Source organism: Ostrinia furnacalis, unplaced genomic scaffold, assembly GCF_004193835.3.
Source record: "Ostrinia furnacalis isolate ACB-3 unplaced genomic scaffold, ASM419383v2 OfSCF1217, whole genome shotgun sequence".
NCBI classification, from domain to species: domain Eukaryota; kingdom Metazoa; phylum Arthropoda; class Insecta; order Lepidoptera; family Crambidae; genus Ostrinia; species Ostrinia furnacalis.
In genome coordinates, this window is record NW_021131456.1 from 222550 (window position 1) to 294638 (window position 72089).

The 72089-nt window shown below is 38.0% G+C and overlaps 4 protein-coding genes across 4 annotated transcripts; 2 read left to right on the forward strand and 2 right to left on the reverse strand.

Annotated features, from left to right (window-relative positions):
* Window positions 1–14670: 14670 nt before the first annotated feature.
* On the forward strand, window positions 14671–23267 carry LOC114351891 (putative nuclease HARBI1). The gene is made up of 4 exons (XM_028303237.1): window positions 14671–14947; window positions 21915–22204; window positions 22293–22896; window positions 23249–23267. Exons 1-4 carry the CDS (start codon window positions 14742–14744, stop codon window positions 23259–23261), a joined length of 1113 nt encoding a protein of 370 aa, XP_028159038.1. The 5' UTR covers window positions 14671–14741; the 3' UTR covers window positions 23262–23267.
* Window positions 23265–26070, reverse strand: LOC114351894 (myb/SANT-like DNA-binding domain-containing protein 3). The gene is made up of 7 exons (XM_028303242.1): window positions 25137–26070; window positions 24922–25041; window positions 24748–24840; window positions 24605–24654; window positions 24306–24523; window positions 23417–23713; window positions 23265–23304 (listed from the first exon to the last, which is right to left on the reverse strand). Exons 1-7 carry the CDS (start codon window positions 25411–25413, stop codon window positions 23265–23267), a joined length of 1095 nt encoding a protein of 364 aa, XP_028159043.1. The 5' UTR covers window positions 25414–26070.
* A 1205-nt stretch (window positions 26071–27275) lies between these two features.
* On the forward strand, window positions 27276–28673 carry LOC114351896 (uncharacterized). The gene has a single exon (XM_028303243.1). It carries the CDS (start codon window positions 27276–27278, stop codon window positions 28671–28673), a length of 1398 nt encoding a protein of 465 aa, XP_028159044.1.
* A 571-nt stretch (window positions 28674–29244) lies between these two features.
* Window positions 29245–33550, reverse strand: LOC114351897 (RING finger protein nhl-1-like). The gene is made up of 4 exons (XM_028303244.1): window positions 33517–33550; window positions 32793–33004; window positions 32010–32227; window positions 29245–29475 (listed from the first exon to the last, which is right to left on the reverse strand). Exons 1-4 carry the CDS (start codon window positions 33548–33550, stop codon window positions 29262–29264), a joined length of 678 nt encoding a protein of 225 aa, XP_028159045.1. The 3' UTR covers window positions 29245–29261.
* Between the last annotated feature and the right edge of the window lie 38539 nt (window positions 33551–72089).

Genomic DNA, 72089 nt, shown 5'->3' on the forward strand with positions numbered 1-72089 from the left:
AATAGTACAATAGCTTAGTAGGTGTAATGAAATATGCCGCCGTTACACTGTTTATTTATTTGGAAAGACAGCTTGGTCGACAATTTACATGTTACAGTACTCTGTAATGTGTGTGTATAACATAACTCTAGCCATTTACAGAGTCTCACAGCTTAAACGTAATTGTCTATAGGAACAACAGAATAAAATCTTCAATTTTGTAATTTTAGGTTCGAAGAAACCATAGTAAAAAGAAATAGATTTAAATACCTACACTTGAACTTGACTGAATCAGTGTAAAGTTTACATTGTACAATTTTATTGCGTTTGTTCAATTTCGCGCAGTGTTGTAGGTACGGTGGCATTAGAATAATGGTAAAAATCAAAGTGATGACTAGATATGTACCTACATACGTACTCTAATGATCTTGTATGGCAATTAGTAGTAAGTGTTGTATCCCGGAGCACAAGACCACGCGCAACTCGCGCCCTCGAGCCGCACTGCCACTGCCATACACGTACAACATTAATAGGCTTTAATTTAAGACTGATTTAATTTACTCTTTATTTCTTGTTATTACATTCATAACTAACACGTAATTAATTTACGGTTCAGTACAAATATTTAAAGCTTAGTTTCTAAGTTTGTCAAAATTTACATGTTGGTGTAGTGTGTTATTTTTATACTTGATTGATGAAACTAAAAGGGTTGTTTCTAATGCTCGAATGCAAAAACGAAAACGAAAGTGCTATTCAATACTATTATTAGTATACATAGATTTTTAAAAATACCTTTCCATAAAAAACATTAGTACAGCAATTAGTCATAATTATAATATGGGGTGTAAAATTTTTTGAGAATTTATTATTGATCATGTAGGGAAAGTTGTTGCATTTGAGCAGTAGAATCAACCCTTTTCATTTGATCAATTTATGTATGTATAAATATAACATCCTTTAATGTTGCATTGGTGTTTTCCTTAGGTTTCTTAGGTTTAGAAGTCTCGCGCCGGCCACACTGCAATTAGCTATGATGCATTTAATATGGTTAGGTATTTGCGGTAGAAACAAATAATATAAGAAAAATAATGTTGCAATTTTAGCACGAACAAAATATTTATGTTGTGAATTTAATAAAATGGACTGTTGAGAGCTACAGTGAAAGAAGCTACAACGCTAAAACTCAAGGTACATTTACCACGAAAGAAGAGAGAGAAATAGTGGTAGAGCTGTTTAATAATTTTAGTATTTTACTTACGACAACTCCGGAATAGATTTTGTAATGGTGGCCGGCCGTAATCGTGTTGATGTGCTTTTAGTTGTAAGCTCACTAACGTTTGCATGGCAGCACCGCGGTTATCTTATATTGTGCATGAATATTCCTTTGTACAAAATTATACGATGAGGTCAGTAAAGTAATAATTTCACTTTTATAAATCTTTACAGACTTCCAACGCGCTAACGTCAGCTATATCTACATACTTGGATTCTTTTCTGATCGTTGCTACAAGTGATTTGTATCTTTATTATTGCGGTCGTTTAGGTAATAATGCATTAAATTGATTATTCATTTCAGTTTTATAAGATTGTGTTAAATGATTGTAATGGTATCTGATTGTTGTAGGTTACTTACTTAAGAAACTTAAAATAACCGCGGTGCGTGTCCGAGAATGCCCGAGAGGTGCCAGTGCCAAAGTGTAGGCACAATTTGTGGCTTAGGCACATGACATGAGTAAAGAAAGTCCTTTACTCGTGTAGCGGGCTCGTTATTGTCTGTCACAAATAATTATTTATCGTTTTCACACTAATAAATGTATTGTAATATTTTTGTTTTTTATTTATTTAAGTACTTAGGTATTTAAACTTTAAATTCTTCAAATCCGGAAGAAAACTGCCTCTACTACCTACAAACAGTTTTAATTCCTATATTTCAATTATTAATATTGTTCTCTAAGGATCAAGCACGACATTAATTGGATTATTCCACTTTGTTCACTGTCCACATAAATCACCTCAGAGCTGTTTCACCCAGGTGATAATCACCAGGTGAATTGATTCGACTAATGCGTTGAAATGGTTCTGAGATGATATTATAAACTAAACCTTCACCCAGGTGAATAAAGTGGAATAAGTAATACATGAAATTGACTCGTAGATTAAGTTAACTCAATCTAATTTCCAGTATTTGCAAAAAAATATTTCTTAATTTTTACAATAATAACTACCTACTTAATATTAGGATTAGTTTCTAATGAGACATAGGAATGAAGTAAGAAGCCAGTCAGGAAGACTAGTTTTGGTAAATATGTATATTTTTTTTATTCGCATTGCGCGAATTCGACTCGCCACGTGGCCGGTTTCTATAAGATATTACCTATTATATTATCAAAGACTACATCGACTTGGCTTTATTCGTCGTTGACATGGACTGGCTGGAGGTACACGTTCAGGCACAGCTTTCACAGTTAGAAATACTAGTACCTAATACCTATTACCTACTGTTGAGGTTGCAGTCTGTTGTAGTGTAGACGAGTAATATTGTATTTTGACTAGGTTATAGGACTAGGATCTGCGCTCAAAAATGCCCAAATTGAGTCCATACTGTTAACGTCAATTGTTCGAATGAGAGGACGTGGGTATTTAAAATACCGATGTTCGTCTCGAGTGGGTCACGCCAGTCGCCAGTAATTTACGTTTATTGGAACCTCGGAGTTGGCAATTGACTGACGACACCGCCGCGCCCGGCGCATCATCGATCTACAATCAGCAATAGAACATCGGCCGCCGAATTGAGGCAAGGCCGGCATCATCTAATAAAGGAATCCATAAGTAGACTAATTTGATTAGTATACTCACCTATAGACATTTATTGTTCTTCAAGGCATTCAGCTCAGGAGTAGGTATGTAGGTAGGTACCTACCTACCAGCGTGTGTGGCCTTTGGAGTCTAAAGTTAAAGGTATTATATTATCTGTGGTTAAAGTATTGTTTATAAGAAATAAAAAGTAATAAAAAGCTTGTAATAATGTTAAAAAGATACATAGACGACGATAAACTAAGTAGGTCGCGAATAGTTTACCAAGTTTGTATTACAGCATAATCTACTAGTAGATATTTCACACATTTCCTAAGTAGGAGGTAGGCCTAGGTTGTATGTTCGGAATTTCCGGTAGCTTAACGTAAATGTCTACATTATTTGTACCTACTTACTCTTAAAAATCTTTGAAAAGAGGCTGACTAAGTACCTACCTAGTACCTACCTACCTACGCACAAAGGATAATTAAATTCAAATGTTTTTTTAAAAAAATGATGCAGATTCTATCAGGTAGGTAGTTATGTATGGATCAACAGTACGAATAGCCGGCAAATCAAAATCAAAAAATATTTATTCAGTTTAGACCACAAGTGGCACCTGTGAGTGGCACTTATGAACGTCAATAGAAAATAATAAAAAAAGAAAAAGGTAGCCCTTATGGGGCACTTGTCTCCTTATCTTTTGGGCCCTACCAGCGCTTCGAGACAAACATATTATGGCAAGTGCTGAGAAGAAACGCCGGAACAAACTCAGTCACCACTTATTGCCAGGAATTATCTAACGGTAAGAATAGTCAAATTTAAGTACATCAAATATGTGCAGACTGAACTGACCACGCATCCTTGTCATCAATATAGTCTCGAACCTTGTAGTACCCTTTGGACATAAGGGTATTTTTTATATGTATCTTAAATTTGTTTATTGGCAATTCGACAAGGTTGTGTGGTATTTTGTTAAATATGGTAATACATTTCCCCAAGAATGAATTACCTATCTTATGCAACCTAAATGATGGAACAGCAAGTTTATTCTTATGTCTCGTGTTAAATGAGTGGACGTCACTTTTCTTAGTAAATAAATGTATATGTTTACGGACATACATAATGTTATCAAATATGTATTGCGAAGCCACAGTCAATATATTGATTTCTTTAAAAACTTCTCTAAGCGAGTCACGTGGTTTAAGACCGTATATTGCCCGAACAGCTCTTTTCTGTAAAATGAAAATTGATTCTATGTCTGCTGCTGAGCCCCACAGTAAAAGACCATAAGACATAATACTATGAAAATAACTAAAATATACAAGCCTTGCTGTTTCAACATCAGTCAAGTTTCTGATCTTTCTCACCGCAAAGGCAGCTGAACTAAGTCTTCCCGCCAAGGCAGCAATATGGGGGCCCCATTGTAATTTACAGTCTAGGGTAATACCTAGAAAGACAGTAGAGTTTATCAGTTCAATGCGTTCATTATTTACTGTAATATTAGTATTAACTTGTTTGACATTAGGCATAGTGAATTTTAAACATTTGGTTTATTTGCGTTTAATAGCAAATTATTAGTTGTAAACCAGTCTAATACTTTGGAAAGAGCATTATTCACGTCGTCAAATATTTCCTGACGCCTGTCAGTTTTAAAAATTAAAGAAGTGTCATCCTAGATCAGCGTTGCCAGACGTCCCGATTTTGGCGGGACGTCCCGATTTTTAAATCAAATTTAAATGTCCCGCGCGGGACAGGCTCGGTCCCGCTTTTCGGAGAGAGATACTCACTTCACCAGACTATTGTTTGAAACGCCATATTATTCTAAAGACGAATTTAACGATAGAGTAAATCTGATTTAAAATATTTTTTTTGTTAAAATACATTTTCTATGGCTACTTTTGCTATCTGTTGTCACGTAAACGTAATTTTAAGTCAAATAAAAAGATAATAGGTACGTTTTTTTACTATGTCCCGCTTCAGACGGAAGAATCCCGCTATTTTCACTCAAAAAGAACCAAAGTCCCGACTTGGCGAAAAAAAAAACTGGCAACGCTGTCCTAGATATTAACCAATTTAACTTGCATGTTCGAGGTTCATTGTTAGTTCACACCCCCACCTTACTTAGGTGCCTAGATGTTCCTTTATTTAATATTCTTTTTCTTTCTATAACTAAGATAAACAAAAAATGTTGTTCATCGCAAAACTCGAGCTTAACCAATTATTCTGGTATTTTTTTTTCGTAAGTTCCATAGAAGGACCACGGAAATAAGCATGTTCACAATTTAGTAATAATAGGTCCTAGTTAGTGATGTGTTGGTAGTAATAATACTTACCTACCTACTTATTTATTTGTTTGTTATGTTGTGTTAACGCGTACATTTAAGTATGTTGCGTTGCGTTGCGTCCTGGCTGAAGCGTGGAGCTTTGTTTGTTTGGGCTTTGGGCCAGCCACGGGTCGGCGAGCTTAGGAGGGGGCGCGCAGGACGCGGGGCGCGTTACCGATCAGCCAGCCAGTGCCACTCGCTTGCTCTCGCTCACGCCAGTGCCTTACGAGGCGTGCCGCTCGACGCACGACATGCCGCCGCTCGCGCCCGTGCGTACCGTGACGACCGCGCGACTGTGATCAACTAGTGACTGACTGAAAAACACGATGGCCTGTTCCCGCGGGCTCTGTACGGCCGATAAGGTCTTCATCTTTATCAACATCGCCTTTGCCGTGAGTACCGACACAAATAATTTCAGATGCACGAGCAGACTTTTGACAACTTGATACAGTGAAGTTGTCAAAAGTCTGCAGAGCCACTGCAAGATACGTACATGGACTTTATCATTTCGTCTGTCGATCCTTTGTTATACCTAATTAATATTTGAATAATTAATCTGAATCGTTTATTTACATAAAGTTATGAAAGATAAGACTGAAGGAGTAATGATACAACAAGCATCATTAACTAAAGTTAATAGAGATATAGTAGGATCGTAGTTCGGTAAAAGCGTGCAAGTAAACAAACGAGTGCTGCTGTCTGCTATAGTCAAGCGCATTCCGACGGAACAACAATAGTAGCTCTGACTCTGAGTTTCTGTGGACGCATTGCGTTCCGAACGGGCGGCCGCGGCCGGGCTCCTGTCCGTCGAGCCTGGGACGCAAAAAACCGAGGGTGATGTCGATGGGCGCCACCTGCCTGCCGGGGCTACAGTGCTTGTGCTTATGGGGATGGTGATAATAATACATAAATAATCGTCTGAATAAATCTGTCTCCTTAGTCCTCCTTACGTTACTATAACAACAAAATTAAGAAATTGTTGCATATAGGTAGGTAGAATTTTAACACGTCATATTCAATAAAGCACTTAAACCTTATCACGGCGACTAAGCTGCGTTTCCAATAAATTGACAGGACCGGTTTCATTCTGAGCGTAAACAGAGGCTCAATGATGTCTGCTATCCGAACGGAATGTATTCCCCGAACCGAGTTCACAACTGAATATCTAACTCGTTTCTCCGCCCACTCCATACGATATTCTGGCGGTCTCCTACTGCAACCAACTATTAGGTAGGTAGGTATAATCATCAGTTAACAAACATTGTTTAGGATTACTTAATACCAACTCCTCTCAAGGTTAAAGTCTTTAGTTAGGTCGATTGAACCTTGTTCGTAATCAATCACGTGTGTGCCAGTTTGTGGTTTATCCTCAAAAAAAATCTAAGGGAGATTCATCTTAAAAATCTTATTAAAGATAATCATAATGTGAACAAACCAAAGGTAGGGCTTATTAATGTCATAATAAATTATAAGGTTGCAATATTATGATTTTATCGAAAAGAGCAAATCCTCCCAAGGATGCACAAACCGCGGCCTGCCTGCTACCTAATAAAAGTAGCGAAATTATAGTTAGCAACCTGAACATATTTTATTCAGTTGATATTATTTTCTGCGGCCCGCTTTTAGTCTTCCCCTGGTTACATTACAGTAAGGCATCCCTGCCCTAAAGCTTTCTCTATGGGTATAGGTCAGGTATGAATATTAACTTAGGCTGGGTTGCACCATCTTACATAACATACCTATAACCAATCAAAAGTCAGTCAAACTCCATACAAAAATACCGATTATATTTACGGTATTTTTAAAGTAATGTGCAACTCGGCTTGTAAAGCCTAAATTATTGATGAAGTGTCCGATTCGAATACCTAAATTAATTCAAAAAATCTCGTAGGTACCTACCTACTTACAACGTACAAATTCTGAATGTAGGTAGGTAGGTACCTACTAGATTTTTAACCCCCGACGGAAAAAGAGGAGTGTTATAAGTTTGGCGTGTCAGTTATCAGTTTGTCTAACAAAACAAATCAAATAGTTTATTCAGTAGGTACCTAGTACCTACATAGGCCCTTTGCAGCCTTTGCAGGGTACTAATACACGTTAACACGTCCCAACCAAATACATAAAGGCCCTAACACCACTTTGGTATAAAATGTGGGCTGGTGCTGAGAAAAAGTGAACTGTCTGTGGCATCATAGCTCCTGAACGACTGAAGTTATTTTGATTTGTTTTTGTATAAAAGGTTCTTACTCGTAGCTCGGCTATGCCACCATTGACCATAGCCGTCGCTAGAAAGAAAAACTCGTAAAACTCATTATTTTTTGTAAGTAGGCTTTTAAAAAGCACTTTTATTACACGTCCCAGTAATTATATTAATCCTATCACTGCTTCGGGACAATAAATGGGCCAGCAGTGCTGAGAAGGAGGCAAAGAGGTTTCATTGATAATCGTATAGTGGGTAAAAAATACCCAAGTACCTATAAAATCTGAGTTTCGAAAACTAATTGCACTTATTATGTTTAAAACATAAATTTTAACCTATTCAGTAAAATTTGACGTAGTGTTAGTAGTTTAGTGATAAAACTGCAGTTTAGACTTAAAAAAACCTTTACATTTATAAAATGTAAGTAACTACCTAAGTATTTATTATTATTAAGCAGAACGACTAAATACCTACTTTAGAGAAAAAAGCTATGCAAAAACCACGCTCATCTTATTTGATATTGGCCGAGCTTCGGCCGCGTCCGGCCTTCGATTTTGGTGTTCAGTCGAGAGCCGGCGCCGCGCCTTCGTCGGGGTTAAAAATTTTATTTTGAAAATCACGTTATTATAATCCGGTCGTGACTCTGTTCTATGTAATTAACCTAATTTATTATTATTACCACTACACATATATTATTACCACAGAATATGTATGATATTACCTACTCAATATTATTATTAGGGCTAAGTAGTAAAGATAATATTCGGCATCAATAAAACATCTAAGACAGGGATGGCGAACCTTTAAGTATCAACGTGCCACTATTCTAAAAAAATTTTTGAAGTAGTCATAGACGTGCCATTAAACACGGTAATAATATCATACAGTATTGTAACTTCATATAAACAGACGAAACGAGAACTTTCTTTCGAAATTCAAATCTCGGTATGCGCTCGGTATGCAAAAGTCGGGGGTGTCGCGAATGTGNCATTTGTGATTTTATAGGAATTTTATTGTAAAACACGGTCATATTAAACTTTTATAAAAAAATCCAGAGGTAAATGTTTTTTTTTCGAGAAAAATTTTTTCTAATCGTGTTTTCGAAAATATCATCCCATCACACATACGTTCTGTAATACATAATATTGAAAACAGTGCGAAATATCGTCAATTGCAGTTTTCACATACTAAGGGCCCATAATGAAATTAGTATAATGTTTGTTTATGTAATTAAATTTGGTTTGAAATACCTCCTGAATTGAATTTTTATTTCTCACTAGCTTTTTGGCTTCGCCCACATGAAATAAATTGTCACAGTTATGTGTGTTATAAAATATTTAGGTGCTAGCTCTTACACTATATAACTGGCGGCCGCATGTAGCTGCGCGTTGCCGCGAAGAGCAGTGAATGCAAGTGTGGTGCGCTAGATGGCGACACAGTAGCTTCTTGTAGCAGTCAGCCCTATGGCATCAAGACAGTACCGATCACTGACGTATGTCAACAAAACGGTGCTCGACTCTTAAGACAAGCTAAATTACACCATATTGTTGATGACATTGAGCATACATTTTTTTGAATACCTTCGCGAAGAAAAACTTCTGTACGTAGTACTTATTATTATTCTGTGGTAGTACTTAATTGTTCTACATAAGATGCATACTTGTCTACATACAACTATGCAAGTTATTCACCGTATACATTAAACGCTGGAAAACCGGAGTGGAGAACTCTTTGTGAAAATGTCTTTATAAACTTTCAATTTTCGTCTCCGCTCCGTTTAGTTATCTTAACATTACCTACTTGCTTATGTTCCATTTAAAAGGGAAAATTATAGTACGTAATATGAATTAAAACACCGTATGAATAACCATACTTACCTTAAAGTTTAACAACGGTTTGTATCCCTCAGGATTTGTACATATTCCCGGCATAAAAAAAATATAATGGTTTACAATTTCAAAGGACGAATCTGACCTTAATTAAATTGGAATGGGCTATGATGTATGACAGATGCAAACAATGTATCGGACATAATGGCGCCCAACGCGTTGTTGTGTTATGTGCTTGTATGTTCGCAAATCAAATGTTTAATTTCATCGTAAAAGAAAACAAGTGTTACAGAATATTTCAATATTCGTGTTAATAAACAAAGTGATTCACAAACATTGAATCAGTATTTCAACGCACGTTTCTGGAATTGCATCATAATAGAACACGTAAATTGGGGCAAATGGCTTAACAAGTACCGATGAGAACAGTTTTGAAACGATCATAATAAAACATTTATAGTGAGTCTAGCAGATAAAATGTAATTGTTTCTCTATTCCTATCCAAATTACTCTTCTTGATCTTAGAAAGGCGTATTTTAAAATGTTATTCGGAATCTTATTCTCTAAATGAGTATACATTGAGGATAACAATTAAATCTTAGTCATTAGTAAGATTAGACAAATGACTTTGCCTTCAATAACGTACGCATCAAACTCAGCATTAGTCTCGATTTTCAAAGATATTTAAAATAATATTTATTTAAATGTAACCGTAAAATTATCTACTGCACTACAGAACTGTTCACTTTAATTTGAAGCAGCAGACCTGGTATTAATTGAACCGGACGGGCGTGACAAATGACGCGGCGGATATGCGAATGTACCGAATAATGGCGCCCAACGCGTTGCCAGCCGCGATCCGATGCCACAGGGAAACTGAATTAATTTGTCAAGCGTAATGTATTCAGAGGTTGTGTCACTGTATAATTTAATTATATGCGACATTTTCTATTAATAATAATAATTTCAGCCATAGGACGTATATTGCTGAACGGCCTATGTTTGAATTCTCCAATGATATCCAGATTTAGCAGTTGGTAGCGCCTTCTGGCCATCTTTATGTGGTCGTATGACCACCTTGTGAAACATCCTTGTATATAAATTACGTGCGTCAAACGAATCAACTTCAGTTAACCATAATAATGTCGAGAAAGAACGCGAATTCATTCATTATGCAGGAAAAAATCAGATTTTTCGCCACCATTATAACTTTGACCCAATAGTAGACACTCGGATATCGACTTACCATCAACTTGGGTTCGTGCTTCGCGACAGTAATTTGTTTTGAAAACATTTCAAGGTCGGAAAAGTCGTAAAACAATCTGCTGGAAGCGCCGATGACGTCCTTACCTGTAAACAAAGAAATACAAGAATTAGGCATTTTGATTCTTGAACTTTCTGTTGACTGAACTGAATACTCTGATCTGATCACATAGATAAAATGATCGTCTCATACACCTACAGATGAAAGAAAAGACGACATGGCTAAGACAAACAAAGTTACAAACAAAATTGAATCACAACTGTGTCAACTTTTTTTTCAACTGCAGTAAAATAGATATAATGTAGGTATGTATAAATACAGTAAAAAACTATAAAGATGTACCACACTTTATTGTAAACCACACAAGACAAAAAAAGAAAGAAATACAAAAGAAAAACGGCACAATTTAACTTAGATTTGGCAGCCTTTTTAGTTCATATTAAACTATGGGTCTTAAATTCTTAATCTTAAGGTTCACTGTGTTATCGCCAAGAATCAAAGCTCATTTGTCAATTCACAAACGACGCTTGCTTAAGTGAAGCAGCAAATCGAACGCACAGCGTTGAATAGAGCTCTGTGATTAGTTCGTGTGTCACCGTGTGAGTCCACGCGCACTGTGAGACCTCATAGTAAAGTTTGTGAATACGGGCGTATATGAAATATCTATTACTTTGTGCTGACTTTGATAAATAGTAGAACATTGTACGTAATATAGTCGTCACGAAAACAACGGTAGAGCACGGTGGTAATAGGTGGACTTAGAGTGACTGACAGCACAACCATTAATGCTGTCGCCGCTTCATCATGTCACCTGTCGGCTGTCTCTTATGTTACTGCTACAATAAATACGATATAAATTATGTAGAGAAAGGCTTTTACGTCACAAAAGGCTTCAATGAACACAGGCGAAATTATGCTGAATAATTTGCAAAATTTGCTTCTATCAGAAATATAGTCCAAGGTTAACAAATTGTCAGCATAAAACTTGGAAAGTTATCATGTCCAAAGGATTGCAGTTCATAGAACGTCCACTACTGAACTTAGGCCTTCCCCAATGATTTCCATGTTGATCGATTGGTAGCGGACAGCCTTCCTGCTACCTTTATGATGGGAGTATGATCCGAGCAATCCGAGCGACATTATTGTAATGTGCGTATGCACTCATAAATATTTAGCATGTACCGATAACACTCAAACATTAGCGTAAGAATGGAGAGGCGCGTCTTCGCGGATGAAACGATCTATAAATATTGTACCATCTTATACAGGGTGTTAGATAAATGGGTATATGAGCCGACACTAGCCCATGTTAACATGGTCATATAAATGGTATGGTGAAGTCAGATATTTGATATCATCATTTTATTTTTTTTAATTTTCATACAAAATAAATTTTATAAAATCCGATTTGTATGAAAATTAAAATAATTAAAATGAAGATATCGATTTTCTGACTTCACCATACCATTTACTAACACAATGTATGGATCATAATGGTCTGATAATAAACGTATTATTATTATATTATTATTATTTACCTAACACCCTGTATAGTTGTAAATAGGTGCTATTTTGCTACAAAAATATAACCTGAAGTGCCGATACAAAGGCTTGTTACAGTTCTGAAGACGTCAAAATTATATAGCCGTGTTTATTCGCTACTTGCAGTTTCGAAGCGGTAAGTTCCGAACTTGAAGCAAACTTGGTATTTTAAGTTACAAACATCTGGACTCGAGTGAGAAGTTTGTTAGAAATGTTGAGCAAAAGGAGAAATAAAGCTGTCAAACACTGCCAGAATGCAAAATTGATCATATAATTCATACTTAGACTAGGTTTTCATTATGTTCGAAAGATAATTGGATAAGTCTAAACAAGAAGTTTAGGACGTAATGACCATTGCAGATAAAGGTGAACTTTATTGTTACTACAATAAAAACCTTTTTCATCAGTTCCATGCGCCAATTTTGCCTACTAAAACCTCAAGCCTCTAACAACTGTGACACCCCCAAATGAGTAGTCTCTTGTTACGTATTTCTTCAACTGGAGTTCTTACTTATGTTTATGTACTGCCAAGTCTATCTCGAGTTTCCGGATTCAATTAGCTTGAGTCAATTAAGAGTAACGTTACTGTTAAGTACTAGGAAGATAGAGATAGTTAAGCAAACGTTTGCTTGAGCTAGCTCTATCTGTGAAGGGGTTATAACTTTTATGTATATCTTTAAAAGCGAAAGGTTCTCTCATCATGGAAATCTCAGAAACTACAAGTGCTAGGAGTCTCAAATTATGCATGGGGGTTCCTTTTAGAACGTAGATGCTCACTAAGAATGGATTTTACGAAACTCCACCCCTAAGGGAGTAAAACGCGTACGAAGTCGCGGGCGGCCGCTTAGTCTTGAATATGGAGAACACGTCATATAATGAACATACTTTTAAAGATATCCGTAGCCGAATAAACGATGGATAAGAGCGAAAAGTTTTCCCGTCAAACTATCCGTATAATCAAGTACCTATCTCTTTCAATCCATTCATTCTCATCATGTAAACAAAATAATAGAAGATCGAAGTTGCCGGCAGCGAAGTCAATTCTTATTGTATCTACAAACATGAAAGGAGACGTATTGAAGTCGTTTGCTGCAAGTACTTGCATATTCCATGTGCATTACACATTTACATCAAGCAGAATAGAGCTTAGACAAAACTCGTTCGTTGTTTATTGAGTTACGACTCTCGTAACGGCAAATCGATACATGCAAGACGAAAAGTCAGAGGTCAAGACAAGGAGAACCATTCGACTGAGTGCATCAACAAGAAGTTTGAAATTCAGGGGTGTCGTGTTGCGTAACATTTTATTCCGCAGGGAATTGTAAAAGGAAAGAAGTCTTCATGTAGTTTGCTGCCATTACTTGCAAGTTCTATGTGCTTTGCACATAACATCAAAGTAGAGCTTAGACCAAAACCGGTGTTTATTGAGTAACAGAAAATCTATGGGTGCAAGACGAAAAGTTAGAAGTCAAGACAAGGAGAATTCGACTGAGTGCACCAACAATAAAGTTAGGGATTGAGGCGTTGAGTTGCGTAACATTTTATTCCGCAGGGCACAATCAAGTAAGCGTAATAGAGACAACTCTGTAACCACGGCTCAATATTGCCTGAATTCTGATAATAATAAATTGGTATTTTCGCAATAACAACCACAAATAGGATAATACGATTACGATACAGTGAATACAAAACTTAATTACATAGTGTATATTTTAGTGTAATCTTATTAACCGTAAAGTTCAGCTTCACGCTTATAATATAAAAAATACAAACGTTATGGATCCTATCGGATCAAGAAAATGACTTCTAGTAGGATTTCTTCACATATTTTATATTCTTATATATTATAAGCTCACCTGAAAATCTATTATAAATCCCTAAGGCTGATTTGAAAGCCTATATGAGAACCAAATCTTTATGAAATCTAGAATGTTATCTTGTCATTTAAAATTATATTATCGTTCACCTTCACCTTAACTTCGTGCGACATTTTGGAATTTATATCAAAACTCAAAAGCCACACAAAGATTAGTAAACATGAACATATTACAAATGTCATACAATGGTATGGTACGAACTACGAATTCCGACTAACAAATGATTATTAAGGTAAGTAAAGGTGCGAGTGTTATTACAGGAAACACGCACTCGGTCGGAAATAGTAATAATAAAAGTTATCCACGCGCACAATAAATACTAGAGATGAAACGGATATCCGGTAACTATCCGGTAGGCCGGATATCCGGCCATAATTTACTATCCGGCCGGATACCGGATAGTAACTCACTATCCGGCCGGATACCGGATATTAAAAAACTACGACAATTTCCTATTAATAAAATGAAATACATTAATCTTTGAAGTAAACATCAATAAAATGGCTTATAATAATGACGGCTTTTATTTAAAGTCCAAAAAGTTACAAAAAGCCATATTAAGGCCTTTAAAAAAACTAATTTCGTTTTCTGGGCTACACTCTAATGACGAATACATAAATAGTAAATATTAGAGATGGGTTATACTAGGTAAATTTGATACTAGGTGCACCTATTCCTAGTATTTATTAATACTTGATCCAAATACCTATTCCACCTAGTACGTAGTAATTTAGGGCCGATTTCACCGCTTAAACTAAACGCGATCAATTCAAGTTAATCTCAGATTACGCGCATAAACTCAGTTCCGCCATAAAATTGCATTTCACCAGCNTACTGTGTAGCATCTTTATTTTTAAAGATTCCTTTTATTTCGCCAAAATAAAAGAAGAAGAAGATTCCTTTGAAAGAAATTTCATAAAAAATAAAATTATGAAAAGATCCTTATCACTGGCTTTTGAGGAAAATTTTGATGAGGAGGAGTTTCCAGTTCGTCGCTCCAGATGGATACGCGAGAGAGAAGAACATTTCGACACTCTCGATGATAAAGATTTTGTTACCAGAGTCCGTCTTACAAAACCAACAGTTCTTTCCGTATTGGAATCAATTGAAGATAAAATTGAGTTTCCTACTAATATGTAAGTAGTACTTAACTTTGTTTTGTTGTGTGATGATTTCTGCCACTGGCCTAAACATTATAAATCTATACTAAGGTTTATACCTACAATAATGTACAGTTTGATTTGCCAAGATCAGTCTTCACTACCACTATAGGTGTACCAGAATCTCATGGCAAATGGGGAAAATAAACTTTGTTGAGTGCAATACTGGGGAAATTGGATTTAACGATCTTGATACTTTTTAATTTTTTATTTATGACTTTAATATTAATGAAAATGAAGTACGAATGCCTACCTATAGGTAAATTTTAGGTATGTGTATGAAGAATGTTGTTACACATCGGGTTTTTAACATAGAAACATGTCTTGAAAAATAAGTAAACAGTATATTACTGTAAATAATTTTATTATGTATCATACTTATAACTTATCACTNGATAGTATTACCGTGCATTAAATTAACCTAATGCTATCAATGAGGGGTATTAAACAAGTGGCGCCACTGGTGAGTGACACGACCTTACTCTACAGTGGCACTAACTGATGTGGGCAAATGCGATAGCTCATAATCAAATCACATTATTTACTATTGAATTACTGAATTTGTGATTGGTGGCGAGCCCAAAATATTATGTCGCGTGCCATCATTGGCACGCGTGCCATTGGTTCGCCAACCCTGATCTAAGACTAATTATAAGATTAATTATTCAAACTAAGTAAGGTAAATCTTGTAGGCGTTTTGGTTTCGCAGAGAAATTAAGGAACCTATGTTATCTACCAGGAATTTAGCAAAATCCTTAAGAAACGAAGACGTTTTTAATATATGAAATCACTTCTTAAAGTGATAGGCATATGACACAACACTGTGTATAGTGCGGAGGAGATCGAATTGCACCTGCGATATGTACTTAGTCCGGTACGCGAATCACTTGTAATTTATCAGAAGCAGCAGTCGTACTAATTAGGCAGCCCAGCGCGCTCCGTAAGCTGCACCTCATGGCCACTTAGAATTCAGTCGGGGACAATAGCACCGCGATACAAAGGCTAATGACTGATGAGATGTTACGAGATTAAATTGTAATCAAGTCGGTATTGTTGTGATTTCTTCTGAATTTCAGTGAATAGCCACAGTGATAATTCAAATTAGCACAATTTTGGTTACAAACCATGGTTTAATTGGCTGCACGCCCATTAGACGTCGCGTCGCGTTTCATTTTGATTTTTTGTTCTCGGAATAAGACATGAAAACTGATTTGCATATTTATGTATTGTATACTGTATAGTTAGCCTGGTAGTATGTGACCTGGGGTGCGATGGTGAAGGACCTCCTCGTGGTGCACCCTGGGCAACGTCCGCGTGGTCTGTCCACGCGGGCGGCTAACTTCTTACCTGCTCGGCAGGTCTCGTCAACTCGGCGGGCTTATCGGGCAACCCGTAACCCACAATGGACAAGTTTCCAATTTTTTTCTTTTAATTAAACTTGAAAATATAAGTAAAACTAATAATAATTGTGAAAGAATCAAGAAAATATATCTACAAATACAAAAGTTACAGAGCCCTAAAGTTGCGCATAACAAATATTTGCGCCATTTTGATCGGTGTAGTCACGATAGTCATTCGAAGTACAAACAGTAAATCATCCCTGGTTGACAGATCCATTTTTTTTAAAATCTAGTAGTTTTTGTTTTTTCAGCCAGAGTCACTCGACAATTCGTTAGGGATGGTAAGCATTGTGATTGAAACTTGAACAGGTGGCCTGACGTCAAGGCACCGCCTATGTTTAAATTCCACGCGAAAATATGGAGGTAATTTAAATAATTAATTTCTAAGCCATTTATTTCTTGATGGATTTCAAAAATAACTTCACCGGCTTTTTAGTTTTGGGCTATATTTTAATCCCATTCAGTGAAATCTAACGTTTTCAACATCACGAAACTTCTCCATTGAGTGGGCCGGGGGCCGTCGTGGCATTTGCCCGGGCCACGATGCAGGGGTCATCTTTAAAAACCCCCACAGGTGGATACTCGTTACTTCTCTGATCAGCAAAGCTGACTGAACAGCGGTATGGAGCAGACCGTTACCCACTACGGCGGGCTGGGGGTCCTGTTGTACCAGGGCCGCGAGGAGAAAACCTCTATAAAAACCAACTGGAGGAGGGGATCGGGGGTTCCCTCGAAGCCAGAGAGGCTCGCTCGTGAGCGAGTCTCTAGCCTGAAGCGGAGCTGCGGACGAATGTCCAATTAGGACAATAACTCGCGGCTCCGTTTCTTTGGGCTCTGGTGGAAACCGTCGGGTTTTAGTTGGTAGGCCCCGTCTTTAGTGGGTAGGCGGGGAGAGGCTCATCCCACATAACCCACTGGCCGTCCCCCATCGACCAGTGTGTATGTGTTACGGTTAATGTGATAAATTGAAAATTATTAATAATAACCGGTTATTATGAATAATTACCGACAGAGTGATAAATTAATCACATTTAACAGTGATTATTTAATAATTCAACCTTAGTACTAACAAATTTCATAAAAGAGAACAACATCTTGTGTACGTGCTCGTGTACAGCCAAACTTTTGAACGTTTTGATATCATTATATTAATATAATTTGGCATAATGAGTTTAGAATGTTTCTTGCATAATGTTACTTTTCCATGATGCCTATAACAATGTTTTGATTTAAAGTGAAAAATAGGTTAAGGTGCGGCGGGGGTGGCTCTTGGGCCACCCCTAAGCCGCCTATTTAGTTTTATACACACATAAATGACCTCATATTAATCACATTTACCAAATCATGCGGTAATTATTCATAATAACCGGCGATTATTCATAATTTTCACATTTATCACTTTGACCGAAACATATTATTATGCACAAAGCATTTCCCGACGTAAAAAGAAAAGTGGTAGGTTTGTGACCTGGTCAGGTTGACTCTGTCAAAGAGGCTTTTAAATTGCCCACGGGTTCCACATTACACGAATATGTTATGGCGGATTTACACCGCGCGGAAATTAGCTGAGTCAAGTCAAAAAAACAGTGGGGTGGGATGAAATTCATTCATTTTTCATCCCCACCCACCCCACTGTTTTTTTGACTTGACTTGGCTAATTTCCGCGCAGTGTAAAAGCGCCTTTATGTTAAACGATTGCAAATGCGTCGCAAATCGTTAGCTTATAATTGCATGAGTGACTAAGGGCCGATNATATAGGTTTATTTATTGAAATAAAACGTATTGATTATAAAAAGAAATATAACAATTAATATATAAACACGTACAAAATAAAATTAATAAAATTATCATGACTTAATTTTTTAGCGACATCTACTGCAAAGTGACAAAAACTCAAGTCCCATATAAAAAAAAAAATGTATGGACTGTTAGGACACTCTAGCCGTGTGTAGCTAAGGCCCGATTTCACCGCTTAAACTAAACGCGATCAATTCAAGTTAATCTCAGATTACGCGCATAAACTCAGTTCCGCCTTAAAATTGCATTTCACCAGCTTAAACTGAACCTCGATCAAGTTGAACTTGGTTCAGTTTCTGAACGGCCAATTTTCGTCGGTTAGCGTATTTTGAACGAGTTTAAGAGCTGTCATGTCACTGTCATGATCGTGTGTACTGTCACAGAATAAGTAATAGTACAGGTACAGAAGGATTACTCCGCAAGACGATTTAAATAAATGCGAGTCTTGCTACGACGCGATACAGTGGAATTCAGCTCGCACAGCACTACGTACCTACAATTTTATTCACCTACAAGTTTTGTCTCTTTCTATCGCGTGCCTCTGAACTCTTCTTACGCTGTTAGGGTTGCTGTCTAGTAGTGTCTAGTAAAAAAATATTTAATCTACTTATTTGTAATGAGGTACGTATTGTTAGCAATCGATATTTTTATCATTCAATTCTTAGACTTCATCGTAATTATATTATCTCGGTATAGTGACAGTTGCTTTTAAAAATTAATATCGGGTAGTCGAAGTTTTTCTTGGTTTACAAAAAAAAAGTAAAATTGATCGATGGATGGTTCTGTTCGAAAATGGCGGCTGAGCGTTAACACGTATATTTGGTTGTAACGGTAGTCAGAAAATAAAACGGGCATCTTACAAAGCATCAAGGCGTTTTTATTACATCTCAGAAGTGTTACGAAGGATAAAGATAATCTACGTGCCTGCCTCTGCGCTATCCTGGACTGAGAAATAAGGTCAGATTTTTATATTGATTTGATATTATATCGTCGCATTGACTGGAAGTTAAGTTGCAGTACGAAATGTTCCTGATTTCTCGGCGTGGAAAAATAAACATTTGCATGATTAAGATATTTTGAGTCGAATGAAGATAAATATAGTGACGTGATTATTACTTTTAATCAAAGTGAGCATTTTGTTGTAATATACGGATATGTAATATTACGGATGAGTAACATGAGTTCTTACAATTTAAATAGTTTTTCTACAATTTCTTCCTTGACAACCTTGATTTAATCTAATATTGACTAATATCCGATTGACTGCCCTGCATTTATTTATTTAAATCTTACAATTAATTTAACTGACATTTATGATTTGACATTTAATTTGCTCATTATTACTTTTCTTTATTTATAATCACGCTTTAACATTTGTATGCCGACAAGGCTGATCACGGCTTGAACACATCTTTTGTTTGTACATCATACTACTTACCTGTGTTTCACAAATAAATTATTTGAATTTGAATTTGAACATTGTTACATGTTATATAATATTTAAAGTGCGTTTTAGAGATGATTTACACCAGTTAGGTGCTTATTGACGGTTCAAAATTATAAAGGTACATAATCATGTACGTGAAAGTGATAATTAATTAGCATCAAATTATACAATATTGGGAGAAAGATTATTTTTATGTAAATAAAAAAAAAAGTTTTTTGTTTTTATCAGTGTTTATTTAGTAAGCAATTTGTACTTTTGTAAGGATCACTCAATACTATTGTATCGATTATACAAGTACGCTGCGTATATATTTTTTTTAATTATTTTTTTTTTATAATTAACAATGGGTAAAACTAAGCGGCGTCGCCGCCGAGATTCGAGTGTAGACAGCACAACATCTCGATCATCAAGTGATTGTGACCATCATAAACAAAAATCGCGTCATCATAAAAGTAAACACCGCCGTCACACTCGTTCACAAAGCCACAAAAGAGATTGCAGTCAAGTTAGGCAATGTAAGCGTTCAAAGCGACAAGAGAAAAAAGATGTTACCAGGGAATCTGCTTCAACGCCTCCGTTGTCGAATTCCTCAGGACAAATAAACAACCCGATAGCCAATACTTCATCTGGAACCGTAACAAATGAACCAACAAGGGATTGTTCTACCAGTGAATCTGTGCCCACCTCAAACCCTAACTTCTGGGCCCAAAATAACTTTCCTGTTTCATTCAGTGTAGTACCTGAATTTGACCCAAACGATAATAGTCAAACAATTGAAAATTGGATAAACAAAGTAAACGAATGCGCGCAGATTTACTGCTGGAATGATCGTCAAATATGCCATTATGCGTTACCGAAATTAAGTGGGATAGCCAAAAAATGGTACCAGGGGTTACCATCGGTTTTATTTACCTGGAGTGAGTGGATGCAAAAACTAAAATTAGCTTTTCCGTCCAATGAAAACTATGGCGATTTATTGACATCAATGTTAAAGCTTCGGTGTAAATTTGGAAATTCCCTAGAACATTATTATTATGACAAAATGGCGCTAATAAACAAGTGTGAGATAACGGGTGCTAAAGCTGTTGGCTGTCTCATACACGGAATAGATGACAAATTTGTGAGAATGGGTGCGGGAGCTTGTATGTTTAGTCAACCAGAACAAGTACTTAACTATCTCCGCACTGTATCTCAGCATGAAAACAATACACCCAATAATAATCCCCTACGTAATCGGAATAATACACAATTTAGGCAAACTAATAGGGCATCTAATGATTCGATGAGAAATAATGTTTCGGATACAAACCTCAACCCACTTCGATGTTTTAATTGCAACGAATTGGGCCATATTAGCTTGAAGTGTAGCAAACCAATAAAACGATGCAATTTTTGTTTTAGATTAGGGCATGAAACAAAAGATTGCCGAAAGAGAAATCTCAATACCAATGACGATACTAATAAAGGCAATGCTCCTGATTTAAGTAAAACTGTGATGTGTATTTCTAGTAGTGAAACCAATAATGAAAAATATTACAAAGATTTGTTCGTCAATAATGTGAAATTGCGGGGTTACATCGACTTGGGTAGTAAATGTTCACTTATCCGCGAATCAGACGCTAAAAAATTTATAACGAATGACTGGGACACAAATGACTTACCAATTCTACAAGGTTTTGGTAATGCTGCTGTTAAACCAATAGGGAAAATTGCGGTTACACTTGAAATTGGTTCAGTTAAGGCAGATACAGAAATACTTGTGGTTAATGATCAGTTTTTACGGACAGCAGTGCTAGTAGGGCAATCGTTTACAGAGAAACCGAACATTACTCTAATAAAAACTAACAATGAACTGATATTTTTACAAACCCCGGATATTTGTGATGATGAGTTAAAAATCAAACTCTACGTTGATACTGACATAGTTGTGCCACCAAAAACCACAGTACCAATCGACGTTACTGCTGACGGTGGATATTCTGGTGGGTTATACCACAGAATACATAATAGTAGCAACAGANTTTTCCAAGACATGTTTCTATGTTAAAAACCCGATGTATAACAACATTCTTCATACACATACCTAAAATTAGGTAGGCATTCGTACTTCATGTTCATTAATATTAAAGTCATAAATAAAAAATTAAAAAGTATCAAGATCGTTAAATCCAATTTCCCCAGTATTGCACTCAACAAACTTTATTTTCCCCATTTGCCATGAGATTCTGGTACACCTATACACCTATACTAACATTATTTGCATGACATTTGCCTAATCTATTTTATTATTTTGTTAAAGAAATAACAGCGTGTCTCCCATTAACCAGTTGTTATGTGCCCTGCGTTTCTATGCTACTGGATGCTATCAAATGACTGCTGCAGATTTATGTGGATTTAGCACTTCTACTGCGCATAGAATTGTGCACAAAGTCAGTACTGCTATTGCATCACTCAGACCACGCCACATATATTTTCCTCAATTACCAGATGAGATCCGTCAAACACAAATAGACTTTTATAAAAGAGCTACATTTCCTTATGTCATAGGTGCCATAGACTGCACTCATATAAAGTTTATAAAATCACCAGGTTAGTTAAATTTAAACTAAATTACATTTTAAAAAATGTGCTTAAATACATTAACAGTTATATTTACTTATTTTTAACAATGTTTTAGGTGGAGAGAATCCAGAGATTTTTAGAAACAGGAAAAACTATTTTTCTCTCAATGTTCAAGCAATCTGCAATGCCAAATTGGAATTTACTGATGTGGTTGCTCGTTGGCCAGGGGGAACACATGATTCATATATTTTCAATAATTGTTATAGAAGAGCAATGTTTGAACAAGGACATTATGGAAGTGCTCTTCTCGTTGGAGATGCAGGTTATGCATGTAACAATTATATGATGACTCCATTAGATCAGTGTAATACTGGGGCTGAGAACCTCTACAATGAATCTCAAATAAGGACAAGAAATTGTGTAGAAAGGTTGTTTGGTGTCTGGAAAAGACGTTTCCCAGCCATGGCTATTGGTTTAGGAGTTTCAGTACACAATTCATTTCCAATAATCATTGCCACAGCTGTGTTACATAACATAGCTAGAAGAAGAGGTGAATGTACTCCTCCTAATGATAACCAAGTGATAACTCCAGAATCTTGGGATACAATTTTAGCGCTAGGCAATATTAATAATGGAAACACCAACGAATCAAGAGCACAAAGAAGATCCAATCCCAACCATAGAAGGCGCCATGAATTTATTACCAACTATTTTGCACAGTAAGTTGACTTCAAACTGTTCATCCTTTCATGTCTAATCTATCATTAGTATTTAATTGATAATGTTAAAATATCAATAGCAAATGAAAATTAAATTCTCTACTTATCATAAATCTGAAATATTTGCTGTTGCCGAAAGGCAGTTACAAGTTTTATGTAGCATGTTGAACCTAATCTTACTTGTATTATAAATGTGAAAGTGAATCCTATGGGAACAAGAACCAATAAATTTAGCCAATAAATTTTTTTTAGCCTTTGGCTTCCAAAACCTATGCCTCCAAGACCGTGTAGACTAGTGTCTGCAATGAGATACATTTTAATGTGTACTAATAAAAAAAATCTATCCTTTCAGATTAGCAAGATAATTATTATAATGACAATGAAATTGGTTCGAATGGAAAATATTGACTGACTATAACAAACACCCCATGGTCCATATCTCATCATTCATTACAGATGCAATTTTTATGTGGATATTATGTTTATGGAATAATAATAAAACAATTATAAAACAGATTATTCGTTTAATTTTTTCATTAAAATTTCTAATTTAACTTTCTCTTGTTTTGTTTTTAATTTTTCCTGCTCTAAAATTTCTAATTGCTCCTGGAGGCGTAATTTCTCTCTTTCCTCCTGTAATTTTAATATTCTTATTTGGATGGCATGCTCCTCCTCAGCATGTGTGTTACATCTGAGGAGTGTGTTAAGTCTCTCTGTTGTCAAATTATTAGCTTCTCTTTCGCGCCTTGAGACTGGGCGCCTGCGACTAGTAGAAGCAGCGCTCATGGCTGCTGGAGTCACGCGTGTTGTCATGGTCCTGTAATATAAAAGGTTGTTAAAAGACCAACAGTCGTCTCTGAAGAAGAATTATAGCCTATGGGCACAAGTCGACCAGAGTTTTTAGTGAGTGTGAGTGTACTCCTACTGTGCAAGAGGGTGGCTAATATGCACCAGCCCCAAAAAACCTTCACAATAAATAAATAATAATAAATATCCTTGGACATTTTACACTGCGCCTCTAGTTCCAAACTAAGCAAAGCTTGTACTATGGGTACCTACCCATGACCCATAGTACAAGCTTTGTAGTACCTACTAGACAACGGATTATATTTCAAATTCAAAATATTTATTCACAGCAAAATACATACATACTTAAATATTTTTTTGTATCGGGAATCGAACCCGCTGCCTCTCGGCATAGAAGTGCATTAAAAACTACTAATATGAACCAATCAATTGAAATAAGTATGTATTTTGTTTGTTATATCAAAATAACATCAAATGTTTTGGTACAGTCATAGCATATGTAACAGACTAATGAAAGAGTATAGCATAAATTCAAATTTGCACCATTGAAGCCATTAGACAGAATAATAATAATAGCTTAAATTCAGTAGATTCATGCCTACCTCTGTGGAGTATTTAGAGCTTGATGGTTCTCCTGTGCTCTGCTTGTTGTTGGCTGTGCTTCAGCCATTGGCAGCTGTAAATCAGCAATTGGTAGCGGTGGGGCAATTTCTTGCTCGTTGTTAGATGCCAGCTGCTCATCAGGCAATGGGCTTCGTGGTCTGGCCAATGCAGGATTTTTGGCTACTCTCAGCATACTCGGAGTATACTGAGACCAATCCTACACATGATATAATAAGATTAATTAAAACTTTATAAGCATTAGAAATGAATAAACTGAAATAATTATGTTAATGCTCACCATATCTATAATTTCCTCAGAAACTTCATTGTTGGCCTGAGTATTGGCATCTAGAAATAAAACAATTTGTAAGTTCAACATTGATTCTCATATAATACTAACCAAATTTATTCAAATTATGTTTAAGTATTTAAATAACATACCATTTGAGCAATCTTCATCAATTACATTTTCTGGAGCTGGTAATATTAAAATACTGGCGCTTGTGCCCTCTCCGTCTTGTGTGTTACCTGAGGCTAAATATTAAAAAGGTGGTTACTTTAATGTAAAAACTTTACAAGTAAGGGCACCTATTTGAATAAAATTAAAATACTTACCTAATACAAGAGTGCCATCAGAATCAAAATTATTTACAAATCCCGTCACTCGAGTTTGGATGAGTTCCAGCACTCTATCGGTTATGGGATCTTCATCAAATTTTTTTGGTGGACCTCCTCCTTAAACATAAAATTAAATTATTTTAACTATGAATTAACTAAATTTTTTTTGGTTATTAAAAGAAAAATTGATATTAATTATGTGCAGTAGGTACCTGTTCCCAAAAAATGCTGGTTGCGCAAAGTTTGGCTTTGCTTTGCCCTCTTTTTTAGGTTCTCCCACAGATTTTTTAATACACTACATTCTCTCGGGTGGATGCTAGAAATAGCATTAAATTCTGTGGCAATTTTTTGCCACTCGTCATTCTTCATTTTGATGTTGACGTTGTCGGTTTTTTTTGACTCGACAACATCAAAATGTTTGGCCACCAAATCAATTAGGGCGAATTTTTCGCTTGCAGCGAAGGTTGGGTCCCTCTTCCTCTTCGACATGGTTATCCTCCAACAGGTCCGTTTAGCAGGCAGTAAGTTTTCGTGTGGTGACAAGAATCCGAGTCCGTATAGCAAGCAGAAGGTTATCGTGGTAAGAGGGAATCACTGTATCCTTTAAACGAAGCAGGGTCAAAAAAAAGCAGAGAAACAGGTAAGGCAACGCAACGCAACAAGTAACAACAAACTTCTAACCAAACAACACTGGGTGACAGTTTGTTACGGGACATCCTCAAGTCAAAAAGTCCCCATAATCGGTTTTGACAATTTACATAAAGTACATAAACACGTATAAGAATTATTTAAATGAACAAAATAGGTATAACATATTTTTTTATTTCTAATACACATTAAATTCTGCCCATTTTGTTTGAATAATATCGCGATCTGTTTATATGAATTATTTTTTTTTTCCTTTATATGCAGTAACAATTTCTTTACTTGCAACACTTTGTACGCAACTCGTCATGTCGTTCACTCGTTCATTCTTTGTCAAATTTAAACTAAGTTTTAGTGAACGGGATCAAAAGGAATCCGGTTTATCCGGTGAAACCGGTACGGACGTAAACCGCGTTCAGAATTAATTTTTGATCTCGATTACGCAGAACCAAGTTCTATTGAACTCGGCTTCCATTGGAATCGGTGAAATCGGCCCTAAGTGTTGCAGCCAGCCTCGGTGACGTCCTCGTTCTGTTTGAAACTCAGGCCACTCAGGCTTACAACACGGTCAACAACGAACAAACACTGAAGAAGCTTTATTTCATACACCATAGGTAACAATGTAGGTATGTAATCTTCTAGGTGCACCAAATTGTGTTATTTTGATATCACATGTATTATTTTAATGAGTCCCTTCCCAAAAAAGGGACCGCCCCACAAACAATTACTGATTTATAATACTGAACCAGAACCGGTAACAAGCAAGTTATAAAACAATATTTTGGATATTGCGTATTAATACTTAACAAATCACAGTTAATAATTTCCGTATTAGTGACATCATGAATGAATGACATGCCGATTGAGTGAAACACATACGAGTATAGCTCTGAACAAAAGAATTGCATTATTTCTTGCATTTTTAACGCTGTATTACACTGCTAATTTCATGTGGATACTATCTTCTTGACCTCAACTTTTTATTCTTTTGCGATACTTAGGTATTGATTTACTTATGTATTTATTTAAGGACAACCTACAAAATACAGTGTGAGTCACGTTAAAGTGTACATATGAAAATAGATTAAACTAGACCTATTTTTATCGACATAAAAGAGGTCAAAAAATTTTTGAGATTTTTTTATAGAATTTTTTTTCNACTTTATAGGGTGTTTTGCATAACTGGTTTAATAAAGTTTTATCAGCCTACGGAAGTTGTGTTATTTAATCGTGTGATGTGAAGTGTGTGAACATTTGGACCTTAACGAGCCGGATATAAGGATTGGATTGCAGTGCACTATTGGATCGCAGTGATTTTTACGGATTGTGGTTAGTGTGCGTAGCAAGGAAAACTGTAAGTAGAGTGACTCTGATAAATTAGGAAGAAAATTGAACTTAGTGCAAATTCCAGTGTTTTAGAACTTAGAAAAATTGTGAAATCTGTTGTATGGAAAAAAGACTTAGAAAAATTTCGGTGGATTTTGTATGGTGAAAAGACTTAGAATATTTTTTGGTGATTTTGTAGGGCAAAAACACTTAGAAAAATTATAGTGACTTTTGTATGGGGAAAAGACTTAGTATAATTTTGCAAATTTTGAACTTGTAATTTGTGAAGTGCTATTAGTTCGGAACATTTTGTTGCTACATTTGGACTTAATTAATTAGAGACAGTTTAATTTTGATACGAAAAACAATAAGTGATTAAAATGGGTATTCAAGCACTATTACGGGGACAAGAGGAATTATCATCACAAATAAATAGACTTTTGAGCAATTATAAGAAATCGAAAAGTAGAGTCACCAAACCATACATAGACACAAGATTAGAGTTATTAGAGTCAAACTTCGTAATATTTAAAAGAAATCATTTGGAAATACTGGAATTAGCTACAACAGAGGAGAGGAAAGACTTGCAATATTTTAGAGAAGATTTTTATTACAACTGTGAGGATGATTATTTAGAACTGAAGACTCTTATGAAGGAACATTTAGAGGAATTGGCCCCCAAGTTAGACACGGTCACCAAAGGCAGTGAAAACGTCACTGTGACCGCCCCAGCAAAATATGGTTTGAGAACTAAGTTGCCTGCCATAGAAATACCATCGTTCTCGGGAAATTACAATGAGTGGACTAGCTTTTATGATTTATTCAAATCATTAATTCACAATAACTCAGAGTTAAGCAACATCCAGAAGTACCACTATTTGAAGAGCAATCTCAAGGGCGAAGCCGAGTTATTGTTGAGACAATTTCCCTTAACCGAGGCAAACTACACGAAGGCCTTAGAATTGCTGGAGGCTAGATACGATAATAAGAGACTCATAGTACATGCACACATCACACGATTTATTGGTCAGAAGAAACTTCCGTCAGAATCAGCCAAGGGTATACGCACATTATTAGACACCACAAATGAAACTTTGAACGCATTGAATAATGTGGGCGTATCGACTACAAACTGGGACCCTCTGATTACGCACATCATTGTCGGTAAATTCGACAGTGAAAGTCATCGACTATGGGAGCAGAGGTTGGGAGGATCACGTGATATTCCAACTACTAAGGAGCTGCTGGATTTCATGGAGATGCGATTTAGAACTCTTGAGTCATTAAACATCACCACTCCGAAGGAAACGACAGTGAATCGCACTCCACCGTTGAAATCGTTTAAGGCCAGCGCTGAACCAATATGTACACTCTGTAGTAAGGACCATTATATACACAGTTGCAAAGATTTCACCAAATTGAGTCCAGAAGAACGACGTGACGTTGCTATAGAAAAACAGCTGTGCTTCAACTGTCTTATTCCGAAGCACAGTGTCCGATTTTGTCGTCAAAACACTTCGTGTAAGATTTGCCAGCGACGTCATCACTCACTCTTGCACCTGAATACTACAGAGACACAACAAACACATGCTACCCAAGTTGATAACGAAGAAGATGAAGAGGTTGGAGATTATGACACATCCCAGTTGGCGGTATACAAGGCTGATATAACCGGAACACAGGTCTTGTTGGCTACGGCATTGGTACAGATTCGAGGCAAGGATGGCAGAAGACACACCCTGAGAGCGCTGATCGACCAAGGTTCGCAGGCGTNCTAGTTGTTATTTTGAGCAGTTGTCATTTTCATGACTAAGCCGTTAAAATTAGTATCCGTGTTACTTTAACTACTGATTTTTTTAAGATCTCTTCAACCTTGGTACCTAAAGCTGCATTTGGTAACTAATGTTCAGTTACGCTCTGTTATTTCTTTTTAAGCTGAAGTTACGTAACAATCTCTATAAGCCGATCTGAAGTTTTCATAGTTAAAGTTGGACCCTACTGGGAATCGAACCCTCGGCCAATACATGTCGTCCAAAAAATATTTTAACAAAATATCCGGTAGTAGAAACTTCAATATTTTCCAATTTTAGAGAACTCTTTACGTGCATCTGATTTGCTCACTCGCTTTCATCCTCACCTTAGAACACTTGCTTTAGAGTAGGCGCACACCGTTGATTTTTCGTCGGCCGATAGTTTAGTCGGGCAGTTGATCAGTTTGGGCATGTATGGGAGTGCGCACACTACGCCGATTCGATTTGGCCGATTTTTCATACAATTTAAAATCGGGCACAACTATCGGCCAACTAAAAATCAACGGTGTGCGCCTACTCTTAGTTGTCTTATTGCAATTTTTTTTCATCTCACCTTTAGAACACCTGCACCCTATGGTTCTCTCTATCGCACACAATGATGTTGCCTCCAGACATGACGGCGATGCCCTCCAGACCCTTGAACTCCCCATCACTGGACCCCCAAGAACCAAAGGCTCTCAGGAACGTGCCATCAGGGTGGAAGATCTGGATGCGGTTGTTGCCAGAATCAGCCACCACGATGTAGCCTTGGTCGTCGACGGCTACACCCCTGTGGAAGACGATGGTTGGTTAAATTTCAATTTTCTAAAATTTCGAAGACTAATGCCCGTTTTTACCATCAATCCCTAATTTTTTAGTGATCGACTATGAAAACAAAATTACTGTTATGTGTTACCATTAGGGGTCACTTAAAAAATAGGGATTGATGGTAAAAACGGACATACAGGATAAAGTGGCTGGCATTATAACTAAAATAGTGGGATCAGTTCCTATCGACCTTGTGATCTTTTAAGATCTTATCATATTGTAAAGAACTCAAGACACAAGAGATTTATGAAAGAAGGCGGGGGATAGTAGGTACATAGTTGGCAATTGGATGGAATGACTTTTCCAGCCTTATCAAAAGCCTTTTGCCTTTTGCTTTGAACGATATTTTATTTCCCACCCAGTTTCAACCTATCATTCAATTGTGTCGTGTTTACCCCACCAGCACCACTCTAAAATGGGACTTCAATTTTTATAGAGCCTAGTTCTATACATTATTGCGCCTTATTCCGAAAATCCAGAAAAGTCAGAAATGCATCTTCCTTAAGTGCATTCTTCCGATTTACACTCTGCTTTACCACATTGAATAATGACACATCTTCAAGGTTTATAATTCCAAACACGATTCAAAACCTCAGATTTATTTTCCACAGTAAAAATAGATCGATGGCATATCGGAGTTGCTCTTTTTACGACGAAGCTATTAGTTGAGGTGTAAAAATTGTTACAGCAGTCTTGGAAGTCGCAGCGTGTGTAAGAGGCGATATCTAAACGGATCACGTATATAGGCCAGACGTAGGGCTGCCACTTTTTAAAGTTGGCATGTTTTAAAATCTTTATTTTATTTTGTAGTGTTGGTGGTTCCAGCTGACGTAAATCGATAGTTCTGATGCTGCTACATAATAACTGATGTATTCAACTCATCTCAGAAGGAAATTATTAACAAAGTTCAATTTTCCACATTTACTAGGTTCAGATTACGTTATAATATAGTAATCAAGATTCTATTAAACAAGTTTCAATACAAACTGAACTACTGAACGAGTAACTATGAGTGTTCTTGAGATTTTGCGTCCAAAAAGAACGAGTAATTACATTTATAAAGTTTTTTCGTTAGAAGCTTTTTACCCTTCTGCGTACCGAAGGTGTATTAAATATTATTTCTTTAATATCGTAGCTTATGAAATAAACATTTTTGGCAGCCCTACCGGTGCTCGTATTATTCTAACTGGCCATAAGAATCCGGTCAAGGCGTCCGAGCGTAAAGTGTGGAGCGATGGAAATATAACCCCCGTGGTCGGTATCAACGGTAGTAACCATCATTACATGGGAATCCGGTCAAGTTCACGTCTTTCTTCCAAAAATAAAGGCCCCCTGTAGTCGGTAAAACGGTATTATTATTAACTACAGATAAATCTGTCTCTTACGCTCACCTTGGGATGCTGACATGAGTGACAAGATCAGATGATTGTCAGATTAAAAGAAGCGATAAATTAAACTATTTGGTGGAGTGAAGCTTCAGGAAAACTTTTTGCGGTAAAGAGAAATAGATGCAGTAAAATGGAACTTTTACTTTTTATCTAATTTTAGTGGAGAACATGACCTTGACAACATACTATTTGTTTATGTTGGTGCGTTTGGAAGCATCGATTAGGTATTTAGCTTTCAGCTGACTAAAGACAGCAAATCATAATTCAGTTCAAGATGGAAGATACAAGACACAGACCTACTGTTTCAATTGGGACTGAACTCCGAGCGTTTTAATCGAGGGACTCTAACTCCCAAGCCGCAAAACTACAGATGCGTATTTCAAGTCCAACAAATCGATGGTATTATAATGAGAATACCGCAGCCCACAGTTTACGGTCAATGGAAACCGCGCGCTATAACATTCGTTACAAGTTTGAACTGAAATATGCGGGACAGATGCAGGCCTCGTTAACACTGTGAGGGTATGCCTTGGGTCTAATAAAGTAACCTCTTTATGATAGAAACTTGGCTTAATTTATATTCGCAAATATCTATAGTGAAATGGGAATTTGATAAATCCGATAGATCTATGAGTCGATGATATTACGAGATAAGAAACTATCCCTAAACCTGAGACACTCGATCATAAGATTTTGTTTTAAAAATAGTACAAAAGCAAACTCTTTTAAGCTAAAAAAATAAGGGAACGTTAGTCTGTAATATTAACGTTAAACGTATTGAAATACAAAATGAGTCTACTTTGGATATTAGATAATTCAAAAGTGCCTGTCGTACATTTCTCTTTGACCTGGAAGTTGAACAACTGAATTTGAATTTGAGGTCACATCCCTCTTAAAATCGGACTAAAGGCTGGGATTTTATGTTGGCAATCGATCTTCAGATATTATAAATTCAAATTAATTTACGAGTATATTGCAAATTGACTCAAAGCTCTTTTACACGTCCCAGTAATACTTAACCCTTTCTGCTTTGGGACAATAATGGGCCTGTGCTGAGAAGAAGCAGACAGTGGTGGGAAAGGAAGGAAAGACCTATCAAACAACGTACCTCGGGAACTTGAACTGTCCATCCTCAGAGCCTTCCTCTCCAAACGATGAGAGCACGCGACCGTTAACGTCGAACACCTGGATCCTGTGGTTGTTGGAGTCCGACACCAGGACTCGGTTGGTGCTGGAGACGGCGATGTAGTGGGGATGTTCAAGCTGGCCCAGTTTCGAGCCGAAGCTGCCGAACTTGCCCACGAATGTGCCGTCTGATTGGAACACCTGGGGATGGAGGGTAGATTGTGATTTGCTATTCTTTTATTTTGTTCCAGATAAACTATATAGGAAAAAGCTAATTACTATTCATATTTCCTATGATTAATAAATTCATGTTTCCTTTAATGATTTTTTGAAAGAGAATTTGAGATCCAAGAAAAGCCAGGGTTTTTCTAAAGGAGGACACGCGCGCGATAACAAAGTCTTTTTGTGCAAAGCCACGTGAAATATCTAGGTCAATAAGTGACTCATTGCTTTTATTACTTGGTATGGCCCATTTCAGGACGCACACTTCAGAACAACATATCGGCAGGTGCTGAGAAAAAGTGGCGGACGAAACTTAGCTGCAACAGCAACCTTTCTCTCTCAGTCCACAGAAACATAAATATCTTCTTACACAGGAAAACTCAAGGTCAATCATTTAACATCAGGGCCATGTTTCGGGACTCTGTATTAATATTTAAGATCCAAATGTACCAACATGATGCAATAAACATATATGACTATGACTATGACATCGTTCTATTACGCAAAGACAATCACTTTGAAGAGGTAAAACTATCTATCTCACCTGTACTCTATGGTTTTCCTTGTCACACACGTAGATGAAGCCCAGCGCGTCCGTGGTGATGCCCCACGGGTAGTTGAACTTGCCGTCTCCAGTGCCCTGGCTGCCGAATGCTCGGAGGAAGCGGCCTTGAGGGTCGAAGACCTGGAGACAAAGGTTGTTTAGATTAAGATAAAATGTATTTGCGCTTTTCGTAGCGCCACCCCCGCGCGGAACTAAGTTCCAATTTTCGTTAATAGATGGCGTTGACCGTAATTGACTCGCGCTAACATTTGATTTTTTTTGGACTTTATAGGGTGATTTGCATAACTGGTTTAATAAAGTTTTATCAGCCTACGGAAGTTGTGTTATTTAATCGTGTGATGTGAAGTGTGTGAACATTTGGACCTTAACGAGCCGGATATAAAGATTGGATTGCAGTGCACTATTGGATCGCAGTGATTTTTACGGATTGTGGTTAGTGTGCGTAGCAAGGAAAACTGTAAGTAGAGTGACTCTGATAAATTAGGAAGAAAATTGAACTTAGTGCAAATTCCAGTGTTTTAGAACTTAGAAAAATTGTGAAATCTGTTGTATGGAAAAAAGACTTAGAAAAATTTCGGTGGATTTTGTATGGTGAAAAGACTTAGAATATTTTTTGGTGATTTTGTAGGGCAAAAACACTTAGAAAAATTATAGTGACTTTTGTATGGGGAAAAGACTTAGTATAATTTTGCAAATTTTGAACTTGTAATTTGTGAAGTGCTATTAGTTCGGAACATTTTGTTGCTACATTTGGACTTAATTAATTAGAGACAGTTTAATTTTGATACGAAAAACAATAAGTGATTAAAATGGGTATTCAAGCACTATTACGGGGACAAGAGGAATTATCATCACAAATAAATAGACTTTTGAGCAATTATAAGAAATCGAAAAGTAGAGTCACCAAACCATACATAGACACAAGATTAGAGTTATTAGAGTCAAACTTCGTAATATTTAAAAGAAATCATTTGGAAATACTGGAATTAGCTACAACAGAGGAGAGGAAAGACTTGCAATATTTTAGAGAAGATTTTTATTACAACTGTGAGGATGATTATTTAGAACTGAAGACTCTTATGAAGGAACATTTAGAGGAATTGGCCCCCAAGTTAGACACGGTCACCAAAGGCAGTGAAAACGTCACTGTGACCGCCCCAGCAAAATATGGTTTGAGAACTAAGTTGCCTGCCATAGAAATACCATCGTTCTCGGGAAATTACAATGAGTGGACTAGCTTTTATGATTTATTCAAATCATTAATTCACAATAACTCAGAGTTAAGTAACATCCAGAAGTACCACTATTTGAAGAGCAATCTCAAGGGCGAAGCCGAGTTATTGTTGAGACAATTTCCCTTAACCGAGGCAAACTACACGAAGGCCTTAGAATTGCTGGAGGCTAGATACGATAATAAGAGACTCATAGTACATGCACACATCACACGATTTATTGGTCAGAAGAAACTTCCGTCAGAATCAGCCAAGGGTATACGCACATTATTAGACACCACAAATGAAACTTTGAACGCATTGAATAATGTGGGCGTATCGACTACAAACTGGGACCCTCTGATTACGCACATCATTGTCGGTAAATTCGACAGTGAAAGTCATCGACTATGGGAGCAGAGGTTGGGAGGATCACGTGATATTCCAACTACTAAGGAGCTGCTGGATTTCATGGAGATGCGATTTAGAACTCTTGAGTCATTAAACATCACCACTCCGAAGGAAACGACAGTGAATCGCACTCCACCGTTGAAATCGTTTAAGGCCAGCGCTGAACCAATATGTACACTCTGTAGTAAGGACCATTATATACACAGTTGCAAAGATTTCACCAAATTGAGTCCAGAAGAACGACGTGACGTTGCTATAGAAAAACAGCTGTGCTTCAACTGTCTTATTCCGAAGCACAGTGTCCGATTTTGTCGTCAAAACACTTCGTGTAAGATTTGCCAGCGACGTCATCACTCACTCTTGCACCTGAATACTACAGAGACACAACAAACACATGCTACCCAAGTTGATAACGAAGAAGATGAAGAGGTTGGAGATTATGACACATCCCAGTTGGCGGTATACAAGGCTGATATAACCGGAACACAGGTCTTGTTGGCTACGGCATTGGTACAGATTCGAGGCAAGGATGGCAGAAGACACACCCTGAGAGCGCTGATCGACCAAGGTTCGCAAGCGTCTTTTATCACAACATCAGCTGCTCAGCGCTTAGGACTACACAGGGAACATCTATACAGCAGAGTTACAGGTGTTGATTCGAAGGTCAGTACAGTCTCTAAAGAAGTCGTGGGTTTCAATTTATACTCGTTACACGATGAAAACCCTGTTGTAGAAGTGAAAGCTCACGTACTGAAAACCCTGGCTTCTATTTTACCTAGAAAAGAGATAAATGTAACCTGCGCCTCTGAATTACACAAATTGCCGTTAGCAGACCCCACGTTTAGTCGACCAAGTGGGATAGACCTTCTCTTAGGAGCAGAGATTTACGCACAAATTTTGATGGATGGTGTCAAAAGATATAGCTCAATTATAGCACAGAACTCGCTTCTGGGTTGGCTCATTTCAGGCAAAGTTGAGGGACCCCACACTGAAATGAAGGAGATCGTTGTTATGCACAGCCAACTTCAGACAGATGACATTTTACAGCGGTTCTGGGAATCGGAGGAGCTACACACACAAACTCGTACACAGACAGCAAGTGAAACACAGTGTGAGAAGATATTTGAACAGACGCATTCTCGCACTGACTCTGGGCGTTACATTGTTGCTCTACCGTTCTCGACTGAAAAGAATGGAACACCGCTCGGAGAATCGAAGAGCCTTGCTGTCAAACGTTTGCTGCACATGGAACGTCGTTTCCAGCGCGATGAGGTATTCCAGCAACGTTATAAGGGGTTTATGGATGAGTACGAGGATCTACAGCATATGGAAAAGGTTCCTGTGGCAGACTTGAATAAGCCTGACGTTTGTTATCTCCCGCACCACGGAATCCTTCGAGAAGACAGCACAACCACAAAGCTGCGGGTCGTTTTTGACGGCTCTGTGGAAACAAGTTCAGGTACTTCACTGAACGAGAAGTTACTGATTGGTCCATCTCTTCAGCACGACATTCGTGACATCTTCTTACGCTGGCGTCAACACAAAGTCTGCTTGGTAGCCGACATCCAGCGTATGTATAGACAAATACTCGTGAGACCCGAAGACCAGGATTATCAGCGAATCGTCTGGAGAAAAAGCCCTGCAGACCCAATCAGTGAATATCGGTTGTGTACGGTTACGTATGGCACGTCGTGTGCCCCGTATCTCGCGATCAAAGTGTTAAAGCAGTTGGCAAGTGATGAGCGTTGTAAATATCCTAACGCCGCGAGTGTTCTAGAGTGCGATTTTTACATGGATGATTTGTTGTCGGGATGTGATACAGAAAATGACGCTATTAATTTGTGTAAGGAGTTAATTGGTTTGTTACAAAGTGGAGGTTTTGTGTTACATAAATGGGGTACAAATTCAGTTGATGTTCTAAATAGCTTACCAAAGGACGGCAGCCAACCACAAGAGTCATTTGATATTGTGATGGAAAATTCAATAAAGGCTTTAGGTGTTAAATGGAATCCAAAAAAGGACAGTTTTGAATTAAAAATTAATTTTTCACAAGATTCACAGAAAAATTTGACTAAACGGATAGTACTTTCAGACATAGCTAAAATCTATGACCCTTTGGGCTGGTTGTCTCCGGTGGTTATTGTTGCTAAAATATTTTTACAGCGATTATGGCTCCTTGGTGTTGGCTGGGATGACGAACTTCCCTTCAATTTTCAAACAGAATGGTTGTCGTTTAGAGATGAAGTTAACCGCATGATAACTATTAATTTACCACGTTGGATTGGGATTACAAACACGAATTTAAAGGTTGAGATACACGGTTTTAGTGATGCCTCCAACGCAGCATATGCAGGAGTTGTTTTTCTTCGCATAATTGACAGTTCCGGGATTGTAGTTAAATTAGTGGCAGCCAAAACCAAGGTAGCGCCAATAAAACAAGTCTCAATTCCTCGCCTAGAGTTGTGTGGCGCTGTATTGACAGCAAAATTAATGGACAGAGTTAAGACTTGTTTAAATGTGCCTGATTGTAATGTTTATGGTTGGACCGACTCTACCATAGTTCTAGCGTGGTTACAGAAGCATCCTAATAGTTGGAAAACGTTTGTGGGTAATCGCGTCGCCGAGATATTGAATGTTACAAAATCTAGTCAATGGCATCATGTAAACTCTAAAGACAACCCAGCAGATTGTGCTTCGCGAGGCATTCCTCCTGCACAACTGCCAGAACAGGAACTATGGTGGAGTGGGCCGCATTGGTTATATTCCTCTAATGAAATTATTGTGAATAATGAATTGCATGAAACTGATTTAGAGTATAAAGTCGTTGCGCATGCAGTTAATGTTGATGAACTACCCGATGAATTGATTATACAAAATTATTCCAACTTAATGAGATTGAAAAGAGTGATTGCATATTGCTTACGGTTTGTGAAAAATTGTAAACTAAGAATTCAAGCTAAAATTAATTCTAAGAACGAACTATCCAATGAATTTCCTCAATATCTAACCACTAATGAACTAAGATTTGCAATGAACTGTTGTATTAAAATGTCACAAAATTGCTATTTCTCTGATGAAATTAATGCTTTGCAAACTGGTCAAGGTATCTCCAAGAAAAGTCCTTTATACTTTTTACATCCATTTATTGATGAGAATCAACTTTTAAGAGTTGGTGGTAGATTAAAAAACGCGCCTATTCCACGTGACACTAAAAACCCATTGATCGTATCAGGAAAATCTCATTTAGCAAAATTGATAGTGAACCAAACGCATCAAAGGACTTTGCATGGAGGCCCCTTGCTTATGTTAAATGTTATTCGTGCTAACTATTGGATAACCAATGTAAAATCTTTAGTAAAGTTGCATGTTAGAAAATGTATTGCATGTGTGAGATACTCTCCCAAGTTTGCTACTCAATTGATGGGGAACTTGCCAGCAGCCAGGGTAACTATATCGAAGCCTTTTTCTAGTAGTGGTGTAGATTTTGCCGGTCCGTGTTATTTGAAATCTTCCAAGCTTCGAACCGCTGCCTCAATTAAGGCTTATATTGCCATATTTATTTGCACTGTCACAAAAGCCATACACTTAGAGCTCGTGTCTGAGCTATCAACAAATGCCTTTATCGCTGCCTTTAAGAGGTTCACAGCTCGCCGTGGTCATTGTGCTCATTTATATTCTGACTGTGGAACTAATTTCATTGGTGCCAATTTTGAGCTCGCTAGAATGCTAAATAAATGTAAAGCGTCCCTACCTGTAGAATTAAGAGAGCTTCTAGCTTCTGACGGGACTGAATGGCATTTTATTCCCCCAGGATCGCCTCATTTTGGAGGCCTGTGGGAAGCCGGTGTGCGCTCCACTAAACATCATATTCACCGGGTTACAAAAGACACCAAACTTACCTTTGAAGAGTATAGTACCCTCTTAGCCCAGATAGAATGTTGTCTCAATTCTCGTCCCATTTCTGCTTTAAGCGATTCAGTAGATGATTTTACCGCCCTGACCCCTGGTCATTTTCTAATGTTAGGTCCACCTTCAGTGGTTCCTCATGAAGATGTAATCGATATACCGATGAATAGACTTAATCGTTGGCAACATGTAGAGCACATGTTACAGTCATTTTGGAAGCGTTGGACTCAGGAATACTTAGTCACTCTTCAAAATCGATACAAATGGTCTTCTCCGCAAAGGTCCCTTCAGGTAAACGATTTAGTAATTGTCAAAAATGAGTGCCTTCCTCCCTCTAAGTGGTTGCTAGGTAGAGTAACAGAGATCCATCCCGGAAATGATGGTTTAGTACGTGTAGTGACAGTTAAATGCCGTGACACGATTCTGAAACGTCCTATTACTAAAATATGTATGCTCCCTATAGAATCCTAATGTTATTGAAAGGACTAAGTCGTCCTTGGCTGGCGGCAATGTTTAGATTAAGATAAAATGGATTTGCGCTTTTCGTAGCGCCACCCCCGCGCGGAACTAAGTTCCAATTTTCGTTAATAGATGGCGTTGACCGTAATTGACTCGCGCTAACATTTGATTTTTTTCGGACTTTATAGGGTGTTTTGCATAACTGGTTTAATAAAGTTTTATCAGCCTACGGAAGTTGTGTTATTATTTAATCGTGTGATGTGAAGTGTGTGAACAGTTTATATAAGTTTATATGATATNGTGAACAATAATAAATAAATAAATCTATAAAGACATTGACTGACTCACTCACTCATCACGAAATCTCAGAAACTGCAAGTGCTAGGAGTCTCAAAATTTGCATGGGGTTCCTTTTAGAATGTAGGTGCTCACTAAGACGGGATTTTGCAAAAATCAAGCCGTAACGTAAAACGGTGATAAATGCGAAATTAAAGGTGTCTGACCGCCTACACATCTGTTCATTTTGGAGATTAAAGTACTGAAAAAATAAAATTTCTTTTGATATTAGAATACTTTTCATATTTTTTATAGTCACTTTCTTTGAAATTTCTTTTCAATGACACTTTCTGTGGCAGCCTTGGAATTCAATCATTCAATGTGTTCAGTCATTTTCTAGTACAGCAAAGCCCTAATGCCAATATTGTCCCTTTGCTGTACTCTATTCTATCTATATTCAGTTATTCACTACTGTTTGCCTTTTACAAACATATTGACTTACGATACATTGATCGGCGATCGGTCACGTGATAATAGAAATAAAAAAAGTACATTTTCCAGTTCTATTTTCTAGAAAATTAAACTCGTACCTACATCACTATTCATCATCAGGTCATTTAGTCTCCACTGCAGGAGCACAACTCTCTAATTGACCAGAGGCAAATGGAGGATTTGTCCTACACTCCCCACGCTGGCCAGACGGGCTGGGAGACCTGATGTTCGCATATTTGTCCCTTAGTCGCCTCTTACGACACCCACGAGCAGAGTGGAGGTGGTCCTATATAGACACGAAACACAATATACAGTTATCATCATCATTATCATCATTTCAGCCACAGGAAGTCCACTGATGGCACGTGGCCTCCACTCCAGAACCTTGCTGCCCCATCGGCCGTCAGTTCTGCGTACTATGTGCCCTGCCCACTGCCACTTCAGCTTGCTAATCCGTCGGGCTATGTCAGCGACTTTAGTTCGTTCACGGATCTCCTCATTTCTGATTCGATCTCTTAAAGAAACACCGAGCTTAGCCCTTTTCATAGCACGCTTTGTAACTTCGAGCTTTAAGAAGCCTACAGGCAAAATACAATGCTTACCTAATAGAAATAAAATGGTAGATGCGTATCTTCAAAACATCTTATCATACCTTTATATAGCTGTTTTATGCGTACAAACATACTTTCCCCCCGTAAAGTATTGATGAAAACATAAATCCGCATATCATTGGCGTCGAACAGTGTATAGGTGCCTTAAAAGGTCTATCGTAAAATTTGACCTCGCAACGAACGAGGTACAAAGAATACGGGCTATTACCGCGGCTGTTCTTCTCAAAAAACAAAACCCTGAGATTTCGTTCGTCAGGAAGATTGTAGACTGGGAGCCGATGACCTAATATTGTGGTATTCGTAAACCGTTTTTTAAGTGATCCCTATGAAATTTAATTTTTTAAATGACCCCCATGAAAACAAAATTCCTATAATGTGTAACACATTATAGCAACACATAGGGGTCACTTAAAAATTAGGGATTGATGGTGAAAACGGGCGTCGGGCATTAGAGTAGCAATTAAACTTGCAGAAGTTGAGCTGTTTACCACTATGTAAATAGCTGTGGCAAGCCAACTTCTACAAGATTTACATGGTGGTGACAGCTTGCGAAAATCAACTTCTGCAAGTTTTATTGGTAGTCTAAACCTCGCTTTAGTTAACAAATTACCTATGTAACTATTGCCAAAATTGTGTCGTTTCAATCTTGACTTTCTTTTGACAGTTTTCAGTAGTGTAAAATTTTTGATGTGTACAATAAAAAGTAGGGATCTATCTAGCTATTAACCTCTGTGTAAAGACTATGGCATATCATGCACTCTGCTATCTCATCCCTTTGAGCCCAGGGATCCTTCCCTGGGGTACATAGGATAGTTTTATCCCGGTTTTTGTAACAAGAATGCGCGCTATAAAGTTTTTCTGTGACAGACAATATTTCACACGGGCGAAGCCGCGCGCTAATAAAAGCTAGTGTATTTATAATAGGTACTGTTTTATCTAAACAGGCAAAATAGACTTAATTATCAACAACTTACGATCGAGGGAGAGGAAAAAACGAGTTAGTTACTATACTCATATTTTATCGCTTTGAAATGTATTTTAAATAGCTATTTAACCAGTGAACGCCCCCGTGTTGACAAAACTTATTTTGAACAGGTCTAGGTCTAATAGCTTACTTATTTAAATCGAGTCGTATTACTAGTAAAATTGGCTACATAAAAACGATACAAATGAATCTAAATCCTTTGCACTTAAAGTCTAATTTAGTCTAGTAAATCCCCTCCAAACCAAAGTTCCAAAAGTTTTCCCAAATCGTCTACACTCTACACTAACAAACTCGGTCGTCTCTTACAACAAAACTTAAATTAGTTTAACTTATACTCCGAGTTAGCGCGCTTTTAATCTCGATTTATTAAATAAATCCCAGGCCTTCATTCAACCTAAATTTAATTATTGCGGCAGAAGTTTGGCGTTTTATTGTAATTACATTGAAATGTACAGATAAATACTGTGGCATATTGTAAATATATACAAAATTGCACGTATAAGATGCTTACAGAGTACTACTTTGTAGTCGTGGTCTATAGACCTTTCATATATGAAAGGAAATTCGTGTCATTAGTTAAAGACAATGAGACCCCAAAAATAAGTTGTGGAGTGAAATTAGGTTCACTTGAATTGGCGGCTTGAGTCTACTGTTAGACATGTGAAAGCTTGTAATTTTACTCTATCGCATCCAGCTTCTGCTTCTGAAATATTGGCACTAAATATCTTTTTTATTGTCAATTAGGTTGCCAAAATCAGGGTGTCATAGATATTTTGCTACACAAAACAATCGCAAAAAGCAGCTATGGCTCCCGTTCTATAGTCCTTGCCCTTCAAGTCATTGTCGGATTCAGTCGAACAATAGCCGGCGTTCGCTTTGTTTGTGTCATGCCCTTTGCCCCTGTTCTCAACTTGCAAGTTATTTAACCAATGGTTCGAAGATAATGAAAAAGATAAGGTGGTGGTACTAGATAGAATGTATTTACTCAATCTGACTTTGGATGGTGGATAAATGTAATGAAGATAATGTAACTTATCTTAACTTATCTACACTGAACCGCAAAGAAAAGGGTTGGGGAAAAATCTTAAATATATTCAAAAGTAGACAGATAAATAGGTAGTTGCAGCATAACAATAATAAGAAAGGTGACTGAGTTTCTTCAGCCACTTCTTCTCAGCACCAGCCCATATGTTGTCCCGAAGTGGTGGTAGGGCAAGCTATATTTGGGACGTGTATAAGTGCGGAAAGGGCCTATGTACCTACTGAATAAACTATTTTTTATTATTATTTTAAACAGTAAGAGATAGTCAAATGACTAAAATAAAGTTCAAATTGATGAACAAAAGTAGTGTGTACAATTGTAAAAATGTTTCTTGTTTTAGAGGGACGTGTGTCGCAGCGATGCAGAAAGCAAAGAGCTCAGTGTAAACACGGATCTGAAAAGAACAGAACACTGATTTTCAGCTCATTCTAGAGAATGCGCGAAACACACGAGAACTGAGTAAGCCCGCCCCCGCTACTGGCCTATACAGGGTGTTGATTTCAATACTCGCCATATTTAGGGAGATGATTGAGTAGCTTATTCTGATCACGAATCAGTAAAAAAATTTACTTCGAAAAAAATTTTAGTCGAACTTTAACTTTAGTTAGTCAAAGAAAAATACCTATTTACACTACCTACTTTACGTGGCTTCCTTAAGTAGGTTATCCGAATGGTAAGCGAGCGATCCGCGTACTGCTCGATGGTGCCGTAGTGTAGGTAAACTATTGCAGTATTGCGAGCCACAGTACAGTTGATTTCGCACGGAAAATATTCGCTAAAATTTCCACTTTTGTTTGCAAAACTTTTTTGGTGGATAATGCGTTTATTTAAGTCATGACAGATCACCTAAATAAATATGGCGAGGATTGAATTCAACACCCTGTATACCTGTATCTGTAAGTACCTGATATAGCGTTATAAAATAAAGAATAAAGCTTAGTTTAGTCTCCTGGAGCACGACCCTCTCTATTTTACCAGAAGCAAATGGCGGATTTGGCCTCCACTCCCCACTATGGTCAGACTTTTATTAAAATAACCAATTGAAGAAATACCTATGATCGAAGTTTCCCTGCATGATCCAATCAGGAATGAGGAGATCCATAGGAGAACCAAAGAGACCGACATAGCCCGACTGCCCGAAGAATTGCTAAAGTCAAGTGGCAGTGGACGGGTCATATAACGGGTTAACTCGCAGAGCTGATGGCCGATGGATGGGGCTGAAAAGTTCTCGAATGGCGACCACGGGGTGGAAGACCTAGTGTGGGCAGGTCCCCACTAGGTGGACCGACGATCTGGTGAAGGTCGCGGGAGATGCCAAGATGCGGGCGGCACAGGATCGGTCGTTGGGGAAATCCTTGGGAGAGGCCTTTGTCCAGCAGCGGACGTCATTTGGCTGAAACGAACGAACGAATGAACAACGGAGACATGGCCAAAGATGGCTTACAGAAAATTACATGGTATGATCTAATATTCAAATAAGCTGGATTTAAGCCAAAACTAGTCAGAGCTAAATAAACTCCAGACAAAACTATTGATTTCTAATTTATCTCTTCACAAGGGCAACTTATAATATTGCAGAGAAAACAGGAGAGAACAGACAATGGATTTACATTTAAACTACGTAGGCAAAAGTTTACCAAAAGGTCGGGGTTTTAATCAGTATGAAAGTGCCCACATTACACCGATTTAGTGGTATGGACCCATCCCTCATACAAATCAGAACTGGACCAAACTATCGTCCGAACAAAACCATTTCAACTCTTTCTTCTGATTAATTTTGTTGCGGGTCCAATGACAGTTTAACTTTCCCCGGGACAACTTGACCTTCACTGGTTGGGTTATTGGCGGTCAAGCTGCAGATCCTGGCTACACAGGAGTTGCAGCGGTGGGAACGAGAGGTGGGAATAGTCTAAGATGATGGTATGTCATTGGGAAAAGTCCCGTAAGTCACTAGATATTTGAGTAAAAAATATTATGTCCCTATACGCTTATGTATAATCCATAGATTCTTCACGCCCCCAATAAATACCAAACCGACACTTGAAGGCAATTATCGAAAACCGTTCGCGTAAATATTTTCAGGAATTTTCCAGACTCCATACGTCTTCGCAACTGACAGATGCCTAATTGAAACCACGGAGTGAAAGGAGATCGATTACAAACTTTTTGTTTTAAAAGTCGTGGGTTAGATTCCCAATAAGGCAATTCGATTTTTTCACTTTATTTTTTATATTTTGCTTCATCATGGTTGCTGCATGGTTTTTGCTTCAAATTGGAATTCCGATTTTAGGCAGAACTAAGTTTTTTCTAAGCACAATGAGAAGGTTTTAACCTGGATCTCATCTAATGGTAAGTGATGATCAGGCCAAGGTGGAAGCGGGCTTCACCCGGAATCCTCAACCACAGAGGAACTGGCTATTTTACCTCCATCTGCCATGCTTTAGTGGAAAAATTTCCTTTTTAGATATGAGCTTACCTAAAAGTATAGTCATGCAAGTTTTGTCCAGTAGAGAACTTCTCAAATCAATATTAGAAAGCTGTTTTCCTGCTTAGTGCAGAGACCGCCAGAATAATTTGTACAGTGTGATATCTTTTAGGTTTAATTTTTTTTTACTTTTTTTTTACTGTTTTTCCTACATAAAAAGAACCTTTCGTAAAGGACTCTCTCAATCAGTATGTCTTATGGATTCAAATTCGATGCCAAATAACTATAATGCTAAATTAGGAATCTGATAAACATACATAATTGTAATTTATTCCATGATTTTAGAATTGCAAGCTAGTATCAATATTAAATGAAAAAAAAAAAATCCAGCATTATTTACGTGTATGTCTCCAACTTCCTCATTGGCCCTAGAGCAATTCCAAGTATACCATCAATAAAAGCCTAATTAGAGTCATCAAACCTCTCAGTCATTCAATNCGCGCGGTACAATAGAGATTTGAATACTTTACGTTCTACTTAAATATTGTTAACACAAGAGCGGTGTTTCCTAACACAAGCAACTGTATGCTTAAAAGGAAACTCCAAACCCTGTATGTTATTTAATGTACTTTTGTAATGAAATAAAATATTTTGTATTTGTAGGTATTTTGTATTTTTTTTAAGTGCGAGGAAGAGTCGCAATCCACCAAGGTGCGCAATTAGCTCGATCGGATATTTCTCCTTAGATCCATGTTCCAGCTAAACTCTAGCGAATCTAGATTGAAATAAGTTAAACTTTTAGACATCGTCGTTCGTCATCGTTTCAGCCAAATGACGTCCACTGCTGGACAAAGGCCTCCCCCAAGGTTTTCCACAATGAACGGTCCTGCGCTGCCCGCATCCAGGCTCTTCCCGCGACCTTTACCAGATCGTCGGTCCACCTAGTAGGAGGCCTGCCCACGCTACGTCTTCCAGCCCGTGGTCGCCACTCGAGAACTTTCCTGCCCCAACGGCCATCGTCAGCTATGTGCCCCGCCCACTGCCACTTGATTTTAGCAATTCTGCGAGCTATATCGGTTACTTTGGTTCTCCTGCGGATCTCCTCATTTCTGATTCGATCACGCAGGGAAACTTTTAGAACTTGCACTTAACTTTTTTTTCAGGTGCTAACGCGCGTTTTATTTAAAATCGCGTAAATCTAACCCTGTTATGTCATTGGGACTAAACTTTAAAACAAATACGTTATGTGATGTGATAGACATGGGATTAGATTGATCCCAGAACCTCCTCGTCGAGACAGTTGAACTATCTTACCAATGGAGTTATTTATTTATATTAAGTTAAGAGGCTACTAAAGGACAAATATGCGAACATCAGGCCTCCCCAACTCGTCTAAACAGCGTGGGGTGTGTAGGCCAATACCTCCACATGCCTCTGGAAAATTGGAGAGCATCGTGTCAGCCCTTACCATTCAGTGTTCAAACTCATGAAAAATGTACAGTTAAGAGCACATAAATCTAACTTTGACATAGCAAAATCACCCTTATTTAAATTAAACCAGCCGTTTCCAGTGTTACCCAACTTTACAAAACTAGTGCAGTGATTATAAGTTCGCGACCTATCCCAAGTTCTGCGGTACTTTTGTCTCCGTTGCATTTACTGGAGGCTTTTGTAACAACTTATTCTTTAACTGGCTAAGAAGTAGCCACTTCTTTAACTTCAATGCAAACTTTTGGGCCAGATTGTGCAGTGAAAATACGCTTCACTACGTCTGATAAAACTTATCTGACAGATAGATAAATGTCATTTAATTTTCTGGGTTTTGCAGGACTCTGATATACCTAAGCTATCCAGTGGATAGTCACCGGCACCTTCATTTGGACTTCATACATAACTATATAAAACTTTATTAGAATTAGAAAGTAGGTAGGTACTTGAAGCTGACTCTAGCTAGCTAGACTGGTGTTTTAAGACCTATTTCTATTACTTATCTACAACATTAGCCAAATTCTAGCCCTAACAACAGACTTATTTTTCGATTTGCTGTGAAATTTGACTTTTAGTACGAGCTAATGAATTATTGTGGAAAACCATGGGGAAGGCCTTTGTCCAGCAGTGGACGTCATTTGGCTGATTATTGGACGTCATTGAACGAACGAGCTAAGGACGTTATGTGCCCTATGACACACAAAATCTATGGGGGAGTCGCGTTTAAGACATAAACACGTATGTAAAATCAAGTCAATCAAGTATGACTGCTTGTTATCAACTGACCTATTACAACAATCTACAGAGAATACGTCATTCACCAGCCCAGCTTCATACATCTTATGGCTTCATAATATCATACAACATACAATTAGCTCCAACAAGTGAGTTGATCGAGCACGCATAGGATTCCGTGCGACGTTGATCGATTGCGACAACTGGCCCTTTGGCCCTCAGTATTTGCAGTTCCGTTCATAGTTATGAGGACTGGGTATGGCTACTAAGGTATAGCAGTAGGTACATTGAAGTAAGTTTTTGAATGTGCATTTATTCATGGCTAGCTGTGCCCGCGACTTCGTACGCGTGAAAACCCGTTTTCGCAACATTTTTCATTATTGCTCTGCTCCTATTGATCGTAGCGTGATGTTGTATAGCCTATAGCCTTCCTCGATGAATGGGCTATCTAACACTGAAATAATTTTTCAAATCGGACCAGTAGTTCCGGAGATACGCGCGTTCAAGTAAACAAACAAACAAACTCTTCAGCTTTATAATATTAGTAAGTATAGATTACTCAACAGAAAAAGTATTTGACCAGTGATGGCATACAAGAAGTCACAAGGTCATCCAAAGGTTGATGGAGCGTGCTATGCTCTTAGTTTTCCTGCGTGGTCTAATCAGAAGTGAGGAGATCCGCAGAAAAGTCAAAGTGACCGACATAGCCCGCAGAATTGCTAAAATCAAGTGGCAGTGAGCGAGGCACTTTGCTCGTAGAGCTAATGGCCGCTGGGGCAGAATAGTTCTCGAGTGGCGACCACGGGCCGGAAGATGTGGTGTAGGCGGTCCGACGATCTGGTGAAGGTCGCGGGAAGTACCTGGATTCGCCCAGGGAGAACCGACATTTAGCATTAGGGTTCTAATTAATTTTGACAAGGGGTCAATCATCGTATAGCCACGATAGCCGAACGGTGAAAGGGTCGGACTGGCCGACTCGTGATCCGGGGAACGCGGGTTCGGTCCCCGCCGCCGCTCGACTATTGTGGTGAGCTCACTCGTGACACAAGCATATTTAGCTTAGTACGAGGGGCTAACGGGAGTATTAGTAATTTGTGTAATAACAAATTACTAATAATATTTTTAAAAAAATCATTGACCTTGGCATTTACCGCGGTAACAGCACACGGTAACGCGCGGCATCGAGACCCACTTGTGGAGGCTTTGTTGTTGCTAGAAAGCTTTTTAAAATACCACGACTGTCTTCAATATGGTCTACTTATTTAGTATTACTAGTTACTTTTAAGCGACTTTTGTCTATATGGGTTCTACTTGATTTAGATCTGTCTTTATTGACATTGGAATTAACACGGTAACGCGCGCCATCGAGCGAGACCCACTTGTGGAGGCTTTGTTGTTGCTAGAAAGCTTTTTAAAATACTACGACTATCCTTGATATGATCTACTTATTTCCTAGTCTCATAAACGACTTTTGTCTAAATGAAATCGACTTAGATCTGTCTTTATTGACATAGAAATTAACACGGCAACGCGCGTCATCAGAGCACGGCCCGCTTGGAGGCTGGCCACGCATTAAAAGCTTTTTAGACACCACGTTTGTTCTTCATATGATTTACTTATTTCCTAGTCACTTTTAAGCGACTTTTGTCCATATTTTTCTTTTGTCTACAGGGTGGAAACGATAAGTGATCTCACTCGATTATTTCTAAACTATACAAGATATTGAAAAACTGGTTACTGATCCTGAAAGTGCTTCACGATCTCTTTCAAACGGTATCAGTAATAAGTTACAGAATAAACTGGAACTATCCGAAAATTCAATGTTTCCAGCTATTATTCTTGGGTTCAATCATCATTGACATTGGCATTAACTTTTACCGCGGTAACGGAACACGGTAACGCGCGCCATCGAGCGCGGCCCACTTGGATACCGGCCAGGGCGCTTGGCACGAGAGCCCACAGATTTCTGTTTACGTCCAATTTTGCTATACGTAGCTCTAGGCTGCGGCTAGATATTTACTAAGGCCTTAAGGATTTTTGAGAAAACACGCACGACCTGCACATCCTACTAAGGATGTGGCTACAAGCGTAAAGCGTACAGGCTATCAACCGTAGTGCTTTGGTCATAAAAATGTACGACATTTTTGTAACTTATTATTTGAAAATTTAATTAGTTACACCCAGTACTGACCCCTCCTGGATCCCTAAAGTCGCATAAACTGTTACATCGCGTCGCGCGGACAAGCTCCAATGGCGGATTTTCCAGCAGGCTGCAAATGTAGGTCATACACGTTTTAAAAAAAATATACACACAAGATACTGAATCGTCTCCCCCCCCCTGTTCCTGAATAGCCTACACGCGGCAAAGTAATCCGTCACTGACTCGCTCTATCCTAAAAGACACTTCACTTCTTCATCACCATTTTACTCCAATAAAATGGTCAATCTTATATTGCTCATCGGTCAGGTCAACGTGTCCCGTGCAGGTGGTCTGCGCCAAGATACGGCTCCGGAGCGAAATAAGGTGATGTTGGACGAACCCAGTCTATTAAGTGACGTAGCGTGGGTACAACAGCCAGCCTATAATGATGGAGACTGTATAGCTCCATGTAAAAGAAAAAAAAATTGAGTACCTATGCCATTCAATTCACATCGAGATTTTTCATAAATTATCAACTATGCACCACCTATGATGATGAAGCCGATATACCTAAGTGATTTGATTAAAATAAAAACTAAACTTGAATGAGTGACAGAAGTCTGACTGAGCTCATTATGTTATTTTAAAGTGATACTTATTGGTTGGGCAAGTCATATTACCTAAGGGCTTCATCGTTCGTTCGTTCGTTTCAGCCAAATGACGTCCACTGCTGGACAAAGGCCTCCTCCAAGGCTTTCCACAATGCATTGTGGAAAGGGCTTCATAAAGAATATTAATTTGCGTTCCAGAAAGCGTCTAGCATTTTGAGAATTGGATATTCGGCGCCTAAACGGGTGCGAACTGCTGTAAGTCAAACAGGCAAACTACAGAGGTTTTATTTTTATCTGTGACCCTGTCTTTTGGTTCGTACGAGGTGAACTGGCTGTTCTATTTATTCTGCAGCGCTGATGAGTCCGATACGCTGGCGTTAGGCCAGCCGCTGACGTGCGCATTAAGATGCTATCGCGTCTGTGACCCGTGACGGGGACTTGGAAAACTATACCGTACACCATAAAGTACAGTCATCACTGAACTATAATTTTGTGGAAAAATCACCCTGTGACACTTCGAGTTTGCTAGTTATAGATATAGGTAGCAGGAACTAGCAGGAAGGTGCTGGACGCAGGCTGCTACCAATCGATCAACGTGGAAATCATTGGGGGAGGCCTATGTTCAGCAGTGGACGTCCTATGGCTGAAATGATGATGATGATGATGATGTTGTTGTCATTTGTCATGCTCACTAAAATGTCTCTGGGGTAGTGGCGTGTGAGGCGGGTCGTTACATTCCCTATAATATGGTCGAGTGAAGCGATGGCTGGTTCACACNGGTGAGGGCGCCTTTTTGCAAATATTTGTTTTCATTATGAGATAATATGAATATTATTCAATCTACTTTAGGAATGCCCTGCGTGCCCAAACAACTGCACGCAAGATTTGATTAATGCTACTGACAACGCCACTCTTGCAGCAGAGTTTTGGGCTGACACTGAATAGGTTTGTTGTCGACACGACAAGAAGAAGAATTTTAGGACTAGAAGCTTAAAAATTGATTTCTCTATTATAACGTGACTAGTCTAGTCTACTAATAGACCCACTGATCGCGTTCGTAGCACCTGTGCGGCGCTAAACTTGTCACGACATGCAACGAGACAATGGGCCAACTATCCGGCCGCCGGATATCCGGTATCCGGCCAAACAACTATCCGTTTCATCTCTAATGTATACTATCAAATCAAAAAATTTATTTGCTTAAAACATGGTGGTGGGTACAATGGAACAATATAGATTTTTAGATATGCATATAGGGACATATTAGCAGGATACTTACTTGGTCAGCAAGCAATGACCACAGATAGTACAAGCGTACTGTTTTGAACTATGTTCTGTATTATTTATACCGTCAAAACCTAAAGAATCAGCTTTTTCTTTAAAAACTTCCACCTCATAATATATAGGCTTATCTTCTTCAATTTCTCTCTTGACTTCAGCCACTTCTATACTGACTCCGTCTGAATCGTTTATTGCGTTTACATTTATAACGCGTGACTTAGTTAATGGTGTGAGTAAGAAAGCCTTGTCTATCGCTGCAATATGCTGCTCGGTTAACTGAAAAGATAGTAACATTTTAAACTTCATAATATTATGTAGGGTAAACCAGAGAGTGATTGCCCACTGGTAGTGATTGCCCGCTTTAAGAATAATATTGTCAGGTGCTGACTTTGAATCACTCTAGTTAGATTTGAATTTACTAAGTAGATGGCTCCGAGATCAATGTACAGTAGATTTAAAATGTACAATAGGAAACACTAAAAAAATACAGTTATGGCGGATTTTGTCAAGACGGGTGAAAATGTTACATTTTAAACTTAATAACATTATGTATTTTAAAAAAACATTTACATATTTTACAGGGTGGACTTTTGTAATGCCACCTGGAGGGAGAGTAAGTCTTAATATTTTGGATAGATTTTTTTTCTCAAAGAAAATATTCCTTTATTTCTGAAAAGAAATAGAACTGCATTCAAAGATTTTCAAAAATTTGCTAGCCACGCCCGGGAATCAAACCAACTAAAATCTGTTAAGAAATTACATCTGTGGTGATCCGGCTCGAAGGACCAGGAAAATGTGGTGGACTGCAGTGGACTGTATGCGTTTATGTGTGTTCGACAGCGCTGACCGGACGATGATGACTGCCGTTGAGAGCTTGCCCTTATTATGTCAGGCGTAGTAGGTGCTACTTGCAGGAATAAAACCACTATTTCACTTGCTGAGAGTTCTCGCGTTTTTTAATCGCTTCCTTTTCTCAGTTCTTGCTTCTTCAGATCACTTGTTGCTTGGAGCACTGGTTCTCTGAACTGAGCATGCCAGCTGGAGCGGTCCATTCTGTATTTATGGGGAGCGGCTATCTCCATCCCGCTTTCACACGCTATTTCTATCCCTGTCTTCGGGAAATCCACAGTTTTTGCTAATTTTCTCCAACTGGCAGGTAGTTTTACAATGGTTTCTTATTTTCTACAGATGAGTAATTAAATTATCTACATTATACAAAAAGTTTCATCTCAAAATTCCCAAAATTGAGGAAGTTATTGACAAAAAACCTCAAACGGCTCTCTTTACGGTATTGTCTCGCGCAACGGACCATCCGTGCAAGACAAGGACAAAACATATTGCTATCTCATGCTATAGAATGTTCGAAGCGAGAGGTCCGATATTTCCGTCTCGTTTCTTCTCTATTTTTTCCTGAACATTCCAAATTTTCCAGAAAAGTGTGAAAGAGAAGCTATTTTGTGGAAGTGAGAGATCAGGCAATGCAAGAGGCCTACCGAGAGAGAAGGCGCTATAGCCTGATGGTTTTCGCTACGGTATTGACTTTTTGGCGAAAATTTCATGTTCATTTTCTTAATTACAAAACAGATTAATTAGCTAATTTGAACTATTCGACATGATGCTGCTAACATTAATCTTGANGTGAACAACCTCTACATGATTCATATCACGGAATTGTGATTTAATGTCAGAAATTCATTAGGTAATTAGGTATTTAGCCAACTAGATGTAAAAATGATAAGTACATACACTTATTAAAACGTTTTTTTTAGTTTGGTACCTAGGTATTTTATTCTCTTTGTCAGTTCTTGAATAATAGCGGCAACATTGGCCTGATTAAGATGTGTTCGTAGACCATACGCGCGCACTCGCTAATTGTTTAGTAAATTAGCATAGGTAAATTACGAATTTTATTGAATCAACTAAAGCTTGAAATAAGGTAACTGTATAAATCTAGACGCCCAAGTTCAAGCAAAGGAACTGCAGGCTAGCCAGCGCCGAGTGTAATTATATTACACGAACCTACCTAAATAAGATGGGCTTCACGAGCTTTTAGTAGTTATCCTAAAATTTTGTAGTTTCAGTTACTTAGGTACGTGGAGTAAGAAGAAGCGATCAAGAAATCGTATCAGTAGTTAGTACCTAACCAATAAATATTGCTCCTATTGTATAGAGCAGTGTTTTTCGACCCTGGGAGGTCGCGAAGCCTCTATAGGGGGGTCGCAAGAGGTAAAAAAGTTTTAAAGCTAGATTTATCCGAAATCTAAGCAAATGCATTGTATAGATTGAAGAATTCGGTCCCTACAACATCTTCGTAAAAGACATGAAAAAAAGCGAACGGTCGGGGGGTCGCAAAAAATTTTTTCATGCTAGGGGGGTCGCGTCATGAAAAAGGTTGAAAAACACTTGTATAGAGGAACTGACTTGATTAGGCCCGATTCGACCAAACTTTTATCCAAGAATAACTCCTGGTATAACTGGCACATTATCAGTTTCAATATGGGAAATATGTGAAAATGTCGAATAACTGACGATTTATTCTGAGATTAATATTTACTCTTGTTTGGTCGAATCCACCCATAATAGATTAACGGTACCTTATGTAGCACGTTATTTGACAAGTAGAAGACGGGATGAGGGTAAGCGGGGACACCCCTGGCAGGAGATAAGCACCCCACAATGAAAATGTTTGCTCAGCGTATCAGCAAACGCGGAAACAAATCCGTAAGAGGCAGGAAGAAGATAAAAATTGTCACACGAGCTCTACAAACCACGCCAAGTTTACAGCCGAGTCAACTCAAGCAAAAGGTGTGTAAAGTGTCTAATAATAACATTATTTGCAGCAGATAAGGTTATCAAACGAATTCACTTTTAACCGAAAGATTTCATGTCCTAACTTGAAGCTCATGGAACATTTACTTAGTTTATGACCTCGGCTGTTATTTTTTGATATTATGTACCTAATTCATTTTATGAATTTCTTAAGAACTACATATTTTGTTAATTAATTAGTGTAATAAATGCGATGTTTCAGAATTTAATGTAAAATTAATCTATAATTATTCATGATGAAAACTACAGGGAAATTCCTGAAAAGTTCAAATGAATAAAAATTCATTAAAAGTACTTCAGGCATTGTTAAAACAGTAGGTAGGTACGTAGGTGTATCTTAAATGACAATTTATATTATTATTTTCTCTAAGAAAATTGAACAAATGAAACTCGTTACAAATCATAAAATAACGCGTTCGATCGTAAAACTACCACGAGATACGAGAATGAATACCACGAACAGCATTGCTGGCTTCTCTCCTTCAAAGATGATGAGACGAGCCGACAAATGATACGGAATTAATGAACAAGGGACTGATAAGCGATAAGAAACGCATTGAGGCGGTGGATCAAGTGCCACCACTGACCCCAGGTCGGCCGCGACCGTTAAGCTATCGCAAACCATATTTATGTACCACTAATTATGGTATTTCCACGACGTGCTATATTGGATTCCAGTAAAATTCGTCTTCCGACATACTTATCGGTAGTAGGATAGTTCATAAATAATCGATATGATCCCGCAATGCTCGCAATGATAATGAAAAAAGGAGGCAATAAGAGATCTTGCCTTTTGTTGCCTTTAGACGAAAGTAGTTGGCATCACGTAGATTGTTTTTTACAAGTTGTTCCATTTCTGCATTCAAAACTACGTAAAATTGTACTAGTATGACTATTTCATCATGTTTTGTAAATAGATTAGTAATTAGTCAGTTCCAGTCAGTTCATTTTTCTTAAAATTTTATGATTTTCTATCAAAAATCTATCAGAACTCATGTAGAGACAAGCTTTTAATTCTACACGCCCTAACTTTATAAGGCCCATCTTCTCAAACTCTACAATAAATTGTATATCTTAGTCAACATGTGATTTGGCAGTACAGAACAGCTTAAATATAAAATTTTCAATGTGATGGTACCGAAACGGCCAAGCTAAATACCTAATTTTGACTATAATAAGTGTAGAGTTTTTGAATAATAATGCACTATGAAGAAATGGATGAACACAAATTTTAATGTAGAGTTATTGGATAAGTAAACAAATATTTACATAATTACATATTAATACCTAGAGGACAGAACTCATTATCTCACTTATAATAATTTATTACCATTTCTCGTAATTAATTTAGCAGATAAAAAGTTCGCATAATTACGAGTGGTGGATATTTTTTCTTATCAACAAATGAGTTCAAGTGAAACATTTATTATTCATAATTATTGTCAGTATTTAGTAGCATTACTTATTTGTCATCATTGCACATTGGCCATTAAGAGGCCCCGCCTATTTGTGCATCCATTAATTAACGATAGAAACGGCTAATCATGTTATTTTCTCATTAGTACTCTACTGCGATGTAATTTAAAGATAGATGTAATAGATAACATGTTTTGAACCAATCAATAATATGTACTTAGTAAGTATAGGCCCGAGAGCAGAGATGGCGAACCAATGACTCACATTTGAAAAATAAATATTTCCGTCGCAATCACTATGAAACTAATGAAATACCGGAAAATAAATTGTCAAGAGGAAATTGTGACTTACGGAAAACACGTGCGTTTCTGATACATAGCGTAAGTATCAGGTGAAAAAAAAAGCTTGCTGTGCCTGAAGAGCATCCTACTATGCTACTAATTCCTACTAAGTAGGATATTATAATGCAAAAGTTTGTATGAATGTTAGGATGTCATGATAAATGTAGTACCTATTCTCTTTCTTTCACGCAAAAACTACTGAACGCATTTTGTTGAAACTTTACAGTTTTATTGTTTGTAACCCAGATTTACATAAATATGGCTATAATTTATGCCGATCTTTGACACTAAATTTCACGCGGGTGAAGCCGCGGCCAAAAGCTAGTACCTAATACCCATAAGTTTATAATTCTTGAATTTATGAAAAAAATGGCTTTAGTTTTTGTAAAGTAGGAACCTACTTAAATCTGGGGGCACGGCAGTGCCCCCACCAAGTCGAGCAAAAAAGCGGCACAGCCGTACCATCCTTTTCTCGAAGCAATTCAGGCCATTTTCGACCGCCTGTAACTTCGTTGTGGATAAAACTAGAAGGCTGAATTTTCATTAGCTATGCAGGCATTGTAAAGACANTTTTTCGCTTAAATTATTACTAACGGTTAATTTTGATTCATTTTTTCTATTTGGTTTCATGTTTTTAGTGAGTTTTCTCTTTTTTACAGTCATTTCACTGTTAGTTGCTTTTTCTTTTTTCTTTATTATATTCTTTGGCTTCACAATTTTTTTATAGACGTCTATTTTCATTTCTATCATTAATTCTTTTTCGTTTTTGTAAATTTTTGACGATTTATCTTTTAGTTCTTCGAGTAAATTTGATTTTTCGTCCATATCTTCTTTCTGAGGCATCTCTGTAAAAAGAAATAAACGATGGTTCACAAAAGATTTCAAATAAGATAGATAAAATAAAATTGAAACAGTAAGATAGGTAATAAAACAGCCAAGTGCGTGTCGTAGCACGCGCACTGTAGGATTCCGTAGTTGCCCCTCGATTACCTTACTACAATATAGTTATTTCTTAAATTTTGTTTAGCGATACAAGGTTTTATCCGTTACATAAACTCATAAAGCTCATTATTATGAGTTTATGTAACGGATGCCACACCTTCCGCGACGCGAACTTTAAAGATTTTCTTCTGACACAATCATAGTGCCCCAACAATATTGGTGTTATTTGAAAGCTCAATAAATATCCTTAAAGAAAAACACATTTAATTTCTAAATAAATGATTATCATATACCATAAATGTGACTTGAATAAAGACCTCACTTTGGGCTCACCTCTGGGATCAATTAGATCAAATATTAAGGTTGTAAAACCAAATAATGATCACACGTGTCCTCTTTAACAGATGGATAGCGACTTATCCCGACTTAACACAGTTTTATAGCCATAAAAGTTGGCTAATGCGTTTTTTTTTTTTCTTTTTATGTGATAGGAGGCAAACGAGCAGACGGATCACCTGATGGTGACTAACTACCTATTTTTTGAAGAAGTGATCTGGATCCTTCTAAAGACATATTTTTGGGGTAAAAACCTATCTTTTAATGAAGTGAAGATTAGAACTAGGCTTATAAATGGTGCCAATATTGGTGGGAAGTGGGGATGCATACGTTTGAAAGTGCTTGTCGCGGGAGGTGCGATTTATTTGATGTCGAGTGTAATAGTAGGCTTTTAACAACACCTCCCAGCACCCCACCACTGCTTCNATTATTTCAGCCCAAGGACGTCCACTTCTGAACATAGGCCTCTCTAATGATTTCCACATCGACCGGTTAGTAGCGGCCTGCATCCAGCGCCTTCCTGCTATAGTTGTTGCATGCAACTCACGAGTGAGCTTTACATATTGTGTGGTGGCTCGCTACTGTTCGTTTTTCAAAAGTTTTGATAGATATTACACTATCTTTATGTGCATGTACACGTACACACACAAGAAAAGCTCACTCGCCTTCATGAGTTGCAAGAGCTATACCTGTATGAAGTCGTCTTCAGCATTTTAATAAGTTCTAATTATGTCAGATGCTCATAAAGTCTGACATAAGCCCACATAAAATAACACCTCAAATATTCATAAACTCGTACGCGATACAGAATTCTAAAGCAACAAAATAAGTGTCAAAGTCGAGTGTTATGAATTAATTCAACACGTCATTATCTCCATTCATACTTTACTTACTGAAAAGTATTTGACCTTTATTTCCTGCAGAATAAGAGCGTGTTTTGCAGAGCAAATGGTAATGTTGACATGCCCTTTGTATGTTTACCCTTGTCTACTAATGAGCTTCCACTTGCAGAGCTTTAAGTATTTCTGCAGTAACTTTGGAAGGAGCTTACAGTCGTTGAGTTTCTTTAAGGTGTTACGAAACAAACTGTATGTTTTTGAATTTTCAGGGCTTTAAGTTCTACTCTATGTCTAAACATAATATATGTACAATACATATAACTCAAAGGTGACTGACTGATTGACTGACATAGTGATCTATCAAAGCACAGCCCAAACCACTGCACGGATCGGGCTGAAATTTGGCATGCAGGTAGATGTTATGACGTAGGCATCCGCTAAGAAAGGATTTTACGAAATTCCCCCCCTAAGGGGGTAAAACGGGATCCACACGTACGAAGTCGCTGGCGGCCGCTTGTTTTGAATTATTTATTTTGCTATATCGGAGAAAATTCTTTTATGTAACTCATAAAAATTACGATGTTAATTATTATTTGATTAGAAGGCAATAAATGGCAATTTGTACTCTTTTTCTACCTACTTTTATAACAATGCGAGGGGAAAATACCAAAGGTGACGTTGTAAGGTCCCTATTATAGTGTTGCCGAAGTCAAACTATCGATAGGACATCCTGAGATTTATAACCTATTAATTGTTATTATTAAAATTGCAGAACTGACGGCCGATGGAGCAGCAAGGTTCTGGAATGGAGGCCGCGTACCGGAAAACGCAGCGTGAGACGTCCACCTACAAGGTGGACCGACGACCTGATAAAGGTAGCAGGAAGGCGCTGGATGCAGGCCGCTACAAACCGTGCGATGTGGAAGTCATTGGGGAGACACAATCATTAATTTCGTTGCGGGTCCAATGACAGTTTAACTTTCCCCCGGGACAAACTTGACCTTCACAGGTTGGATTATTGGCGGTCAAGCTGTAGATCCTGGCATCACAGGAGTTGCAGCGGTGGGAACGAGAGGTGGGAATAGTCCCTTAAAGACACAATCATTTGCGCTTACTTGGATGGAATAGGTACCAGGAATTTATGTAATTTTTACACCAAACATTAACCCACTTAACATCTTTTAAAAAACTTATCAATATTCCTAGATTTCTATCGATACTCATAAACTATCGACTGCTAATGGATCAGCAACACTAGTTCCCACGGTCCACTGACGCGCAACACTACATAGCGGACCGTAGGCGTTATGGGACACGGTATATTAAAACTTTATATTCTGCACAAAATTCTAGATTAGCAAGGTGAAGTGGCAGTGGGATGGTCTAGTTATCGACAGCCCCACCCTTGTTGAAGCGTCGCTCCAGGAACTTGACCACCACCGTAAAGTAGCATCCCTATCGGTTTTCTACACTTCGGAAATGTGCAAAAGAATTACACGAATTGATTCCACTAGCCCCCTTCCATCACCGGGGAACTATACGCAGATTAGCGTACTATCCCTATATTGTCGGCATTCCAGCAGCATACACTAAGCGTTTCGATTAAAGCCTGGTCCGTGCGCGTTGCGCTCGCACACTCACTGCGGACGCCCGTCGCACAGTCGCGACAGCAATATAATTACGCGCGAGCGATAAGGATGGGTAGCTTGGGGTCATTGGACAAAATTCTACGTGCTCACAGACCAGGCTTTAATCTTTTATAATGCGAACAGCTAGGGACTGGAATTATTTGCCTGCTGCTGTCTTTCCCGAACACAATAAAAATTGGCTCAAGTGCAACTGCCTGTCGCTTTAAGAAGAGACTGGATCCTTCTAAAGACACATTTTTGGGGTAAAAACCTTTCCTTTAATGATATGAAGTTTAGAACTAGGCTTTCAAATGGTACCAATATAGGTGGGAAGTGGGGATGCATACGTTTGAAAGTGCTTGTCCCAGGAGGTGCGATTTGTTTGATATCGAGTGTAGTTACAACGTAGTGGGCTTAGAACTAGACAGCCTATAGACACACCTAGAATAGTTTACGATGGAAAAGACTCAAGTTTAAACAAAGAAGTCACAAAAGTTCGTGCTTCCTCATGAAAAAACCAGTAACTGTTAGCTGATAAGGACAGTGAAATATCACTCGGGCTTATCACGCAGCGATTTATTTTAGTCCACTAAAGTCCAGTGACACATCATTCCTTATAAAGTAAGGAAGGTCACAGTCAACCCATATGTTTCACTTACATAAACTAAGGAGCCCTGTAAGTAAATGAACATAACGTCTGGTTATTATCATTTAAGATAAATAAACTGCTTTTTTGAAGATAGGTATACTTGTAGAATATTTTCTAACCGATCTTTTTCTTTGCGATCCAGTGTATATTATTTACTAGCGGCCGCCCGCGACTTCGTACGCGTGGATCCTGTTTTACCCTCTTAGGGGTGGAGTTTCGTAAAATCCGTTCTTAGTGAGCACCTACGTTCTAAAAGGAACTCCCGTGCAAAATTCGAGACAACTAGCACTTGTAGTTTCTGAGATTTCGTGATGAGTGAGTCAGTCAATCAGTGACCTTTCGCTTTTATAGATATAGAAGATTATAAACTGATAAGTATTAGAATTTGTTTAATGCAAAAAAACATCCCAATAAACGTATTGTTACAAATAAAATTTTATATTTAAATGGACGCCATTGTAATAAAAATCCGTTGAAAGCTTTTCAATTAGAGAGAACAATAAAATTGCATATTATTACACTAAAGGCATACTTACATAAAGGCAATTATACACAACTGTGCTTTCAGTATTAATAGAAAATGAATTTTTATATAGAAAACACGTCAGTTAAGTTCTAATAGTGCGTAAGTCAAAAATGTGCATTTTTACAGGATAATGGTCGGAAAAAAATGCGCCATCTTTCTTTGTCTAATGGCTTTAAAATTTTAAAACCGTGAAAAAATTAACTTACGCTCTGTTGGAAATTCACTGACCAAAACTAATTTATATCGCGAAAATAAAAAGAAAGGGGTGAAATAGGGGATAACATTACATAATATATTTTCATTTTGCAGATAATGAAAACTCATAAACATGCATTTTAGGCTTTTAACAATAAAAAATACATTATAATTTCAAATTGCAATTTTACATACGTGAAAATATAAAATCAATATATATTTCAAGCTTTTATTAATAAAATATAAATCATGCTTCAAATTTTGCGTACGTAGCGAATGTATAATTTATAGGGGAGAGTTCGGTATATTGTACCGCCGGGTAAATTGTACCACCCTCATATTTCGTAAATTATTTATTGAATATCTGTAATTGCAACACTCAGCAATACACAACTAAATTCAATTAATATGGGCCATGTTGTTTTTGCCGTGACAACGAACACGTGTGTTTCATTTTAAAAAGTATTTTTTCATTGTTTTCAAGTAACTTTTGACAATGCATGTTTAGTTTGTAATTTTGATAAATTTAATCACAGGGTGTTTTTATTTATTATTTAGAAGCGTAAATTAGTGTGGATAACAATTATTTGAAACATTTTTCGGTATTTATAAGCTATATTTTTTACCGATTTTTTAAAAGCACTATCACCTAGTCGGCTAAATTGTACCACATCAAGTTGTATGGAAATTTACCAAAGGATTTTGAATTTTTTTTTAGTAAATCATATTTTGAAGTTATAATAGCGTAGTTATGTTTAACTAACAATAAATGAAAGCAAAAGACTGGCAAAGTAGATTAGGTACAAGTGTGCGTTACGATAATTTTAATTACAAAACTTTTACTCAAAATCGTGATAACGTGTAAAACAATATCGATTGTCTATGTTATTAACTACTGTTCCTTTTCGTTACCTAATTTGTTAAGAATGTGTCGTACAGTATTTTGCCATAGCTTTTTTATAGGCTTGAAATTTATTGAAATCCAATTTAGTAACCCTGTGGTACAAATTATCGAACTGGTTGGCTAAATTGGACCGAAGCTCTGAACTCGTATTTTGTTGATTTGTGCTAAATATACAACAATTGTGTTGATTAATACCTATGAAATAGTAAGTTGAATAATTTCTCTTTAATTATATACCATGAACATTAGCAAAAACAAAAGAAAACTATGTGTAAAATGGGATTGAAAAAAACTGGTCCAAATTACCGGACTCTCCCTTACTAACAATATTTGCCTGACACCACCTCCTATGAATATAAATTTGTTTTTAACACCGAATAATCCTAGATTAGGTAAAATGGTTGTAATTAAAATAAACAAAGGTTTTAAATTTAAACATACTGTTTTTACACGACTTGATTTGATTTGAAAGATAAAAAGGGACTATTCCCACCTCTCGTTCCCACCGCTGCAACTCCTGTGTAGCCAGGATCTACAGCTTGAATAAAAAATAAAAACCCAATCAATGAAGGTCAAGTTTGTCCCGAGGGAAAGTTAAACTGTCATTGGACCCGCAATGAAATTAATCAGAAGAAAATAGGAGGAGTTCGACGTTCTGTGTGCCTACCATGAGTTTACGTTAGGTGAGCTCGCTAACGAATACGTCAAAAAATTCTATGAAGATTTTATTTCTTGAAAGTAGCCGCTAGGGGCGCTGCACAATATGTCATACATTTAAAAATGTCATTTTTTTACGCAGTCGCTAGCGAGCACACCTAACGTAAACTCATGGTAGGCACACTGATCTGAAAGATACTTTAGGTAGAAGAAATACAATCAAGCAAATGTTGAAGGTCACTCTTTATGGATGTCGTAAGAGGCGACTAATGGACAAATATGCGAGCATCAGGCCTCCCCAACCCGTCTGGCCAGCGTGGGGAGTGTAGGACAAATCCTCCATTTGCCTCTGGTCAATTAGAGACGTGCTCCTGCAGTGGAGACTATTTCTTTGTCAGTTTTATATGGTATGCAATGCAAGAGTGTCTTATTAGAACTATCTAAATAACAAAACAAACGAGCTATGTTTCAGCATTTAGGTTCAACCTACTATACTGGTCATCACAAAAATCGGCCCACCTACGTTTTACAGGAAAACTCGTTTCTACTGACACAATCATGGTGCCCCAACAATATTGGTGTTATTTGAAAGCCCAATAAATATCCATAAAGAAAAACAAATTTGATTTCTTAATAAACGATTAACATAAACGCGATATACAATAAATGTGACTTGAACACACTTTGGGCTCACCTCTGGGATCAATTAGACCAATTTTTATGGTTATAAAACCAAATAATGATCTCACGTGTCCTCTTTATCAGATGGATAGCGATTAATCCCAACTTAACAGTTTTATAGCCATAAAAGTTGGCTCAAGCGTAACTACCTATTTTTTGAAGAAGTGACTCTGGATTCTTCTACAGACACATTTTTGGGGTAAAAACCTTTCCTTTAATGAAATGAAGTTTAGAACTAGGCTTTTATTTAAATGGTGCCAATATTGGTGGGAAGTGGGGATGCATACGTTTGAAAGTGCTTGTCGCGGGAGGGTCGATTTTTGTGATGACGAGTGTATAATACCTACGGAACCCAATGTATAACTCACACTTGCCCGTTTTTTATTGCCTCCCGGTTCACCAACTTTGTTGACTTTCTCTCGCACAGTAGAGTAACGTACCTGTAACAAAACGGTTTTTAGTCAACTTTTGTTTTTGTTTCAGCCCTTTGTCACTGAAAAATACACACTGCTGTCAAACAGATAGGGTTACACTATACAGAGGACGTGGGTTCAATATACAGGGTGTCAATTTTCTAAAAATACAATATTAAAGAGATCCTGAGGAGGCTTGTCGATGGCTGTAGAGTTATCCATTGTTATTAGGACAACCTGTATACTACTATAACTAACTATGTATAATATGTAAGTATTTAAAAAAAAAAAGTTTAAAAGTAGTGTATCCGTCAAGCTAGCACCCATAACACAAGCATTAAAAGTTGCTTACTTTGGGGCTAGCTGGCGCTGTGTGAAATTGTCCAAAGATTTATTTATTTATTTATTTATTTACTACTATACTGTGTAAAAAAAAACTTTCCAAAATTGGAAATTATAATTATAAATTAAAATTGGAATTGAAAAGGGATGATTTGGGATACAAAATTTAAAGCAAGCGAAACCGCGTGCAAAAGCTACTAGTGTAGCGTTACTCGGAACTAAATAAGCAGATTTCAGTACACGCATAGTTCATTCTCATGTTGAGTTTCTGTCAGCGAATATCTAAGTCCTGAAAGATAGCATAGCCTGTCTGAAGTTGTATACATGGTGTTACTGCTAGGCGAATATATTTTAAAAGTTACTAGTAATGTGTCCTGAACAAATCTATACATAAGTATAATATTATAAATGCAAAAGTAACTCAGTTGTATACTACGAGCCTATTAAGAAGGTTCAAGGTCACCGAAAGGGCGATTAAGCGTGCTATGCTCGGAGTTACCCTGCGCGATCGAATCAGAAATGAGGAAATTTGATATTGAATTACAAGTTGTAATTTGATACGTTATTACAATTGAAATAACGTTAAGTTTTAAAGTAAGAGTATTTTATTGGGAGATTTTATCCATTTTATCTTCTCGAGATCTGTAAGGAAACCAAAGTAACCGACATAGCCCGCAGTTAAACTTAACTTAAGAACAGATTTTTTATTGTGAAACAGAATTAATTAAAATAGTGGTAGCTATCCCATGCGGACTTAGAACAAGCCCTACCACCAATTATAAAGCGAGCAAAAAACTTTGCTTCCACTGGGAATGCAACCTGAGACCTTTGGGTTTGTGCAGGCAGTCGTACCGCTAGATCGTAATTATTTATGGCGCTTATGTTCATTGGAAATAAAATAAATAAAAAAATTGTGAAAGAATTTATCAATTGGTTCCAGTAGTTTCGGAACCTATTCAATACAATTGATTTCGTTGCGGGTCCAATAACAGTTTAAACTTGACCTTTACTGGTTGGGTTTTTATTGGCGGTCAAGCTGTAGATCCTGGCTACATAGGAGTTGCAGCAGTGGGAACGAGAGGTGGGAATAGTCGCGAGCCTATTCAACACAATCTTTCCTCTTAAATAATATGAGTGTAGATATTTATATCAAGCTTACGCAACACCCTGTATCATGAGTTTATCCATAGACTTTATCAGCATAATAAAGTTGTCAATATGAAATTCCTTCCAACGAGACGCTCCACTTAACGTTCAAAGAAAATAATGTAACATACTTATTTTGTTTGTTTATTTATGACATTGAATGAATTATTCAGAGAAAGAGCGATGAGAGTTAAACTATTTCTATAGAATTGTTTCTTTGAAATCTTTAAGTTAAGGTCTTGTTCCATTCCGTTTATTGCAAGACCTGTTTTTTTGCATTTGATCCCGTTTAGTAGTGATACGTGTTTTAATATTAACGTTCACACAAACGTCCCGTTTGCAGTGTCCCGAAAAAAACTGATGCGTTCGAATTTGTAATTCGAATTTCAAACACATAGCGTGTTCATACGATAATTCAGTTTTTCAGCATCCTGCAATACTGGATCACGCAAAAATGGATAAAGGCATTCGCGCTCTTTTGAAGGTCGCGGGAAGAGCCTGGATGCGGGCAGCGCAGGATCGGGCGTTTTGGAAATCATTGGGGGAGGCCTTTGTCCAGCAGTGGACGTCATTTGGCTGAAACGAACGAAAGAACGAAAGGCATTCGACGATTTAAAAATACTAATTTAATAAGTCGCGTTAAGACCCGTGTCTTCCTATTTAAGTACTTAATTTCGAACTCCTCGTCGAACCTTAATTTCGAACTTCTCCTATGTTCTTCTGATTGATTTCGTTGCGGATCCAATTACAGTTTAAACTTCCCCCCGGGACAAACTTGACCTTCATTGGTTGGATTTTTGTGGCGGTCAAGCTGTAGATCCTGGCTACACAGGAGTTGCAGTGGTGGGAACGAGAGATGGGAATAGTCACGTATTTAAGTACTTGAATTAGTCAACACAACAAAGACGTTTTTGTTTTAGATTTTCTTACTAATACCTCTCAGATTACAGCCTATCCGGTTTCAATACACTTTTATTTTATTTACAGACATTTTTATAGACAATTTACGTTGTCTTACGTAGAGAACGGCACATCAAATCACTGTAGGTTCTTGTGCCCTTGACATAAGTGTCTTTTTACAAAATAAAAGATATACATGCCCGAATTTGGCTTTCCAGCTTATTATCTAAACTTGACGAGGGTATGCCGGGTATTATTCACGCTCCGCGAATAGGGGAGGATGTACCAACACGAACGCAGCTTATTTTACATTTTAAACTCAAATAAAGTCATTAAAATTTTAGGGAATTCGCGAAGTATAATACGGTTTTTGTACACTCGACAGAGCAGCAGTAAGACTGAATGTACAATGTACCTACTTATTACAAAACTAGCGGCCGCCCGCGACTTCGTGCGGATCCCGTTTTACCCCCTTAGGGGTTGAATTTTGCGAAATCCTGTCTTAGTGAGTACCTACGTTCTAAAAGGAACATCCATGCACAATTTGAGACTCCTACCACAAAATATAACAGAAGACAAACTCCATACTAAACGCGCTCGAGCCACGCACACATAGACACCGCTCCTAGCAAGACTGTCTTGGACGAATGCGAGCGCGACGTAGCGCGACAGACGTTCGCCACACGTTCGCTGTGGTTCGCTTGAGTCACGCGCCGGTCAACCGCCTGTGATATTATTTTGTTTTGCGAAATTGACGAAAATGAGTGAACAGAAAAAGTCGTATTATAATTGTTCGGTATTTGGTTGCACTCATCATTAAATACCGAATTTTCATTTTTAAAATTACCAGTTGATTCGGGGAGGTAAGTAAGTTATTTATTTGAATTTCAATTGAAATGGATCGTCATAAATTATAGCTTATATGTCATTCAGGGTTATAAACAATAATACTGTAAAGTTACATCAAAATCCGTTCAGTAGTTTTTGCGTGAAAGAGCAACAAACATCCAGACATCCAAACTTTCGCATTTATAATATTAGTTGGATAATAGTGTCAACCACTCAACTAAATACTACTTCCTTCTCGTGTATTTGTTTGCAAACTATTACTATAATAACGTACTAAATATAAATAAGTATACGTGGATATCTGTTATTGTCTTTCTTGCATAGTATTAAGAGTAACATTTTTCTATCATAACGAAATAAACACAACACATGACAAGACAACCCTGGCGCGACGGCCGAGCGTGCGAGCGAGAGAGGTATGCAAAGCGAGGTACATACATGAGTTTACCTTCTGTTATATTTTGTGGTAGTAGCTCCTAAAGCCCGGTCGGTCGTTCGCACCTTCACTGCGGCCGCCCGTCGCGTAGTCGCGACGCGACAGCAATATTACGCGCGAGCGATAAGGATGGGTAGCTTGGGGTCATTGGACGAAATTCTACGTGCTCGGCGACCAGACTATACAATAGGGTATTTATTGATGTATCAGGGCTAACCTGAACGCGGAGCGGGGTCGCGCGGCGGCGGCCACGCGTGCCAGCGAGCAGGCAGCGGCGGCGCTGCGCGCGGAGCAGCACACGCTGCAGACGCGGCTGCAGCGCCTGCTCGACGACAACCATATGCTGGCGCAGGACAAGCTGCACGTGAGTATACACAAACCAGAGTAAATACAAATGAGTAGGTCATCTTCATAGAAACGCCCGAGCGCGGTTTGAACAAAATTTAGCGTGGATTAGCGTTGAGGTGCGCTGAATTTTGTCAGTGTGTGCGTGCGCGCCGCATACGTATTGGCGCGCGCTCACATACAAACCACGCTCGGTGCGTTTCTATGAAGATGACCTACTCATTTGTATTTACTCTGCCCAAACCAAGGCCTGGTTTCCACCAAGGCAAAGAGCCTTGAACAACCTATTGAACATAAACCTGCAAAGAAACAAAACGTCGAAGCGTTTTGTTATTGGACAAGTCGCGCGCCTCTAGCGCGTTTTCTGTGAAATAATTTCTTCTGTCATTCTCGATAACGTAAATTCAGTTGATTTATGCTTTTTCCATTTACAATATAACTTGACTTATGCCCGTTTTCACCATCAATCCCTAATTTTTAAGTGACCCCTATGAAATCAAAATTCCTGTTATGTGTTACCATAGGGGTCAATTAAAAATTAGGGATTGATGGTGAAAACAGGTCTTAAGGTCCTATGTCCCCTAGATGGGACAGAGGGCGTCCACCGACGATCATTCTCAAAAACAGAGGTTTTGAGAATGATCTATTCCTTTCTAATACTAACACCACGATTTTTTCATCTGATGTCACATGAGCAATTTATTTCATTATATATGACGGTATTAATAACACTATTTTTTTACAGCTCCAATCCAAACTCGGCGCTGAGGGAGAGGCTCAGGCTCAAAGAGTTCAAATGGAAATGCACATCCAACGATTGACCGAGGCAAGTTTTTGACTACACTCACTTTTATTTTAATATCTTATCACTGGCTAACTGGCTATACAGAGTGATTCTGTTATCAGTATCCAAATTTTTAGGAGCTACTCAGAATCAGTAATTTATTTGATTTACGTAAAGAAAACATTTTTTTTCATATTTAATAGCTTTTATCCGCAGCGCGCGGTTTTTAAATGGACACACGTGGATAATTTGCTTCGTTTATAGAAAGCTTAATAGACATAATGGTACGCTAAAATAAGCCTTAACCATTAAAAATTGGGCACCCGCAAATTGGATTTTCATTTTCAACATTTTTTTCGCGAAGAACACTACAACTTACAAAAATAATTAAGATAAAGTTGTAGTGTTGAATTGTTCTATAGAGCTTATTAAAAAAAATTGGATACTGATTACAAAATCACCCTGTATTTTAAATGCTTTTTATTTTTACGAGCAGGCTGAGAACGGTTTGGTCCAGCAACTGGCAGCGCTGCAAGCGGAGCTGAACGCGCGTATAGTGGAGGCGGGACAAGCGCGTATGGACGCGGGCGCCGCGCGCGACGCCATGCTCATGGCGCAGCAGCACGCCAATGAGCTCGCGCAGCAGCTGCAGGTACGTAAATGCGGCTTGGGCCAGGCCTGGCTCACTCCGCGCGGTACATCCGATAATTACCTACAGCGAAGCGCCCCTCCGGCGGGTATTATATCAGTCGAGTGTCACGCGCGCGCCCGTCAGGACGCTGGCGTGCGTTGTAGTATGTACCTAATTCTATGATCGAAGTATTATTTAAAAATGGACATAAATAGAAATAAATATTGTGCGGCGTTCGGGTGTTTAAATTCGAAAAGAAATCTACACCGGATTTATATTTTTTTTCGCTTTCCAAAGATGCTGAAAGGTATGTTGGCCATGTAGGTAACCAATAATTCTTAGGATAGTAGTATAGGAACCTAACCTACCATGACTACTGCTCAGAATGCGTTCGTTCATTACAGCCAAATGACGTCCACTGCTGGACAAAGGCCTCTCCCAAGGTTTTCCATAATGAATGCGTACTTACCTACATACGTACCTCATTACATATAAGTAGATTAATTAATTTTTCACTAGACAGCAACCCTAACAGCGTAAGAAGAGTTCAGAGGCACGCGATAGAAAGAGATAAAACTTGTAGGTGAATAAAATTGTAGGTACGTAGTGCTGTCAGGCCTGGCTCACTCCGCGCGGTACATCCGATAATTACCTACAGCGAAGCGCCCCTCCGGCGGGTATTATATCAGTCGAGTGTCACGCGCGCGCCCGTCAGGACGCTGGCGTGCGTTGTAGTATGTACCTAATTCTATGATCGAAGTATTATTTAAAAATGGACATAAATAGAAATAAATATTGTGCGGCGTTCGGGTGTTTAAATTCGAAAAGAAATCTACACGATTGGTCCAATAGACAGTTTGACACTATACCCCAATAATTCAAAACCACAACTTTTTTTAAAAGACTCTTCATTCTGGTCTTAAAAACTTAATTAATTTTAAATTACCTGTTAATTACGATTTTTGTTCTCATTGTAATTGAAAAAAGCAGTTTAATTGAGTTGAAAAAATAGTGACGTCACTTGCTTGTAGTGCCATACAAAATGTATGGGAGAGTTTCGTTTTGACAGTTTTAAAAAGTACGTCAATTGATTGGTGGTGTCAACATGTCTGGGCTATCGTTTTTATACTTAACAGTTGGCACCCCTGGCGATTGACAGGACCTTACTCTACAGTGGCGCCATCTTGATGAGTGCAAATGCGATAGTCCTCCTACCACTTTCGCGCTCACCAGTTGGTGCCACTGTCTTCGCTACTAGCAAGTGACAGGACCTTACTCTACAGTGGCGCTAACTGATGAGCGCTAAAACGATAGCCCTCATTGGTCCAATCGTGAAAAATTTACAAATTCGCTATTGGTCCAATTCGTAATTGGTCTAAAATAAAAGGATATCCAAAATAAAAAAAAAATATGGACATTAATCAACTTTTGCTACTATTATTATGCCAAAAAAAGCGAATTGGTCCAATAGCGAATTGGCCCAATAGTGAATTGGACCAATAGCGAATTGGACCAATCGCGCCTAAACGAGCGAAAGGTGTACATACACTATGGGAGCGCGGCGGACGTATAGACCTCGACAACTTGACCTCGACTTCTCTACCATTGTATTTGTAACTCAACTTTTGTTTTTCTTTGATAGCATGCACGGCTTGTTTAACTCAACTTAAACCGTTTGTCTCCATTATTGAATGCCAGTCAGCTATAAGGGGTTGAATTGTCTCGAGTTGACTGATCAGTTTATCGTAGATTCATTAAAATGAGAATACCATAAGGCATTAAGTTCTCCTTTTGTACTGCAATCGTTTATTTTGTATGCAATAAAATAAAATAAAAATCCCCACGAACGCCTTCCAAAAGGAGATACAATAATAGTATGTAATAAAAAGAGAGCAAAAAGCGGATGTTGAAGCATACTAAATGAGCGTTGGTCCTGCAGGAGGCGAATCGCGCGTATTCTGAACTTGAGCAGCAGCGGCAGTGCGCGGCGCACGCCGAGCAGCTGGCGCAGCAGGAGCTGCAGCGCACGCAGGAGCGGCTCGCAGGTAACTATACCTATAGTCCGGTCCGTGAGCACGTAGAATAGGCTAGTTGCCTAAAAAAATTTTTTTAGTCCGTAATGTTTAATATCAAAAAATATTGGACACGTATATTTTTATTTGTCAATCTAACAAATAATTACATAGTTATGGTGCGTTGAAGTTGCGCACGACGTCTCAACGTGCGGCATTTTTAAGCAAGCGTTGACGTCACGGGCCTCTTCTTATAAACTTTGGGGCGCTTTATCTCTTTGAATTTTCATTAGTTTGAAAAAGTGAAAAATACGTGTAGAGTATTTTTTGATAAGTTAACTGACGGACTAATTAAAACTCTTGCTTTTTGACCCAGGCAACATCCCCATTTTGTCCAATGACCCCAAGCTACCCGTCCTTATCGCTCGCGCGTAAATGTTGCTGTCACGACTGTGTGAAGGGCGCCCGCAGTGAGTGTGCGAGCGCGACAGCAACATAATTACGCGCGAGCGATAAGGATGGGTAGCTTGGGGTCATTGGACAAAATTCTACGTGCTCACAGACCGGACTTTACTATCCCTTCGCTTTAAGTTTGCCGCTGGCGATATGACGTCACTCGAAGGGAAGCGTCCATAACTTTATCAAACTATATTTAAAATATTTATTATTATTGATAAAAATTGTGTATTTGCGTAAAATAACACACATTAATTGCGTTTAATCGCGGAGGGGAGGGGACGCGCATTCCTCGGACCGGCAAACTTAGCGTGAACGGGTAGTATAGGCATAACTCTAGGTATGGCAGCGACACGGGAGAGGTGTCATTGACATTTATGACGTAAAAGAGTATACAGGATGTCCCAAAAACAATGGATAACCTTGTAACTATTGATAGGCCTCGCCATAATAGACCTTAATAAAAATATAAATTTCAACTTGCAGCTACGTCTGAACTTCAAAGCGAAGTTCAACAGTTAACGAGCCGTGCGCAAACTGCGGAGAGCAGCCTCGAGAAACTGAAGGAAGAAACCGAAAAACAAAAGCAACAGGTAATTAAATTTTCAACTCGCGTGTAACAGAAATGGTTTTCTGGCTTTTTTTTCAACATCATATTTTTTGTCATAATTTACTGTAGATCCCCAGATTTTCCTATTAAAATGCATGCTGTGGTTAGTTTTTACATTGTTAAAACTCCGAATTTTAAATCCTTCGAAAATATCACCTTACTTGCATCGTTCTCCAATAAGTACGTTACAGTGTAATGTATTATTTCCAGCTGTCGTCAGAGTTGGCCTCGCTGCGGGAACAAATCGCGGCGCGCGAGGCCGAGCTCGCGGAGCTCAAGCAGCTCAAGCCGGCGCAGAACGGCCTGCCCAACAACGATCAGCACAAGGTAATGAAT

Coding starts and splice junctions, on each gene's coding strand:
- LOC114351894 (XM_028303242.1), bottom strand. CDS start 25,413: ATGTCGAAGAGGAAGAGGGACCCAACCTTCGCTGCAAGCGAAAAATTC. Junction 24,655..24,747: donor TGATGAAGATTGCTCAAATG/GTATGTTATTTA, acceptor TTTTATTTCTAG/ATGCCAATACTCAGGCCAAC. Junction 23,714..24,305: donor GCTCTAAATACTCCACAGAG/GTAGGCATGAAT, acceptor TTTATATTACAG/GACCATGACAACACGCGTGA.
- LOC114351891 (XM_028303237.1), top strand. CDS start 14,742: ATGAAAAGATCCTTATCACTGGCTTTTGAGGAAAATTTTGATGAGGAG. Junction 14,948..21,914: donor ATTGAGTTTCCTACTAATAT/GTAAGTAGTACT, acceptor ATTTTGTTAAAG/AAATAACAGCGTGTCTCCCA. Junction 22,205..22,292: donor AAAGTTTATAAAATCACCAG/GTTAGTTAAATT, acceptor ACAATGTTTTAG/GTGGAGAGAATCCAGAGATT.
- LOC114351897 (XM_028303244.1), bottom strand. CDS start 33,550: ATGTTCCGAACTAATAGCACTTCACAAATTACAA. Junction 33,005..33,516: donor TAGCACTTCACAAATTACAA/GTTCAAAATTTG, acceptor ATTGGAACTTAG/TTCCGCGCGGGGGTGGCGCT. Junction 32,228..32,792: donor AGGAAAACCATAGAGTACAG/GTGAGATAGATA, acceptor CTCCATCCCCAG/GTGTTCCAATCAGACGGCAC.